We start from the raw sequence: 72,089 nt of genomic DNA, 5'->3' as shown, positions 1-72,089 counted from the left end.
TTAGTTAGCATATAGTGCAACAATGATTTCAGGAGAATATTCCTTAATACCCCTTACCCATTTAGCCCATCCCCCCTCCCAGAACCCCTCCAGTAACCCTCTGTTTGTTCTCCATATTTTAGAGTCTCTTCTGTTTTGTCCCCCTCCCTGTTTTTATATTATTTTCATTTCTCTTCCCTTATGTTCATCTGTTTTGTCTCTTAAAGTCCTCATATGAGTGAAGTTATATGATATTTGTCTTTCTCTGACTGATTTCACTTAGCATAATACCCTCCAGTTCCATCCACGTGGGTGCAAATGGCAAGATTTCATTCTTTTTGATTGCTGAGTAATACTTCATTATATAATATTATATATGATATCCTCTTTATCCATTCATCCATTGATGGACATTTGGGCTCTTTCCATACCGTGGCTTTTGCTGATAGTGCTGCTACAAACACGGGGGTGCATATGTCCCTTCGAAACAGCATACCTTTATCCCTTGGATAAAAACCTCGTAGTGCAATTGCTGGTTCATAGGGTAGTTCTGTTTTTACTTTTTTGAGGAACTTCCATACTGTTTTCCAGAGTTGCTGCACCAGCTTGCATTCCCACCAACAAGGCAAAGAGATCCTCTTTCTCTGCATCCTCGCCAACATCTGTTGTTGCCTGAATTGTTAATGTTAGCCATTCTGACACATGTGAGGTGGTATCTCATTGTGGTTTTGATTTGTATTTCTCTGATGATTAGTAATGTTGAGCATTTTTTTTCATGTGTCGTTTGGCTATCTGAATGTCTTATTTGGAGAAGCATCTATTCATGTCTTTTGTCCATTTCTTCACTGGATTATTTGTTTTTTGGGAGTTGAGTTTGATAAGTTCTTTATAGATTTTGGATATTAACTCTTTATCCGATATGCTGTTTGCAAATATCTTCTCCCAATGTGTTCTACTGTTTTTTTTTTTGGTTTCAATAGCATTAATTTCTGCTCTAATCTTTATCATTTCCTGTCTTCTGCTGGTTTGGGGTTTTATTTGCTGTTCTTTTTCCATCTTCTTAAGGCGTAAGGTTAGGTTGTGTATCTGAGATCTTTCTTCCTTCTTTAGGAAGGCCTGGATTGCTATTTACTTTCCTCTTATGACCACCTTTGCTACGTCCCAGAGGTTTTGGGTTGTGGTGTTATCATTTTCGTTGACTTAACTATACTTTTTAATTTCTTCTTTAACTTCTTGGTTAGCCCATTAATTCTTTAGTAGAATGTTCTTTAGTCTCCAAGTATTTGTTCGTTTTCAAATTTTTTTTGTGGTTGATTTCGAGTTTCATAGCGTTGTGGTCTGAAAATGTGCACGGTATGATCTCAGTCTTTTTGTACTTGCTTAGGGATGATTTGTGTCCCAGTATGTGGTCTCTTCTGGAGAATGTTCCATGTGCACTGGAGAAGAATGTATATTCTGCTGCTTTAGGATGAAATGAAGTTCATCTGATCCAATATGCCATTCAAAGACATTGTTTCCTTGTTGATTTTTTGACTAGATGATCTTTCCATTGCTGTGAGTAGGGTGTTGAAGTCTCCTACTATTATGGTATTACTATCAATGAGTTTCTTCATATTTGTGACTGACTTATATATTTGGGTGCTCCACATTTGGCACATAAATGTTTACAATTGTTAGGTCTTCTTCGTGGATAGAACCCTTAATTATGATATAATGCCCTTATTCATCTCTTGATACAGTCTTTATTTTGAAGTCTAGATTGTCTAAGTATGGCTACCCCGGCTTTCTTTTGTTGACCATTAGAATGATAGATGGTTCTCTATCCTCTTACTTTCAATCTGAAGGTGTCTTTAGGTGTAAAGTGGGTCTCTTGTAAACAGCTTATAGATGGATCTTGTCTTCTTATCCATTCTGTTACCCTATGTCTTTTGATTGGAGCATTTAGTCCATTGGCGTTTAGTGTGAGTACTGAAAGATATGAATTTATTGCCATTATGTTGCTTGTAGAGTTGGAGTTTCTGGTGGTGTTCTCGGTTCTTTTCTAATCTTTGTTGCTTTTTGTATTTATTTATTCATTTATTCTTTCATTCATTCATTCATTTATCTTTTCTCCCCTCAGAGAGTCCCCCTTAAAATTTCTTGCAGGGCTGGTTTAGTGGTCACAAACTCCTTTAATTTTTGTTTTCCTAGGAAACTTTTTATCTCTCCTTCTATTTTGAATGACAGCCTTGCTGGATACAGAATTCTTGGCTGTGTATTTTTCTGAGTCAGCACATTGAATATATCCTGCCCCTCCTTTCTGGCCTGCCAAGTTCTATGGATAGGTCTCCTGTAAACCTGATCTGTCTTCCCTTGTAGGTTAAGGACTTTTTTCTCTTGCTGGTTTCATGATTTTCTCCTTGACTGAGTATTTTGTGAATTTGATTATTATATGCCTTGTTGATGGTCGGTGTTTGTTGAATCTAATTTTTCCTCTGTGCTTCCTGGATTTTGGTGTCTGTGTCTTTCTCCAGGTTAGGAACGTTTTCCACTATGATTTGCTCACATAACTCTTCTACCCAAATTTCTCTCTCTTCCTCTTCCTCTGGGGCCCCTATGATTCTAATGTTGTTCGTTTTTAATGAATCACTGCTTTCTGTAATTCTTAAATAGTGCTCTTTTGCTTTAATCTCCCTCCTTTTTTCTGCTTCATTATTCTCTATATTTTGTCCTGTATATCGCTGATTCTCTGTTCTGCCTCATCTATCCTTGCTGCCGCAGCATCCATTTGAGATTGCAGCTCAGTTATATAATTATTTTTTAAATTTTTTAAATTAATTTATTTTATTTTTTTATTATGAAATTTATTGTCAAATTGGTTTCCAGTTAGATTATTTTTCATTTCATCCTGACTAGCTTTTACTTTTTTTTGCTCCACAGAAAGGGATTCTAATCTATTTTTGACCCCAGCTAGTATTCTTATTATTGTGATTCTAAATTCTGGTTCAGACATCTTGCTTGTATCTGTGTTGGTTAAGTCCCTGGCTGTCTTTTCTTCCTGCTCTTTCTTTTGGGGTGAATTCCTTTGTTTTGTCATTTTGAAGGGAGTAAAGGAATTAATGAGGTAGAAAAAAAATAAGATTGAAAAGAAATAAAATTTAAAAAAATAGTAAAATTAAAAAATTAAACACACACACACAATCAAGTAAATGATATTATATCCTAGGTATGTTTTGGTCTGGGTGTTGAAAGTGGCTTGAAAGATTAGAGAAAAAAGGGGAAAAAAAGAAAAAAAAAGGAAATCATTGGAAAAGTTGGAAGAATGAATATGCTGAAGTAGACTAAAATGAAATGATGGAAGTAAAACAGAATTTGAAAAAATTTACACAAAAGTAAAAAAAATATACTAGAAAGAAAATTTTTAAAAATTTAATAAAAATTGTAAATAAAAATGAATTCTTTTTCTTTATTCAAGAACAAGAAAAGTAATGAAAAATAGAGGGGAAAAAAGAAAATTGAGTAGTTGCACTGGCTAACAGACTGAATATGACTGAAATTACTTCGTTTTCCCCTAGAAGTCAAACTATGAAGCGTTTTATAGTACATAAACTAAGCAGGTGTAGAGACTTGTGTTCTTGAAGAGTAACGTTGGCCCAGTTGATCAGGGCTAGTGTAATGGCTCCATTCTCCACTAGATGGCACTGCTAGCCTGCTGGGGTGGATTGTTGTGGTGCTTGTAGGTGCATATGCATGTGTAGGAGCCATGAAAATGGCGTCACCCAGCTATCCAGTCTGTAGTATCAGAACTCTGTTCTCCCCAATCAGGAATCGTGCAACCGTCCTTTGTCTTTGGCTTCTATCGACTCCCTGCTTCCACACTGTCCGTGAACAAGCCCCAGGCAGCACCTCCCTCCCAAGTTTTATCTCAGATGTGGCTCCCTTCCCCCGGCCCTGATTTCTGAAGAACTGAGGCTTTGACTCTCTTCACCTCTCTGTGGAGGGTCTCACCAAGCAATGGCCGGGTGGTGGCCACACCCAGGAACACTTGCAGGACTTTGCTGCTGCCAATGCCCAGAGACTGCAGCCAAGTGCCAGCCTGCCCCAGAAAACATTCACAAGGCAGTGTAGCAGCAGTGCCGCAGGGAGTATGGAAAATCACAACACACATCTGGCATCAAGCTTCACACCCAATGACCTTGTTCCAGTACCAGCGAATGTGGCCATTCTCTGGGGTCTGCTGAGCCCAGGAGGCCTCACACCCTCTACCAAATATCCTTCCAGCAGTGGAACGCTTCTCCCCGTGTGGCCCATGTAACTCCCGTACCCCACTCTGCTCCTGGGGATTTGCCCTTTCTACCAGAGCACCACCAAGTATTGAGCTGCGGAGTTTCAGATTCTGTGCTCCCCCTGTTTACAGTCTTAATGGAATTTAAATCCTCTGTCCTTTTTCCCTTTTTAGTTCAGTCCCTGCGGCTGTTTCTAATTTTCCACTTTCTCTCCAACTGCTTTTGGGGAGTGGTGCTTTTCCCGTACTCTCCCCCAACCCCGTCTCCATCCTCTCTCTGCATGCAAAAGTGGCTCCCTGACCTCTGCAGCTTCTTTCTCCCCAAGTTCACCTCTCCACACCACATACCTGCTGAATTCTGTGGTTCAGGTTGTGCAGATTGTTTTGTTAATCCTGAGATCAGTTTTCTAAGTATGCATGATGGTTTAACGTTGGTCTGGCTGTATTTCATGGATGCGAGACACAAAAAACTTTCATGCTATTCTGCCAAATGGCTTCTCCCATATTCCTTATTAATATATCTACATTTTATTGATTTTTACCTCCATCTCTATTCTGATGCTCTGTAACAGATTGGAGTTCTAGAATTTACATTTTTTAAGAGTTTCTATAGCTCTGCTGCTATTTATGTTTTCATTTACTATTATCATATTTTCTCTTTTTCTTGAATATTATGCTAATAGCTACTAATCTATTAATCCCAACACCTGGGTCCTCACAAGCTCAGTCTCTATAGTCTTTTTCCTTGAGAATTTGTTACATTTTCTTCTTTCTTTAGATGTTGGATAATTTTGTATTATGTCATGGATATTGTGAGATTGTGTTTGCCAACTCTGGATTCTGTGAATAGTTTCAGAGAACTTTTCCTTCCTCTCTCTCTCTCTCTCTCTCTCTGTTTCCTTCCTTTCTTATTTCCTGGCTTCTTGTTTCCTTCCTTCCTTCCTTCCTTCCTTCCTTCCTTCCTTCCTTCCTTCCTCTGTCTCTTCCTCCCTCTCTCCTACTGTCTCCTTTCTTATTCAGCAATCAGGTTGGTTAGACACAAGCACTCATTGTTCAGAGGTCACTAAAGAATTCTGGATTTGGAAATGATTTATATATAGAATTTGAGTCACTTTCTAAGGCTCTCTTCTTTCTATAACTCCCTGATCATCCAGTTTTCAGTGGTTGTGGTTGAAATGAATCATTTCCTCTTATTCTTCATGACAGAAACTCTGTAGATGTTCTCTTGAACTTTTAAACTTGTGGCCTGGTGCAAGATGCAGACTGCGGCCTGCCGTCAGGCTGGAGGCTATGAAAATAGGAAATTCACTCACTTCTATCTCCATATTCCAGATGTTACATACCTCTAGGATCTACCTATATTTGGTTACTGTCTAGTAATGTCATAGTTACTTTTTTGCATTTTGGTCAGAGTTTGTAGTTGTTATCGGCAAGACTATTTGACACATAGGATCTTACTCAGACAAAATGGAATTGGAAGTCATTTAGGACCAAAATTATAAATAATACTTTTCCTGTATGGAAAAGATAAAATCTAAACTGTACCCTGAAAACATGAAATCTCATGTTAGGGAATTTTAGTTCTGTCAGTTTTTACTTTCTGTGCTTTAGACAATATTAGTCCCACCTTTCTTTTTGGGGTGATAACATGTTCTAAAGCTAGATTTTGTGGAAGGCTGCATAATTTTGTAGCTATGAAAAAAAATTAAGTTGTACATTTTATACAGGTACATTTTGTAGTATGTGAATTATATGTCAATAAAGCTGTTAAAAACTTTTAAAAACTTAACAGTAAATATGTTTCAAAATTATTAAATTTAAAAAAATCAGTCTTTTTACTAGCATAGAAAATCTACTTTTGTTATCCATACTGATGACCCCTTAAATTACAGTTTTGGTGATACTAAATTACCAGCCCAAATTTTTATTTGTTAGTGTAAGGGGTATATCTTTACCTACATTTTGATTTTTAAATTTTTTTTTCTTAAAAATGCTTCTTACAGGCTAAAAAACAAAGTTGGAATTTTCATGAGTTTTAAATATGTTTTATTAACAATAAATGAGCATTTTATGTTATACATTTTAAATAATAGTGTTTATTTGTATTTTTTTTCCACCTGACCTTCACAAAATTCTGCTAGATCTAACTTTCTTCTCCAGGTTTTAAAGTTTTTCAATCTTTATTTTTTTCAATTATTATTTTCCTACTTTGTCCATATGTGCATTAGAGCTTATTAGTTATGTCAGGAATTTAATGGTACCTCGGTATCATACAGTATAGAAAACCAGCTTGGATAATTAAAGTTAATTTCTCAAAAGTATACAAGGAAAATGCTCAAATCAGACCTAGGAATCTGTCCTCTCCTCCATTGACTATCCTCTCCATTACATATTATTCTTTTAGATGATATAAAAACACATGACTTTAAGTATAGAGCACAATTTAAAATAAATTAACACTGGCTTAGGTAACCCATTAGAAAATGTCCAAAGTTGGGGCACCTGGGTGGCTCAGTCAGTTGAGCATCCGACTTCAGCTCAGGTCATGGTCTTGCAGTTCTGAGTTCGAGCCCCGCATCAGGCTCTGTGCTGACAGCTCAGAGCCTGGAGCCTGCTTCAGATTCTGTGTATCGCTCTCTCTCTCTCTCCCCCTCCCTGCTCATGCTCTGTCTCTCAAAAATAAATAAATGTTAAAAATTGTTAAAGAAAATGTTCAAAGTAATAATTGGAAATAAAAATATAAAAGTAAATTAATACTTTGTCACCTTTTGCAAGACATTTTAAAATCAGTAATCTCATATAATTGTAAGAAAAATCTTTAAAAATATTTATCGTCTCAATTTCCAGAGATATAGAATTAATGTTTAGAATAGGTACATAAATTGTTACCATGACTGTAAGTGATCATTTGAATTTATAGTTTGTGATTCTGAAGCCAAGAGATATTTAAAAAATTTTTATTTTGAATATCATAAGGCTTCTCATTATAGATGGATGGAACTCAATTTCCTCCCCTTTTATTCCTATTTTCTCAGAACAATTTCTTTCTAAATTGTATTCTTTCCTCTTTAGTTTAAATTAAGAATTTCCAACATCTACTCAACTGACACTAAAAGGCCAGGCAACTTCAATCTCTCCTCTTCCTGACTGATTCTTCCCAGGAAATATTTTCCCAAGAGGCAACAGATCATTTCTGTATGAAAAATGAAATAGCTGTGTCATATGGGAGGGGACTGTCAAGCAGAAAAAATACAGAGAAGTTTCCTCTTTATGTCCCTTGTCAGTTATTTTTTACTTCCAACGCAGCAGGCTTTGTTGTAAGGTCTTAGGCAAGCATATTAAAAATATTTAAGAATTTAAAAGACAGTTTATTAATAGTAAAAATGAAAAGTGTCTTTTATGTTCATCTTATCTAAAATTCTGTTACAGCATGGTTTTGCATTCAGTCAAAATGTTTATTTACTCAGCCCAATTAGATATTTGGATATAACTTTTGGTGTAATCTGCTTCAAACAATAAATTAAAATTTATTCTATATCAATACTAGAAGAAACACTCTATCTTCTGGAAGTATCTCAGTATCTGACAAAAGTCTCTCCTTGACCAAACTTTAGTCAGGCTCCTCTAAATCCTCTTTGCCAACTAGACCTCAACTTTTTGACTTCTATGTCAGTCTTTGCATTGCTCAGTTTTAGCCAGAATGCTGTTAAGTCCCTTTAGCTAGATTCCCCACATTCTCAACCTCTGGCCTAATTCCTCCTCCTACAGCACCCCTTTGGTGATATCTGGCCACCCTAGGCTCTCTTCATCAAGAAACATGTTAGGTCAGTTTAGCAAAGAATTATCCTGCCCTACCCTATCTATCCTGGTAGTTTTCCTCAAACCAACCCTCCTGCCCTGCTGTTGGCTATAAATCCTTACTTTCCTTGTTGTTTCTGGGATTGAGCTGAGTTCTATACTGAGGTCTCTTTCCCTGCATATAGTAGTCCTAAGTAACCCCTGCTTACCCCTCTTGTCCTTGAATGCTGTCCAGCTCTGGATTTCATTAGCATGACTCCACCACAAGTTAGAATTTTCAGAAGTGAGGGAAGAGTTTGAAAAGGTACATTTTCAGCTTCAGTGGTTTTATGATATGTGTAAAGCAACCTAAAATTTTTGAGACATTGAAACAGCCAATAGTATTTCTGGGTCATGTAACCTACATTTGGGGACAACTGTAGATCTGCTGGGCTGAGCTGGGTTTGGTTTGAGGTCACTTGTCTCTCCAATCCCAAACCCAGAGTGCAGGAGTAGGTGTAGAAATAGAGAGGAAAAATAATGATTCTGTTCAGTGCTCAGCTAATTCTTTCAAAGCACAGGATTGGCTTCTAGATTAAAAGACAAGTGTTGCAGGGCACCTGGGTGGCTCAGTCGATTGAGCGTCCGACTTCAGCTCAGGTCATGATCATGGTTTGAGGGTTTGTGAGTTCGAGCCCACGTCAGGCTCTGTGCTGACAGCTCAGAGCCTGGAGCCTGCTTCAGATTCTGTGTCTCCCTCTCTCCCTGCCCCTCGCCTGCTTGCACTCTGTCTCTCAAAAATAAATATACAATAAAAAAAGACAAGTGTTGGTTGGACCTTAAAAAATGAGTGAACAGATAGCAAGAAAGTTTCTTCCCTCCAAGTGTGAATTTATATTTCTAAGAGGTGAGGGTGGGGTGAAACCATGGAGAGCCATGGAATCAGTTATTTATATTCCAAAGGATTGCAAATGCCTAGGGAACAGAGGTTTCTCTCCCTCTGTCAGAAGGGGAGAGGAGACAGCTGCTCAATACTATGTAAGCTGCCAGATTCATAATTTCAGGGTTCCACTCCTGTGGTGCAAGAAACCCATTTGTACATGCTAGCCTAACCATCTGGCTGTCATCACATAGCCCATGAAGGAGAGGAATTGGGATGTGGTGAACCATTGTAGTTCGTGCCATAAGTACAAATAATCTGTCCTTGTCCCAGAAACCTTGTATTTACTCACAGTATAATATATATCAATATAGACACGAAAAACTCATTGGTAATCACTGCTCTCACAGTATAGAGAAGGATCAACGAGTGGCTCAAATATATATGTACAATGTCTCTCAAAGCTTCTGCTTAGAACTCTTACATTCACTTATGCTTACATTCTATTGGTCTAAGTCGGTCACATGTTCCAGAATAAAGTTAATGGATAGCAGTCAGCAAGGATAGGGAGGAAATGAAAATCATGAGCAAACAATACAACCCACTACAGTCTGCTGACCTCAAATATCTGTCGTCTTCCCTTCCATAAAATTGACTTATTCCTTTGCAAAACATCCCCCCAAGTTCTTATCCAATCATAGCATCAAGCTTAAAATCATGGTTGTGGCTAAGATCAAGCGTGGATCTAATTTGTTTCTGGAACTGGTGTCCCTTGATTCAGGAAACCAAGGACTAAAACAAAATCAATCACCTGCTGCACGTGTGTGTGCGCGCACACACACACACACACACAACCTCTCATAGTGGAAAAAAGAGACAGGATAATTCCATTAATGATCACATTAGGGAAGGTGAATAATGGGAAACACATAGGTAGTTCATGAAAATTCTGAAATCCCATCAGGGGAAATATATTACAAGTTCATCCTATATCTTGGTTGGATTATGGGTTTTGATTGGGCCTTGGTTCTGCTGTCTGAGATTAGGTATTCTGTCCTTATTCTTCATCGTTTTTGGCTCCACACATGAGGTCATTCTTTTCCATTATCTTTCCTAACCAGATTTGAAAAGGGAGCTGGGGCATCTACCCTCCTTGTCAGCTCTGCTGCTGCTTCTGCTTGCTTCTTGCCAAAGATATTTGAGGTCTCTAGAGTCATTTCATGTCTCATTGAGTCAGGGTCTTTTTTAACCTAAAGTGAAGGTGTTTTTAATAATAGAGCCTTTTAGGGCCACCTGGGTGGCTCAGTCGGTTAAGCAACCAACTTTGTCTCAAGTCATGATCTCCTGGTTTGTGAGTTCGAGCCCCGTGTTGGGGTCTGTGCTGACAGCTCAGAGCCTGGAGCCTGCTTCCAATGCTGTGTCTCCCTCTCTCTGTGCCCCTCTGTCTGCATGTGCTCTGTCTGTCTTTCAAAAATAAATAAACATTTAAAAAAATAATAGAGACTTTTAAAATATATTGGTGATTTAGTCCATTTAGCATCATATGCAAATAACCACACCCAAAATTCTTTTGAAGATTTCTCTAGCTCTTTTTCTCTCTGTCTCTCTCTGTGTGTTCTGTCTCTGTCTCTTTGCAGGTAGACATATTTTGAGCTTATCAGGCTTTCATGGGATAACACTTTATGATTCTTTTACCTTGGCCCATATATTGAACTGAAACAATGCACTGTGGTCACTTCATTCAAATCAAAAGACCTAAGGGGCCTGTTCTTTGCCTTTTGCTTTTATGTTGTGTCCTCATTTAGAGTGCTGGAAAACTGTCTTTTCATAGAAGGATATTGTTAATAGTCTTTGTGTTTATACATGAGTATGAGTATGCATGAAAAGTATGTAAAACATTCATAGATATTTCTATTAGTTTAGGATACTATGCTAATCATTAATCTAGAAAGAAAATCTCTTCTTTTGGTTTTTGTTTTTTTCAAGTGTTCTCTATGCCAGGTTTGGTAGACAAACATTCTTATAGCAGTTTGCATTAATTAGAATCTGAAGCATTTTTAGACAAAGATAATTATTGTATTCTTATCTTCCTTCCTTTTGTTATGGTGATGAAGCAAATTTTGTTACCTAATGACCATTTTAGGAAAGCCAAAGATAGTACTAGCATAAAAATTTTAACAGTGTTGTTCATCGGAATTTGGGAAAGGCAGTATCACGTGTACATGTTGGAGAAAATAATATGATTATAAGTAACTTGATGAAAATAAACAGCAATAACAAATAGTTATTAGGGAGGGGGGCATGCCTGGGTGGCTCGGTCAGTTGAGCATCTGACTTGATTTTGACTCAGATCATGATCTCACAGTTCCTCAGATCGAGCCCTGCATTAGACTCAGTGCTGACAACATAGAGCCTGATTGGGATTCTCTCGCCCTCTCTCTGCTCCTCCCTCCCTTTCTGCCTGTCTCTTTCTTTGTCTCTCTCTCAAAATAAATAAATAAACATTTATTAAAAATAGTTGTTAGGAACTTAACCCTTTTTAATGCTAAAGCTATTTTAAAAATTTTTAAAGTATTCTTAAAAGCATTGAGAGAGAATTTGGTAACAAAACAAGGGTCTACTAATTTGAGAATAAAACAATTTAGTAATTTTATAGAAATTTTATAGAAAAAAGCACCACATATTCTAATCTTATTCCTTTAGTACATTTTCATGTAACAGTTTGCCAACAAGGTTTTATTATAACTTTATAGGTATGTTTAGGCAGATTCAAATATATGTGTGTAAATTATAATACTTTAAAACTTTAAAATGTAATTGACTTAATATATTAAATAAAACCATGTATATTTTATACTAAAATTGCTATCTGAATAAGCTACAAGGGAATTTTTTAAAAAAAGACAGTAAGCATCAATTTTCTTATTCCTAAATTCATATTTTTCTGATAGTATTTCTGATATTAATGACCACATTTAGCCAAAGTAATCAATGCTTGTTTTCTCCAGGCACAAGTGGAAATTAGAAGTTAGAAAATTAAAAATAGCTACTGTTTTCTGCATGAACATTTATATCACGATTAAAATGTTTTGAGGCAAAAATAATTTCAGGGATGCCTGGGTGGCTAGGTCAATTACGTGTCTGACTTCAGCTTAGGTCATTTTCTTGTGGTTCATGAGTTCAAGCCTTGCATCAGGCTCTGTGCTGACAACTCAGAGTCTGGAGCCTGCCTCTCTGTCTGCCCCTCACCCCCTCCTCCCTGCTCACGCTCTTTCTCTCTCCCAAAAATGAATAAACATTAAAATAAATAAATAAATACTTTCACTCAGAGAAGGAGTGGTTTCTGCTATAGCAAACACGTTTTGGTATACCTGCATGCTATAGAGCAGTCAGGACAGTTCATCACTAGGCTAAATGAACAAATAAACAAACTTTACTTTCTAAAAAAAGACTGCATTGAATACTAACACTAGGTTTCATTGCCTGGGCTTTGATTATCTAGGACCGTGGCTTCAATACTTGTTACAAAACCTAAGAACCTGTTACAAAACCTAAGAACCATTTTATTGTTTCTGGTAACTATGCACGTTACAGTTGGGAGTAAAGAGTGTCCGGAATCTTAAAATTTTTTTTTTCAATGTTTATTTATTTTTGGGACAGAGAGAGACAGAGCATGAACGGGGGAGGGGCAGAGAGAGAGGGAGACACAGAATCGGAAACAGGCCCCAGGCTCCGAGCCATCAGCCCAGAGCCCGACGCGGGGCTCGAAGAGAGTGTCCGGAATCTTAAATGCTACTGTGTAGTCAATGTGTATCAGAGGATGCAACAACTCATCTGGGAACAAAGGGAGTAGGGGAGACTAACCTAGTCCAGCTGCAGATAGTGTTCTCTGAACAAATGTTTAATCGGCAAAATTTTGACAATGGTGAAATCAGGATGTAATGGAAATCAGGATAATGGCGCCTAACTTCATCTGCCTTTGACTAAAAGATGGACCGGGGTGAGGGATGAGGAAAAGAAGGAAAGCGGGAAGGACTGAGAAAGATAAACTCAGTCCCTGACATACAGGGACTGGCCTCACAGTAACAATTAGCTTTTGGTGTCTTTGGGAGCTGACAGTAGCAGCTAAACTGTGATAGTCTCACGTTGATCATATGAGGTGGCGAAGTGACCAAGATAAAATGAGACCAAAAAGTATAAGAAACAGAAATAAAAAGATCACAGTGCAAATCAAAAAAATGTTGATACCCTTGAATCTCAGCTCGTATGAGCAACTGTTGCCTTTTTATCAATTAAAGCTTCAAATTTTGTTGATTCTTCAAACCGTATAGATAAGTGAAGGTGCTCAGTCATACAATTACCCCTCCTCCTGATAGTATCCACTCAAAAGCAAAACCACACTTCCTGGAACTCTCGCACAAATCACCTAACAAACTCAAAAATCTTGTAATCCATTTTTTATAATGCCCTCTTACTGAGACATTCTGAACTTCTTTCTTAGTGTGTTCTCTTTTAGGGCAGCAACAAAGAAACTTAACTTAGTTTAGCCCCAGGAATCGTGAGAATTGAAAATGATCCTGTTTGGAAAGTGTCTATTGGAAGAAAATAAGTAAAGCTTTCTACTTATTTAGAGATACTTCTTTTCTCTTTAATGGCACTAAAATGTACTAAAAATTAAATCATAAGCAGTGTAACAAATGAAAACAAATCTCAGTTTACAATGTTTTAGGATTAAGAAAGTCAACATTTATTATGGACATAGCCATTTGGGTGAATGATTTTACTAACAAGTAAATAGAAATAAACTATTAAAGATATAATTTGTTTCTAGTAATATAAATTCCGGAATATACACCCCTGCTCCTTCCCAAAGCCTAACAACTAATCTTCTATGATTGCTCTGATATACCAGAGAGAGATAGATACGTCTCTTATTCTGGATTTTCTGAGTAAAATACAATAATAATTTACAGTAATTTGTAGTCCTTTTTGGGTAAACATAGTTTATGATAAATTCCAACCATCACAGTGCATATTTACCTTATTTTTCCTAGCAATATTCTGATTTCAGAGAACTAGGGACAAGTCACTGCTGTTTGCCTTTCCCACGCAGGGCTTGTTGTATTCTGAGTGTCTGCAAGAAGAGAAGTTCAGATAAGGTTTCAAAGCGAAGTTATTACTCAGAGATACTGAAAACTGGTCCCAATTTAGAGTATTGGCTGCCAGGTTTCTTTGACAGTGACAAGAACCAAAATCTGTACATGATAAAAGGGTACTCAGTAGTAAGGGCCACAAGATAGGTGAGGAATAGCTTACAAGATATTTCTTGTCTCCTTTATTTTGGTCATTTTTCTGTTTCATTGACATAGACTGGGCATTTCTTAGCTCTCACATTGGTTTATTTGTTCCATAAGGGTATTTCCTCACAGTATTCGGCATTTGTAACAATGTCTTAATTTCCCATACCACTGTTAACATAAGCTGGTTTGGTAGACTTTAAAGGGTATTCCAGTGGGAACTGGGGGTGGCCAAATTCAAAAGCATACCTCTAGCTAATGTTACCACCCGTAAACCTCAATAGTCAGTTCACAGATTGTTTAATCGGTTGTCATATTCTCTCTGCCAAATAATAGAAGTAAAATGTCCAAGTCTAAATGGTAGATTAAAATATTAATAGCAATATTCAACCACTAAAGGTAAATATGTCTGAAGTTGGAAAACTAGGTGAAACCAGTACAGATGGTATGGCAGCAACAGAAAAAAAGTGTCTTGTTTCAGGAGATAATTTTTATCAAGTAGCATAAATGTAGTGACATTTATTCATCTCAAGAGAAAGCTGGTAATTAGTGTGTCGATTCCACACAGTAAGCATCTTTCTTGTGTTAGGCAAATTTTTATTTTCCATGTCCCTTTAGTGGCATTAGGATATGTGTGAGTATGTGATACATCCTTTAGAAATCTGCCCTCTTAATGACCAACACAGATATACCTGTTCTCCTGAGTGCCTGTATCCTGAGATCTTTGTTCTCAAATTTATCTAACATGTCCCTATTTGCATCTCTCATATGTAATCTTCACTGCAAGCAGCCGGGGTTGTAGACCATAAAGCACTATAACTGGTTTTACCCCTTCGCAAGGTATACTATCTTTCTGCAAAACTGTTTCTCCACTACAGCAGGGTGAGCCAAGGGATAGTGGCATCTAGGCTTCTTGCAATTTCAGTTTCGACTTCTAGAAATTTTCTTTCTGGTTCCGAGGATCAAACATTGTTATCATTTACTTATGTGAATGATAATTCCTCTCCCTGTATTACCAAGAGAAACTCCTCATATTTTTAGATTTTGTTGAAATCGCTCCCCTTAAGGAGTCTTCAAAAGACCTTCAGAGAGCTATACTTGATAATAATTGGTACTAAAACCCATTTAGCTCAAGGATTTCCAAAACTTTTCATTTGACTTCTAAGATCTCATGTCCATTTTACCAGAGCAACTGAAACCCTTTCCACATTTGTGGCTACTTAAGAGGCTCTTGTACTCTCTCATATGACCATAGCTCTTGAATTAACATCATATATAGTTCCCAGGAGATATGGGGGAAAAAAGATGGCTATTTTATCTTCTATGCAAAGATCAAAACTTACCTTAATCAGAAAAGTTTGATAGTTTTGTCAGAGTCCTAAGGAAAAAATAACTGTTAACCTTTTTTGTACCCAAAAAGTCTTTTCTTTAAGAAAGAGGGCAGAAATTTTAAGCTTAACCAAACCTGATAGATTTCCTTCCAGCAGACCCTCTCTAAAGAGACATTCAAAAGGAAGGTGATCCCAGAAATAAACTAACAAAACTTGTCTCAAAAATAAAAGAGTAAAGAACACAGGCAAATCTTTTTTAAAAAGACTACAAAAATGATAATGTTATGTTTGAACATTTAAACCAGTTCTTGGAACTAATATCACATAAATCAGGAGAGACTTGGTCAGAATTTATTATTATGACTTTACCCGTATTCATGTGATCCTCTATAATAGATGTTGGCAAATCTAGTCCACTGCCTGTTTTTGTATGGCCCAGAAGGTAAGATTAGGTGGGTTTTTTTTTTTTTTTGCAATTTTATATGTTTAAACAAATAAAAACAAGAGTATTTTGTGACACACACAAAATTACATGGAATTCAAGTGTCTGTAAACAAAATTGTTTTAGAACACAGAACATTCATTCACTTAACTTTTGTCTATAGCTGCTCTTAAGTTACAATATCAGAGTTGATACAACAAAAATAGTATGGCTGCAAATTCTGAAATATTTAACATATGGTCTTTCACAGGATAGTTTGTCAACCCATGTTCTATAATCCCAGTCTCAATCACTGGTTTTTGTGACTAAGTTCTGAATTCTGGCTACTTCAGACTCATCATCAGTGTGTGAATGTCTTTAACATTGTGCAGCAAAAGCAGTGCCTAGAGGGAAATTTATCATAATAAGTGCATATAATGGAAAAAATATCTCTGAAATCAGTAACCTAAGCTTTTACCTTAGGGAAACTATAAAAATAAAACTTTAAGCCTAAAGCAAACAGAAGAAAAAAAAGCAAAGAAATAATAAAAATTAGAGCAGAAATCAATGACATTGAAAACAGTACACAACGGAGAGAATTAACAAAACCAAAAGCTGGTTGTTTTATAAGATCAATGAAACTAATAAACCTCAAATGAGGCTAACCAAGAAAATAGAAGGCGTAAATTACCAATCCCAGAAATAAAGAAGGAATCATCACTGTTGATCCGATGGGAATTAAAAGGATAAGACAGAATAATACAAACAACTCTATGACTGCAAAATGATTCCTTGAATGAAAAGGACTAACTCCTTGAAAGACATGAACAACTAAAACTCACACAGGAGAAGTAGAAAATCTGAATAAACCTAGATCTATTAAAGAAATTGAAACAATAATTAATAACCTTCTTAAAAAGAAACCACCATGTTGCAGACAGTTTCACTGGTGAAAATCTACCACACATTTAAAGAATGCTGTCAATTCTCCTAAATCTCTTTAGGAGCAGAAGCAGAAGTACAACTCCCTAGCACATTCTAGGAGCCTAGCATTACTTTGCTAATAAAACCGTACAAAGACATTCCAAAAGAGGCAAACTACGGGCCCAAATCTCTCATGAACAGAGATGCAAAATCCTCAAAAAGAAAAAAAAGAAAAAAAAGAAAGAGAATAGAATCTACTAATGTATAAAAATAATTATACCCCCAAACCAAGTGGGATTTATTGTAGGTATGCATGACTGGTTCAGTGTTCAAAAATCAGAGCATAATCAATCATATTAACAGGCTAAAGAAGAGTCGTGTGATCATATCAGTGATGCAGAAAAACAATTTGACAAAATCCAGCACACATTTAGTTCATGTTTAACAAAGCAACTAGTAAAAAATTAGGAATATAGGCTAACACCTTCAACTTGAGAACTTGATAAAGGACTAGATGCTTTCCCTTTAAGATCAGGAAAAGGCAAGGATGTCCTTTCTCATACCTCCGATTCATTATTGTGCTGGAAATCCTATTTAGTGAAATAAGATAACACGTGCAAATAAAAATGTGTACAAATTGAAAAGGAAGAAATAAAACTGCCCTTATTTGTAGGTAACATGATTATTTTTGTGGAAAGTCTTAAAGAATCATCATCATCATTCTCATCAACAACAACAAAACTCTAGGGACTAGTAAGCTAGTATAGCAAAGTGACAAGATATAAGGTTAAAATACAAAAGTATATAATTTTCTTATATACAAGTAATGAATCATTAGAACCTGAAATAAAAAAATACCATTTATAGTAGAACCAAAAATAAAATACAAATCTAATAAAACATATAAAGGATTTATACATGGAAGACTATTAAATGCTGATGAAATATATCAGTCTTTATAAATGGAAAAATATTCCATTGATGGATTGCACGAAGCAATATTGTAAGATGCCATTTTTTTTCCAACTTTATCTACAGATTCAATACAGTGCCTGTCAAAATCACAGAAATCTGGGGTGCCTGGGTGGCTCAGTTGGTTGAGCGTTTGACTTTGGCTTGGGTCATGATCTTATGGTTCACAGGTTAGAGCCCCATCAGGCTCTGGGCTGACAGCTTGGAGCCTGGAACCTGCTTTGGATTCTGTGTCTGCCTCTCTCTCCTCCCCTCCCCTGCTCACTCTCTGTCTCTCTCTGTCTCTCAAAAATAAATAAATGTAAAAAATATTTTTTTAAATCACAGGCATCTATTTTGTAGACAACAGCAAGACTAAAGTTCATGCAGAATACCAAAAGAACTACAATAGCTAATACAATATTAAAGAAGAAAAATTAATTTAGAGTACTCACACATTCCAGGCTCAAGGTCACAATAATCAGGACAGTATAGTGTTGGTGAAAGAATAGACACATACAATAATGGACCAGAGTCTATTAATGGACAAGAGTAGATACTTTCTAAACAGTGAACTGAACTTTGACAGAAGACCAAGGGCAATTCTTGGATAATAGAGAGTTTTTTCAACAAATCATACTGGAATAATGGACTTCGATATGTAAAATAAATGACCTACATACAGTCCTTTCCTATTTCACAAAAATGTAATCAAAATGTATCATAGACTCAAATTTGAAGTGAAAAACTATAGAACTTCTGAAAATGTATGTAAACTTGGATTTGATGACAAGTATAAAATATAATACCAAAAAAAAAAAGAGAACTCAAAAAACAAAATCAGAAATGAAAGAAGAGAAATAACAACCAATACCACTGAAATAAAAAGGATTATAAGAGAATATTATGAAAAATTGTATGCCAATAATTTGGACACCCTAGAAGAATTGGTTAAATTCCTAGAAATCTATCACCTCCCAAAACTGAATCAGGAAGAAATAGAAAATTTGAACAGACCAATTACCAACAATGAAATGGAATCAGTAATCAGAAAATTCCCAACAAACATAAGTCCAGGACCAGATGGTTTCACAGGTGAATTCTACCAAACATTTAAATAGAAACTACTACCTATTCTTCTCAAACTTTTCACAAAAAATAGAAGAGGAAGGGAAGCTTGCACATTCATTCTGTGAGTCTAGCATTACCCTGTAATAACCAAAACAGTATAGTTATGGCACAAAAATAGACACATAAGTCAATGGAACAAAATAGAGATCCCAGAAATAAACACATGATTATATGGTTAATTAATCTTTGACAAAAGAGGCAAGAATATGCAATGAGAAAAAGCCTCGTCAACAAATGGTGTTGGGGAAATTGTATAGCTACATGCAAAACAATGGAGCTAGATTACTTTCTGACACCATACACAAAAATAAACTCAAAATAGATTAATGACCTAAATGTGAGACCCAAAACCATAAAAATCATAGAAGAGAACACAGGCAGTAATTTCTCTAACATCAGTCATAGCAACATTTTTCTAGATATGTCTCCTGAGACAAGGAAAACAAAAGCAAAAACTATTATAAACTCTTGGGAATTCATCAAAATAAAAAGCTTCTGCACAGCAAAGGAAATAATCAGCAAAACTAAAACACAATATGCATAGGAAAAGATATTTCAAATGACATATCTGATAAATGGTTAGTATCCAAAATATATAAAGAACTTATACAACTCAACAAACACAAAAAAAACAAATAATCCAACTAAAAACAGGCAGAATACATGAACAGACATTTCTCCAAAGAAAACATACAGTTGGTCAACAGACATATGAAAAGATGCTCAACATCACTTAACCATTAGGGAAATGCAAATAAGAAACATAATAAGGTATTACCTCATACCTGTCAGAATGGCTAGAATCAAAAACACAAGAAACAACAAGCGTTGGTGAGTATCTGGAAAGTAAGGAACCTTTTGCACTGTTAGTGGGAATGCAAATTGGTATAGGCACTGTGGACAACGGTATGGAGATTCTTCAAAAATTAAAAATAGAATTACCGGGACACCTGTGTGGCTCAGTTGGTTAAGCATCCCACTTTGGCTCAGGTCTTGATCTCATGGGGTTTGTGAGTTTGAGCCCCACATTGGGCTCTGTGCTGATAGCTCAGAACCTGGAGCCTGCTTCAGATTCTGTGTCTCCCTTTCTCTCTATTCTTCCCCCACTCATGCTCTGTCTCTGTTCCTGTCTCTCTCTCTCTCTCTCTCTCTCTCTCTCTCTCTCTGTTACTTAAAAAGAAACGTTTAAAAAATGTAAACAAAAATAAAAAATAGAATTACCATATGATCTAATAATTCCACTACTATGTATTTACACACAGAATGCAAAAACACAAATTCAAAAAGATATGTACACCCTTATGCTTATTGCAGCATTATTTACAATTGCCAAATTGTGGAAGCAACCCATGTGGTGTCCACTGATAGATGAATGGATAAAGATGTGAGTACACACACACACACACAATGTAATATTACTCAGTTATAGAAAATAATAAAATCTTGGTATTAACAACAAAAAGGATGGAGCTAGAGAATATAATGTTAAGTAAAATAAGTCAGTCAGACAAAGACAAGTATCATATGATTTCACCCACTGATGGAATTTAAGAAAGAAATGAACAAAGGGAAAAAAAAAAGAGACAACCTTAGAAATAGATAGAAACAGACTCTTAACTATACAGAAAAAACTGATGGTTACCGCAAGGGAGGCTCATGGGGAGATGGATGAAATAGTGAAAGGTATCAAGAGCACATTTATTGTGATGAGCACTGAATAATGTACAACGTTGTTGAGTCACTCTCTTGTACACTTGAACCTAATATAACATTGTACGTTAACTGAACTAGCATTAACATTTAAAAATAAAAATAAAATAATGAGATGTGTTAAAAGATAAAGTTTTAAAATATCTAAAGGTATGGGAAAATGTTCATTTGCTATCAGAACAAGTGTACATTTTTACATTTTCTTTTGGAAAGAAATTTGGTTAAATCTATTAAAATTTTAAATATGTTAAAACAAAACAAACAAAAATGAGATATAATACCTAAAGTAAAACCACAAGAGAAGAAAAAAGTATGTTGAACTTTATTACTTTTTTTTAGTTCATAAATTTACTTTAAGAGAAACAGAGGCAGCACGAGTGGGGGAGGGGCAGAGAAAGAGGGAGAGAGAATCCCAAGCAGGCTCCAGCCTGCCAGCACAGAGGGCTCAAATATGGGGCTCAAATCCACAAAACCGTGAGATCATGACCTAAGCCAAAACTAAAAGTTGGACGCCTAATGACTTAGCCACCTAGGTCCCCCAATATGTTGAACTTTATTAAAAATAAATACCTCTGCTCTGTCAAATACACTCTTAAGAGAATAAAATTCAAATAAAATTTACTGGGTGAAATAATTTTCAAAATACATATATGATAAAGAATCGTATCCAGAATACAAAAATAGCCTTTAAAACTCAAAAATAAAATAAAAACTGAATAAAAATGGGCAAAAGTTTGAAATGGACCCTTCACTAAAGCATACATTTCAATAGCAAATAAGTATATAAACATATGCCCAGCATCATTTGTCATTAGGGAATCATGAATTAAAACAATGAGTTACTACTATATACCAATTAGAATGGCTAATATTCCCAAAATTAATGATACCAATTACTGGGAAAGTTGCAGAACAACAGGCATTCTCCTTTGTTGCTGGTGGGGATACAAAATATTACAACACTTTAGAAGAAGAGTTTAGCAATTCTTACAAAGCTAAAGATTTACCATATGATCCAGCAATTACATTTCTAGGTATTTCCAACTGATTTGAAAACTTATGTCCACACAAAAACCTGCACATAAATATATATAGAAGCTTTATTCATAATCACCCAAAACTGGAAGTAACTAGTATGTTCTTCAATAGGTGAATGAATGAACAAATGTTAGTACATTAATACAGTGGAATATTATCCAACAATATAAAAAAAAATAGCTATCAAGACACAAAAGATATGGAGGGAGCCTGTATGTATAATGGCAAATTTAAAAAAATCTGAAAAGGCTACATACTATATAATTACAGTTATGTGAAGTTCTATAAAATACAAAAATAGGTGGTAAGCTAATCAGTAGTCTCTATGTATGGGTTTGGGGATCAAAGAGGCTTATATAAGTCAAATGCAGGGGATTATGTAGGGCATTGAAATTATGTTTTATGTTACTGTAATGGTTTATACATGATTTTATGAATATATCTAAATCCATAGAACATTGCAACACAAAGAGTGAAAGTTGAAGTGTGCAAATTAAAAAAAAAAAATCATTTAGGAAGTTGGTGGCCCTTGGAAGGAATACAGACTGGGATAACAAACTATGAAAGTGAATGAAACAACCTCATTGAAGTAGATGGAGAGGGTGATGACCTAAGTGCTTAAGAATGGAATCTATTATACTAAAGGGCGACTTTTCTGCCCATTAGCACTGAACTCTAGGTGGTAAGTGGTTTCCTACTGATGAATGGGTTAACAATTCTGCTTCCATTGTACTTGTATACTGGTATTGAACAGTTAAGCAGATGGATGGTGGGAGTCAGCTTTGTGGTTGTTGCTATGGGAATTCATAGATAAGTAAAGAGAGGAGGGTAAAATGATACATGTGATATGAATGAGAGATGGAGACTTTATGATTAGTTTATAATAGAGTTGCATATGGTTACATATGGAAATATTTGTAGACGTGTGTATATACAGGTTGGCACACACACATATATTTCCTTCTTCTGTCAATGGAGAGGGCCTAGAAGCAATGACACTCTAGCAGCTATAAGCATACGCAGAACTCAGATCTTGGTTTGTAATATTATTTTCTATTACAAGGAACCAGGACTCCTTGTATGAATGCCTCACTGTAGATTGGGGAAGTAGATATGCAAGATGAGACTCTTAGAGTATCAGAAATTAAGAAACTGATCAAAGAATATATCACACAATTATTGGAATATGTTAAAGACATACAGGAGACAACTGAACAAGTTCCCAATGCCCAAAGCTAGAACAATTTGAACAACGAATTAAGTAAAGTAACATGGGATTATAATCCAAAGTATTAAATAAATGTTTATGAGTCTGTTAGTATAATTGAGTGATTAAATTAAAAAATAGAGAGGAAGACATCTCTCATGAAGATTTCAAAATAATTAACATTGATACACTGTCTCTAGGATGTGGAGCATAACTCTTCCCTCTTTCCTTCCAAAGAGTGCATTATGGAAAAGGCGGGGGTGGGGGGGAGTAACTTTACAATAGAAACCTGATAGCACTTCCTATCCAGGTGATCAAGGTTAACATCAGTAGTCATGTTGACAGCTGTACATTTGATTTGATGCGACGATAATAGCACTTTACTTCTATGATCTTCCTCCCCAAAACCCATTGTCATAGTGTAATGAAAAAAATCAGACACATTGCAGTCAAGAGATATTTTATTAAAATATCTGACCAATACTCCTCAAACTATCAAGGCTATCAAAAATAAGAAAGTAGAAAAGCTATCACAGCCTATAGGATTCTAAGAAGACATGAGAAATGTAAAGTGGTATCCTGGATGGGATGATGCAAGATAAAAAGTACATTAGGTAAAAACTAAGGAAATAGGAATGAATTGTGAACTTTAGTTGATAGTAATTATCCACGGTAGTTCATTCATCATAACAAATGTATTGTAGTATTGTAAGATGTTAATAATAGGGAAGTTAGGTATGGGATATATGTGGGGAAACTCCCTGTTTTCACAATTTTCTATAAATCAAAACCTTTAGAAACATTTAAAATCTAAATAATGTCTAAAATATGGATACTTTGAGTATATAAGCTACACAATGATATTGTATATTTTAGCATTGTTATTGATTAATTTATTTAATGAATTTTTTGTTCATCATTGAAAAATGGAGAGCTCAATACTAATATGTTTTTGACTAGTATGAGATAACTTTTGCTGGTGATTAAAATGTGTTTCTTATACCTCGTATTAATAATTCATCCTTATGGAAATGTAATATTAAACTGACAATTAAATGTGTATGATGGATGTCTATCTGAAATTACTCTTGAGCTTTAAATTATGGATTTCACACCTGATGTGCTCCAGTGTGTGTCGATAACAAATGGAAAACACCTTTGTATCACGGCCAGCTAAATGATCTCTATTAACTTGATGGTAAATATTCCTTCATGCTGTGTTTGCACAAAGCACAGCATACATTACAGATCAGGTGTAGGAGAAATATATTTAATTGGATATTAGTGATACTGACATGCACATGAAAAACACATCATTAACTTAGAAGATAATTTGAAGGTTACCTAGTCCTTTTTTTTTGTGCGAGGAGTTTGAATTAATAATGCTCTTTTGTATTTATATAATGCTCAGGAGTTTTATGTTTAAATTTAACACAACATTGGCATGAACAAAAATTACCTGTTACTCAAGCCAGATGCAAAAGTTTGCATCAATTGATGTTACCTTTAAACACCTGAACTGCTTTTTGTCATTAGCAACTTTAGGATAATTATATGATTTTCCTATATACAATTAATCTTTCTAACACACAAATATGTAAATTATTAAATGAATCCATATCACAAATGTAAGCACTCAGTAGGAAGTAGAGGTAGTATATATTTCCTTCATCATAAGGGCATTGAAGAATTGATAAAATAAATAACTCAAAGATAAAAGCACTTTGCAGAAATGAAAAAAAATCATAACCGTGTGGTTGTAGATCTCATTTCTTAAAATGATCCATTCTTCCAAGGGTTTGGAAAGGCTGCTTTTTAAAAATTATAATCACATTAGATTCTAGATCAAATACATTTTAGTGTCTAATATTTGTTCATCTTCCCAATTTTTTTCACTAATTACAAACTAACAGATATGTGTTAATGTCTGATTCTCATAGATGCTCACAGAGTAGAAAGAAGGATTAAAAAGATTTTATGAGCTAGCACAGCCAGTGTGGTAAGGACCAGTAATAGAATATTCTCAGCTTACCTTGAGCAAATATTTTTTTTTCGAGTTTTTGCTTTGAAAAAAATGGGACATATCTACTCTCCTTTCATTATCCTGGCTGAGAATAGAAACAAACAAACAAAATACTAGTAAGTAAACCCTATTAAGAGATTCAGTGATAATGGGAAATTTCTTGGAAGTTTATGCCAGTATTACCTAAATTTACCAAATTGGAAGAATCACTTGGGATACTTGTTAAGGTCAGTCATCTATGCATGGCCCCAGACTCCATAACCAGAAACTAGGGAAGGGCCTGGGGATCTACGTTGTTCTCTGCAACAGAAACATCAGAAACTCTTGATCTAAATTTTCACATCAAATTTAGGTTGTTATCTTTCTATAAATCTAGTATAATTAAAGTTATTTCAAACAAATGTTAATGAATACTGTCTACCCTGTGTATTCTATCCCAAATCCACTTTCTAGACAAGGTGTTTCTAGCAACATCTGGATAATCCACCAACAGTTTATCCTTAAGATATATCTATAAATTATACATTTTTAAAGTAATCAAGGGTTTCCTAGGTAACAAAATACTTTTTTAAAGAAATTCATAATATAACACATGGGGCAAACAATCAATCTCTCTCTTTCTGACTCTCTCTTTATTAGATTTAGAGATACAAATAAAGTGAACCTTACATTTCTTTCTTAAATTCTGGTGTATTGAATTATATTTACATCAATAAACTTCATCCACTTTAGGAAGTTTTGAAATTAACACCATGATCCATATATAAATTTTCATCACCTTCAAAAGTTTTATAATGCCCTTTCCAGGCCTACATTAAAGTCATAAGTCAGAACTCATGTTACCCACATACAAAATAGCTCCAATTGAATGAAGGACCTCCTCCTCGCTTCAAGTATCAATGATAAAGGTGTTTATTGAAACAGAAGTCAGTTATTTTATTTTCCTTGTTTAGATCTAGCATAGATCTGAGACTCATGCATGCATTCTGTATCACTGTAAAGTGTTAACCTTTAAAAAGTGCTGGGTACTCCAGAACATTTCTTTTTTCAACCATGGATGCAGTCTCCACATGGAGGGGTATATGTGGGAATGACAATAGTATGCACTTTCTTTTTTTTTTTTTTTAATTATTATTCATATTATTTTTAGAGAGAGTAAGAACATGAGTGGGGAAGAGGGGCAGATGGAGAAAGAGAGAGAAAAAATCTTAAGCAGGGTCTACCTGCTCGATATGGGGTCAATCCCTTGACCCTGAGATCATAACCTGAGCCTAAATCAAGAGTTGGATGCTCAACTGACTGAGCCACCCAGGCGCCCCTATGCACATTATTTCCTACAATGGTACCCTAATGTTTCACTGGCTTTCTGAAAGAAACAAAAAAAACCCTGATTTGGGTTTGACAATTCTAAGGAGTGAACACTCCCACTGGCCAATGTCGACCTAACTATATAAGAACATTGAACATGAACTTCAAAAAGATGCTACTAATAGGCTCTAGCAAGTTTATATAAGACAACTTTATCCACACACCACAGCTCACAACCCAAAACAGAAATACTTTTTCTCTGATATGATAAATTAAAAGTGGAAATAAAAACAATAGAATAATCTTTAGAATTGGCATCACCTGTGTCCATAGAACTTGTAACTGCTTGTTACATGTTTTTAACTCATAAATGTCAGGCTATAAAAACTAAAGAATTTCAATACTCCATCTGAAAAATTCTACAAACCTATTGTCCAGGAAAATAACTTGTCCCTCTGAAAGTTCTGCAAACTTTTCATTTGCAATGTGACCCTCATCCTTATCATTCCTAAGCCTCTCTTCTGATCAGTGAGCTATTTAGTTTTGATAGTGCGCTTTAGTTTCTCAAATTGTGTCACATTCAGAGATTCTAATTTTTTCTCATTTGTATTAATATTCTATTTTATCTTCCCACTAACTTACTTCATCAGCATAATCAAATAAAACAAACGTTTTGAAACTTCAGGCCAAGAACTTGTGGATTTATGTTTAGGGGACAATGAAAAGAACAAAAGGACAGGGCAAACCCTTTCATTTTGCACAACCCCAGCTTCTACCTAAATTCATGCGGATGCCTGAGGGTGTCATTTGAATAAAAAATATAAGCAAAATATGCTCCGAAGCTTATTTGATTCTCTCCTGAAGGTGTTATAAACAAATATTCTTGATTTTGCGCAGATCCAATTATTTTTCCCTTGGTAGAATTAATGTTTACTCATGATTTGATGAAGGCAGAATGAGTGAAAGCTAATAGTCACCCAAATTCCTGGGGACCAGTAACCTCATTTACTCTTCACAATTTATGCGATTGTGATAAAGAAATGGAATGTAACACAGACAGGGTGGCTCTTTTCATTTTTATATTTGGTACACTGTAGGTTGAGATAACCCAGGTTGAGTTGCAGGATAATAAGCCAAAAATCTCAGTGACTTCATACAATGCAGGTTTATTTTTTGCTCAGAATTGGTATCATTTGAGGTCAGTGTGTATAAAAGAGGGGTGGGGAACACTGGGCTTTTGAATTACATTATTCTTATTCTGTGAGCCAAGCTGACCTAGCTTCCATAAGGAATGCTGTTTGGCACTTGAGAGCATAAAGGGAGGGAAGCTAGCAAATCAAAAATTAGAACTTAAAGGCTTTCACTCAAAGTGACCAGCACTGTCCATTTCATTTACGAAAGCAAGTCAAAAGCCATGCTTAACTTCACAGAACCAAGAAAGTGCAATACTACACCCATAAGCAAAAAAAAGGAGGAGAATGGAATATATTTGTCACTAGACCCCAATAGGTCCACAGGTACTATGCAAATTTTTGTGTGAAAACAAGAAAACAGGCTTAAAAATACTAAAGTCATCGTCACTTAAAGTTGTATAAATTTTTTGTGTATAGTTGACACACAGTGTTACATTAGCTTCAGGTGTACAATATACTGATTCCACAAGTTTATACATTATGCTTTGTTCACCACACTGTAGCTACTGGCTCTCCTGATACATCATTATTACAATATCACTGACTATATTCCTTATGCTGTGTCTTTTATTCCAATGACTTATTCATTCCGTAACTGGAAGACTGTATCTTCCACTCCCCTTTATCTATTATGCTCAACCCCTCACCTTTATCCCCTCCTGTATTTATAGGTCTAATTCTGGTTTGTGCCATTTGAAACAAATACTTTATACTCGCAATCGATCTCTGTCTATACAATTTCTACGTGCCGAAGGATATGGCATAATCTATAGTCATATTTTGAATATTTATTAGAAATCAGCAAATGAGGAATATTGATTAAGGACTCACAAACTGGAGAGCCCTAAGTACCTGCAACAATTAGTCTGTTGGCTGGGCTTCTTGATATTTAAGAAGGCAGTGATGAAAAAATAAGAAAAAGTCCAGCAGGGGGAACCCCAAACTCAACAATTATGTTTGTGTGTAAACCAAGAGCCTACTGCAAGGAAGCATAACTAGCAACTAGACTGGGCAAAGACAGAGAGATGTCTCTTTCTCTACCTCTAGATATGTCACAGTACAACTTTGGAGCATCCAATAATGCTATATTCTACTGCTCCAAATACTGCCCCCCAAGAGTACTCTTGTCCTGCCCTATAAAATATCAATTTGTTTATTCACATCCAGTAATTTAGGAAAGAAAACTTCATTTGACAATTTTTCATTTAATACACATGATATGCAGGCACTCTGCTGCAGAAGGAAGGACTGAAAGATGAAGTATTCGGATCTCTGCCCTCGAGGAACTTTCTGTGATGGCTGGAGGGCAGTGGGGCGAGAAGAAATGAAGATTAAGTACTGTACCATATGGTTAGTGCTCTAACAAAAGCCTAAACCATTACTAAAGAGACAAAAGAGAAGGAACTTTGCTTGCAAGAGCTCAAGGACTTTTCCACAAAACTGATTCTATCCTTGGAGTAGAAATTTTCCCAGGGAAAGAGGAAACAACAAAAAGTAAAAAGTGTACGGTATAAAGATATATTGTAACAAAGCCCCAGTGTTACCAGACAATAGTGACTTAATCGCAATTGATGAATTAGCAGTTTTCATTGTTGCTGCTGTTAGTATTGTAGTTGTTTTAATTAAAAAAAATCTAGATGATTGGATTTGTTTCAAAAGAAAATAATTCTCTGGCAGAATAATTACTTTAACATTCACCTTTTTCTTTTATTTGACTAGACCAGTGACTAAGTCCTAATTGCCCAATCCCCTCCTAGATCTCTATAGAACCTCTATTTCACACTACTCATCTGCAGGCTATTGCACTTTGCATAGATACCTATTTTCTCCTTTGATCACCATGTCTAACAAATTTTACAAACAAACTCCCTCCCCTTTCCCTAGATCCACACAGACTCTTTTCTGTTTCAGTGTCTCATTTCTCATCTCATTTCCCTCTCCTTTCCCTCGTTTTGTTTGACTGACAGCTTTGGGACCACATATGTTTTCTTTCTATTTGATTAAAGTTACCCCATGGAGTAATTTATCCAGATTTTAACTTGATAAAATTATCATGTTGGAGATAAGGAAAATATTAAGGTTCCCAGTTTTGGGGAAAGTACTAGGGTATGTTTTGAAACATCACATCCCATTTGGAGGGTTGCCACTCTAATAAGGAACTGCTTATTATTTCCGATTTAGTGAAAACCAAAAAGGTGAAAGCGTAGTTGCTCTACCCATCCACCCCACCTCCACCAGCACATTGTGTGTCCAACAGGATTCACAGTGAAAATGTAACAGGAAGTAAGTCACAAAAGGGGGGGAAACATTTCTTAGAGAATACCGTCATATAGAGGTTGTCATATTTTCTATGCTCCTGGATAGTTTCATTTTTGCATATGAATAAAACCAAGCATAGTAAATCTTTGTTAATTATCGCATTCTACTAACATATTAATGAGATATCAATGACTTTATCCTATTAAACATGGCACTACTTTTTTTAAATTTTTAATTTTTTTAAACGTTTTTGTTTATTTTTGAGACAGAGACAGAGCATGAGCAGGGGAGGGGCAGAGTGAAAGGGAGACACAGAATCTAAAGCAGGCTCCAGGCTCTGAGCTGTCAGCACAGAGCCTGACGTGGGGCTTGAACCCACAGACTGTGAGATCATGGCCTGAGTGGAAGTCGGACGCTCAACTGACTGAGCCACCCAGGCACCCCAGGGACTACTTCTTAATATTCAAGTTTACCTCATCTAATACTATGTAGGGTATTCAATATTCATTTATCCTACTTGGAAGTCAGAGTTTCATCCAGAAATGACTGGGGATATAATAGTGTTTGTCCTTGAATCTCAATATGCACATTAAAATTCTTGTTCAAAATTAATAAATATTTATTAAATTTTATATTAAATATAATTTATTGTCAAATTGGTTTCCATACAACACCCAGTGCTCATCCAAACAGGTGTTCTCCTCAATGCCCGTCACTCACTTTCCCCTCTCCCCCACCCCCCCATAAACCCTCAGTTTGTTTTCAGTATTTAAGAGTCTCTTGTGGTTTGCCTCCCTCCCTCTCTATAACTTAAATATTTATTAAATTTTGACTCTACATGAGGTATATTGTTCTATTTAGTTCAAAAGGCAGGGTTACCATACCTTACTATAATATTCGCAACCAGATGAAGTATTAAATCATTTATCCAGGAAATACTAGAGATGCAGATTAATATTTTATATGGTAACACAGATTATCCCTATGACCCATTCCTCAATGAACTGCTATGTCAATAATCTATTTCCCGAAGACCTGAAAAATAATATGGACTCTTCCAGCATCTTCCCCTGAGGTGCTCTGACCCTCCACATGAGTACATCAAATACTGTGCAGCATTTTCAAATGGAATCAGCTCCTGACTTACAAATGACCATTGTATTGACTTCATGCTTCCTTTATAAAATAAGCTCCACAGAGGCAATTTCTGCTATTGCTGTGGAAGCCATCAAGAAAAGAAAGACACTGAGTGTAGCTGTTCCAAATAAGGGATTATCTGCTCACAGCCACTTGCTGGGTCCTGAGCAGCAGGAAATCGATAGAGAACACTTTCAAAAAAAAATTTTTTTTTGGAACTCAACCCTGACCCTGACCATTACTAGGCATGATGCTTCTTTTTTCGTTCTTTGTTTTTTTTTTTTTTTCCTCTCCTAACAGCAACCCCATGCCAGCCTACTTGGTATATGCTCCAAGTGACAATATTCCCAAAGGGAACCCAGGAATCTACTTCAGATACCTGGATTCTCTTGTTGAAATGATGCAGTCATAGTTCATCAATATAATGACCCCTTGATTGAATCGGTGTTTGTCCTGTTCCCCCGTAGTAGCCACACAGGTCAAAGAAGGGACATGGTGATTCCATGTAAATTTATAAAAATATCTTCTCCCTCTTGAACCTAGTCATTTTATTTATTTATTTATTTATTTATTTATTTATTTATTTATTTATTTATTTAATATTTATGTTTTATGCATGAGCATGAGCAGGGGAGGGGCAGAGAGAAGTGGGGAGAGAAAGAATCCCAAGCAAGTTCTGTACTGTCCGTGTGGAGCCTGTTGTTGGCCTGGAACTCACAAACTGTAAGATCATGAACTGAGCTTCAATCAAGAGACCTTTAGCCAATTGAGCCACCAAGGTGCCCCAATACCTTGTCATTTTAAAGTAAAAGTTTGGGTATAAGTAAAAGTTTACTGGGAAGTAGAGGAAGTTATAGCTATTGGAACAGAACGTACTGAGTTTGTGGTGCTGAAATGTGAGTTAAAACCCCAGTACTTGCGGAGGGAATACATTAGATGCTTGGTGGTATGGGACATGAAGGGAATGAAGACCATTAATAATCTTGGTCTTTGAAAGTTTCTTCTAGAGCCTGACTCATGAGGAAAATGTGTCAGTGTAGATCTCCCAAACTGTCGCATTTGCGTTAAATTTAAGTAACTTTTGGATTGGTCATCACTTCTCAGAGGCTCTGACCATGATTTCATTGCTATTCCCTTTAACTTTACTAAGAATTCTATGGGATATAGGAGGGTGTGGCCCCAGTTCCAACACATCTTTCATGAAACCCCGGCCACTCCCTTTGTTTGGATTTTCTCCATTGCTATTTTCCTACCCACTCCTGACTCATTCCATGGGTTGGTTACCATGCACAAAGAAGACAGTTTGTACCAATTTCTATTAGTCGTTTCTCTAAAAACAAAGACTGGACTTAATTATTTAAAATTATTTGGGAAGTCTTAGACACGTCTGCTAGTATAGAGGGCATATCAGAAGCACAGAGAGATGTAGATACTATTTGTCGGGGGACCTAACAGTTTTTAACATGGTTGAGTGCTACCATGCACACTTTCTTGACTGCACTTCTTATATAAAAATCCAGCCATTAACCTGCCTCCTTCTTGAAACACAGTGACTTACACATTAGAGTTGCTCATTGGAGAGCTACAAGTGTTTAGGAAAATACCACCAAAAGATTATTTAACTCTTAGATGACTACAGATATTTCTTACAAGTGTCATCACCTTTGTTACTCTGGGGAGCTTCCTGGAGATATGCCTTACTCGTTTATATCCCCTTGAAGGCTGTTATTTCTAGAATAGAAGGGATCCAATTAGGGAAGGTGATATAGATTTTGTTCCTAACTTTAGCTGAAGTGATCAGTTATATCACTTCAGTCCAAAGAAGGCATTCATGTCAACCTTGACTCATTGGCCAGCATTGTTACAGATGATAGTCTTGCCTCTTCATAAGCCATGGTAAAGTCTGAGCAATTATATTTTAGTTTCAGCTAATAGATCATGTTATATTTCCATGAATGCCTCAGAAAAACAATGGAACTACAGAAATATAAATGACTTGATTTTTTTAAATTTGAAATCAAATTAATTTAACATACAGTTTAGTATTGGTTTCAAATAGATCCTGGTGATTTATCACTTCCATATAACACACAGGGCTCATCCCAAAAAGTACCCTCCTTAATACCTATCACCCATTTAGTGCACCCTCTCATGCCCTCCCCTCCAGCAACCCTCAGTGTGTTCTCTGTATTTAAGAGTCTCTTAAAGTTTGCCTCCCTCTCTGTTTTTATCTTATTTTTCCTTCCCTTCTCCTGTGTTCATCTGTTGTGTTTCTTAAATTCTACATATGATTGAAATCATATATTTATATTTCCCTTCCTGACTTGTTTCTCTTAGCATAATACACCCTAGTTCCATCCATGTTGCTGCAAATGGCAAGATTTCAACCTTTCTTGTTGCTGAGTAATATTCCATTGTGTGTGTGTGTGTGTGTGTGTACGTGTGTGTGTGTGTGTGTGTGTGTGTGTGTGTGTGTGTATATATATTACATCTTTTTTATCCATTCACCCATTCAATGGACATTTGGGCTCTTTCCATAATTTGGCTATTGTTGATAGTGCTGCTACTAATATTGGGGTGCATGTGCCCCTTCAAATCAGCATTTTTGTATCTTTTGGATAAATACCTAGTAGTGCAATTGTTGTATTGTAGGGTAGTTCTATTTTTTTGTGAGGAACCTCCATACTGTTTTCCAGCATGGCCTCACCATTTTGCATTCCCACCATCAGTACAAAGGTGTTCCCCTTTCTCTGCATCCTCACCAACACCTGTTATTTCCTGAATTGTTCATTTTAGCCACTCTGACAGGTGTGACATGGTATCTCATTGTGGTTTTGATTTGTATTTCTCTGATGATGAGTGATGTTGAGCATCTTTACATCTGTCTGTTAGCCATCTGATACCTTCTTTGGAAAAGTGTCTATTCATGTCTTTTGCCCATTTCTTCACTGGATTATTTGGTTTTTGGGTGTTGAGTTTTATAAGTTCTTTATAGGTTTTGAATACTACCCTTTATCTGATATGTCATTTACCAATATCTTCTCCCATTCCGTAGGCTGCCTTTTAGTTTTGTGGATTGTTTCCTTCACTGTGCAGAAACTTTTTATCTTGATGAAGTCCCAATGGTTCATGTTTGCTTTTGTTTCCCTTGCCTCTGGAGACATATCTGGTAGGAGTTGCTGTGGCCCAGGTCCAGGAGGTTGCTGCCTGATTTCTCCTGCAGGATTTTGATGGTTTCCTATGTCACATTTAGGTCTTTCATCCATTTTGAGTATATTTTTGTGTATGGTATAAGAAAGTGGTCCAGATTCATTTTTCTGCATGTCGCTGTCCAGTTTTTTCAACACCATTTGCTGAAGAGACTGTCTTTTTTTCCAATGGATATTCTATCCTGCTTTTTGAAGATTAGTTGCCCATATATTTGTGCATCAGCATCCAGGTTCTCTCTTCTGTTCCATTGATCTGTGTCTGTTTTTGTGTTAGTACCATACTGTCTTGATTACTTTAGTTTTGTAATACAGCTTGAAGCCTGGAAATGTGATGCCTCCATCACATTTTTTTTCAATATTGCTTTCGCTATTTGGGGTCTTTTCTGATTCCATACAAATTTTAGAATTGTTTATTCTAGCTGTGTGAAGAATGCTGTTGTTATTTTGATAGGGATTGCATTGCATGTGTAGATTACTTTGGGTACTGTAGACATTATAACAATATTTGTTCTTCTGATCCGTGAGCATAGAATGTTTTTCCTTTATTTTTTTTTTTTGCATTCTTCAATTTCTTTCATAAGTTTTCTATTGTTTCATGTGTGTATATTTTTTATACCTCTTTTGTTACATTTATTCCTAGGTATCTTGTGGGTTTTGGTGGAATTGCAAATGGGATTGATTCCTTGATTTCTCTTTCTTTACTTCATTATTGGTGTATAGAAATGCAACTGATTTCTGTACATTGATTTTATATCCTGCAACTTTGCTAAACTCATGTATTAGCTCCAGTAGTTTTGGTGGAGTCTTTCAGGTTTTCCACGTAGTGCATTATATCATCTGCAAAGAGTCAAAACTTTGACTTCTTCCAATTTGGATGACTTTTATTTCTTTTTGTTTTCTTATTGCTGAGGCTAGGACATCCAGTGCTATGTTGAACAACAATGATGAGAGTGGACATCCTTGTTGTGTTCCTGACCCTAGGGCAAAACTCTCAGTTTTTCCCCATGGAGGATATTAGCTGTCTGTCTTTTGTACATGGCCTTTATGATGTTGAGGTATGTTCCTTCAATCCCTACTTTCTTGAGGGTTTTTTATCGAGAAAGGATGCTGTATTTTGTCACATGTTTTTTCTGCATCTATTGAGAGGATCATATGGTTCTTATCCTTTCTTTTATTAATGTGGCATATCATGTTGATTGATTTGTGAATATTTAATCAGCCCTGCAGCCCAGGAATAAATCTCACTTGATTATGATGAATACTTCTTTTAATGCACTGTTGAATTTGATTTGCTAGTGTCTTGAGAATTCTTGCATCCAGGTTCATAAGGGATATTGGCCTGTAATTCTCCTTTTTAGTGGGGTCTTTGTCTAGTTTTATAATCCAGGTAATTCTGGATTCATAGAATGAGTTTGAAATTTTTCCTTCCATTTCTATTTTTTGGAACAGTTTGAGAAGAACAGGTATTAACTCTGCTTTCAATGTCTGGTAGAATTCCCCTGGGAAGCCATCTGGCCCAGGACTCTTATTTGTTGGGGGATTTTTGATACTTGTTTCGATTTCTTTGCTGGTTATGGGCTTGGTCAAATTTTCTATTTCTTTCTATTTCGGTTTGGTAATTCACAAGTGTCTAGGAATTTGTCCATTTCTTCCAGATTGCCCAGTGTGTTGGCATATAATTTTTCATAGTATTATTTAATAATTGTTTGTATATCTGTGGTATTGGTTATGATCTCTCCTCTTTCATTTGTGATTTTATCTATTCCTCTCACTTCTTTTTTGCTAAGTCTGGCTAACGGTTTATCAATTTTGTTTATTCTCTCAAAATCAGCTGTTAGTTTTATTGATATATTCTATTGTAGTTTTTTTTGTTTCTCTTTTATTTCTGCTCTAATTTTTATTATTTTCCTTCTTATTCTGGCTTTAGGCTTCATTTGCTGCTCCTTTTCTATCTCCTTTAGGTGTAAGGTTAGGTTTCTTGCTTCTTGGAAGTACATTGCAATGTACTTTACTCTTAGGACTGTCTTTGCTGCATCCAAAAGGGTTTGTATTGTCATGTTTTCACTTTAATTTGCTTCTATATATATATATATATATTTATTTCTTGTTTAATTTCCTGGTTAAAGCATTCATTCTTTTTTTTAAATGTTTGTTTATTTTTGAGAGAGACAGAGACAGAATGAGAGTGGGTTGGGGACGAGAGAAAGGGAGGCACAGAATCTGAAGCAGGCTCCAGACTCTGAGCTGTCAGCACATAGCCTGACACACAGCTCGAACTCATGAGCCGTGAGATCATGACCTGAGCCAAAGTCAGACGTTCACCTGACTGAGCCACCCAGGCGCCCCTAACCCATTCATTCTTTAGTAAGATGTTCTTTGATCTCCATGTATTTGAGGGCTTTCCAAATTTTTTTCTTGTAGTTGATTTCAAGTTTCATAGTGTTGTGATCTGAAAATATGCATGGTATGATCTCTTTTTGTACCTGTTGAGGGATAATTTGTTACCAGTATGTGATCTGTTCTGGAGGATGTTCCATGTGCACTTGAGAAGAATGTGTATTCTTTTGCTTTAGGATGAAATGTTCTGAATATATCTGTTAAGTCCTTCTGGTCCAGTGTGTCTTTCAAAGCCACTGTTTCTTTATTGATTTTCTGCTTAGATGATCTGTCCATTCTTGTAAATGGGGTATTAAAGTCCTCTACTATTATGGTGTTAATATCAATGAATGTCTTTATGTTTGTTATTAATTAATTTATATATTTGAATTTTACAAGTTGGGGCATAAATGTTTACAATTGTTAGGTCATCATGGTGGATAGACCCATTAATTATGATATAATGCCCTTCTTAATCTCTTGTTACAGTCTTTGGTTTACAATCTAGTTTGTCTGATATAAGTATGGCTACTCTTGCTTTCATTTGACATCCATTAACATGATGAATAGTTCTCCATCCCTCCACTTTCAATCTGCTGATGTCTTTAGGTCTAAAATGAGTCTCTTGTAGGCAGCATGTAGATGAATCTTTTTTGTTTGCTTTTGTTTTTGTGTTTATTCCATTCTGAAACCCTGTGTCTTTTGATTGGAGCAATCTAGTCCATTTACAATCAGAGTGATTATTGAAGGATATGAATTTGGTGTCATTGTGTTACCTATGGAGTTGGTATTTCTGATGATGTTCTCTGGTCCTTTGTAGTCTTTGTTGCTTTGGTATTTTTTTTTTCTCCTCTCAGAGAAACGCCCTGAAAATTTCTTGCAGGAATGGTTTAGTGGTCACAAACTCCTTTAGTTTTTTTTTTTTTTTTGTCTGGGAAATTCTTTATCTCTCTTTCAATTCTAAATGACAACCTTGCTGGATAAAGAATTCTTGGCTGTATATTTTTTTGCCATTCAGCACATTGACTATTTCCTGCCACTCCCTTCTTGCTTGCCAAGTTTCATTGGACAGGTTTGCTGCTAACCTTCTGTGTCTACCCTTGTAGCTTAAGGATTGTTTGTCCTTAGCTGCTCTCAGAATTCTTTTTATGTTTGAATTTTGAAAGTTTCACTATGATATGTTGTGGTGTTGACCTATTTTTGTTGATTTTGAGGGTAGTTCTCTGTGTCTCTTGGACTTGAATGCCTATTTCCTTCCCCAGATTACGGAGTTTCTCAGGTATAATTTGTTCAAATAAACCTCCTGTCCCTTTTTCCTTCTCTTCTTCTGGGGTTCCTATGATATGAATATTGTTTCATTTTACAGAATCACTAAGTTCTCTAGGTCTCTCATGATCAAATAAGTTCCTCTCCCTCTTTTTCTCAGCTTCATTATTTTCCATACTTTTGTTTTCTTTATCATCTATTTTCTCCTCTGCTTCTTCAATACTCATTGTGACTGTATCCAGTCAGTATTGGATCTCAGTCATAGCATTTTTTATTTCAGCCCAGCTAGTTTTTAGGTGATTGATCTCTGCAGCAAGGGTTTCTCTAGTGTCTTGTGTGCTTTTTTTCAAGCCCAGCTATTAGTCTTATAACTGTTCTGAATTCTTATTCAGATATATTACTTATATCTGTTTTGAACAAGTGTCTGGCTGTGATTTCTTTTTGATCTTCTATGGGGAATTCCTCCATCTTGTCGTTTTGGCGAAGTTTCTGGTGTTTTGTTTTGTTTTGCATGTTGCAAAAGCTTGTTATGTTTCCTGCAACTGCGAGTACTGCTATATGAAAAGGGATCATACACTTTAGGTGTGGTCCTTCAGGAAGTGTTTCTGCCATGTGGTGTGCACTCTGCTGTTGTGTTTTGGCTGCTCTTTCCCACTAGTAATTCCTCTGCAGAGCTCCTGCTTTCTTGCGATGGGCGAGTGTTTTGACCTTCAACTAGGTGTGCTTTGATTTTTTTGTTGTTGTTGTTGATGTAAGCCATGTACCTGCCATGCTGGGTCCCTCCAACTGTGGAGATCCTTCTGCCACTGGGCAGATTGAATTCCTGGGTATTGCAAGTGATCTGACCTCAATATAGCTGTGTTTAAGGGATGAGGAAAGCTCAGGGTCCTTCTACTTCTCCACCATCTTAACTCTTCTAACTTGATTTCTTAAAGTAAATTTAAGCAGCTTGGTTTTCTTAGGAGAAAGCAAATGGTTTTTTAATTTTTGGCGGTACCTGGGTGGCTCAGTGAGTTAAGTGTCTGACTTTGGCTCAGATCATGATTTCATGGTTCGTGGGTTCGAGCCCCACATCAGGCTCTATACTGACAGCTCAGAGCCTGGAGCCTGCTTTGCATTCTGTGTTTTCCTCTCTCTCTCTGCTCTTCCCCTACTTGTGATCTGTCTCTCTCAAATAAATAAAATACATACATACATACATACATACATACATACATACATACATAAATACATAAATAAATGGGCGAATAAGTAAATAAGCATTAATTTTTTTCTTTTTCAGGTTTTCTTGGGTCTAGGGCTTTAGGGGTATGGTTGAAGTGAATACCATAGTTTAGTCTCATCCCCCTGGAGTCCTATTGATCATAGCCCTAATTAAATGCTGTATGAGACAAATTGAACAGATTTATTCCCAACCTGTCAGATTAATCAGAGTGGCTGATGGAACAGTGTGTACTCATGGGGAAATTTTCCAGGAACCATGACAGGATAGAAAGAAGGGTTGGGGCGCCTCTGAGGCTCAGTCGGTTGAGCGTCCGACTTCGGCTCAGGTCATGATCTCACGGTCCGTGAGTTCGAGCCCCGTGTCGGGCTCTGTGCTGACAGCTCAGAGCCTGGAGCCTGCTTCAGATTCTGTGTCTCCCTCTCTCTCTGACCCTCTCCCGTTCATGCTCTGTCTCTCTCTGTCTCAAAAATAAATAAACATTAAAAAAAATTAAAAAAAAAAGAAAGAAGGGTTAGATATTGTTGGGAAACAATTCTCCATGTGTATCTCATATTTGGGTACATCTTGAGAACAGCGTTACTGACAGCCATTTTTTTCTGGGCTCCTTTTTCAAGGATGTTTGTATTATACACAGCCTTAGAGGAGGGAGGTAATGTTTCTAGCACAGAAAAGAATAGATTTGCTTCCAGTCTTTTATAATACAAAGTATTTCCTTCCAGAATCAAAGGCAATTCTGCTTACTGCCCATTGTAAAATGCTTGAGTGACCTGATCTCAGAGATCCTCTTCTATAACATTCCTCATTACCTGTCCAGGTGTCACTAGACCATTTCATGTCTCTCTGTGGGAATTGGGGGTCAGTGAACTGGTACAAGAAAATGCCTATACTCTGGCTAGTGGTTATGCTGGGAATAATAATGCGCTTTGTCTCTGCCCTAGGATTCTGGTGTCTTTGGCCAGCATTTATTAACTGCAACAGGCTAACTTCTTAGCTTGAACCCAAGAGCTTCATGTCTTCCTCCCACTTCAGTGGAATGGTGACAGGCTGGCTTTTTAGCTTGTAGCTAGAAAAAAACAATTTCAGATCCTTCACAATTTTTCACATGGACTGATGCCAAACTGCAAGACCACTTATCTTCCTCCAAAATATATTTTGATTCCATTTACTGTTTTCCTCTTTATTATCAATTCTTCTTCCAAACCATCATATCCTCTCTGAATTACTGCAAAATCCTTTCTTTTTTCCTTCATGCCACCACATTGATATTCAGTAGAGCAATGTAAAATTTTAAAAACATAAATCAATTACATTCTTTTTGTTATAACCCTTCAATTATTTTTCAGCTTAGATTATCACTCTGCCACTTGACTATGGCCTAAAGTGTTCTGTGCCATCTAGATTCTGCCAGTCTTTACAAACTTATATGATAGCTCTCTTCTCCTTAGTCACTACAGTCTGGCAACATAGCCTCTGATGCTATTCTTGGAAAGACACAAGTCCCTCCCTTCCCAGAGCCTTATCACATGAACTGCTCCACTTGGGAGCAAAGGTTTCTCAGGTTCAGTCAAGGGTTCATCCTATCTTCTAGATGGGATTTCACCTCATTGGAAAGACATCATCTAACCACACTACTGAAGCATAAAGCATCCTATTCTTGCTTATTTTTAAAATATTTTTTATCACAAACAGAAATCTTTAAACATGTTCACCCACATATTAAAACCCTTCCCCCATTAAAATATAACCACCGTATGGAGCACCTGGATGGCTCAGTCGGTTAAGTATCTGACTTTGGCTCAGGTCAAGATCTCATGGCCCATGGGTTCGAGCCTCATGTTGGGCTCTGTGCTGTCAGTTCGTAGCCTGGAGCCTGCATCGGACTCTGTGTCTACCTCTCTCTCTGCCCCTCCCCTACTCACACTCTGTCTCTGTCTCTCAAAAAATAAATAAAAGTGTTAAAAAATTAAAAATAAATTAAAAAATTTAACCACCATGGGGACTGGATCATATTTATTTTGCTCCTAGATGTATCCCAAGGAATTATCACCTTTTTAGGATGAATTTTACTTCTCCCCAAATTCCTATGCTGAAGCACTATGTCTCTGCACCTCAAATTGCTGTATTTGGAGCTAGAGCCCATAAAAAGCCTCTATTTGAATGGGCCCTAATTGAATATGACTGATATCCTTATAAGAAGAAGAAATGTCGTCACACAGAGAGACACTAGCAATGTACATACACAGAAAAAACCTTGTGAGGACACAGCAAGGAAGTAGCCAATAGAAAACCAATAGGAGACCCCTCAGGAAAAACCAACCCCATGACATCCTGATCTCAGACTTCTAGCTTCCAAATCTGAGAGAGTAAATGTATGTTGTTTAAGCTATCCAGTCTGTGTTTTCTTGTTATGGCAGCCCTAGAAAACTAATACAAGCACTATGTATTAACATAATTAATTCTTAATATATATTTAATAGATGAATTAATGAAAAAGCAGAATCTAATAGCATAACATCCATTCCACAGTGTTCATGTCTGAACTACCAAGAAATGTTCTTTTACTCTTAATCACAGCTGAATAAGAAAGCACTTCTCTTCATTCAAAAATGTTACAGAACATACTTTACAAAAAAAAAAAAAAAGGAAGATTGATGATGTACTCTGTGTTGCTGACAATACTAAAGATGAAGTCTATGAGATAGCACAGCTTGTGAAAAATGATGATAGTGTTTTATCCATAGGATTTTTGAATGATGGGGCCTACAGTCAGCAATATCAGTATAGTTCTTTTTTCTTGAGGTATTTCATAGAATAAATCTAAATGTTATCAGAACAAACAATATCTAGTTAAGTGAATGAAATGCCAAAGACTTAGAAACCCTCTTTCTCAGAGATATTTTATTAAATGTAATATTTATAGATTTCTATCATATTTGTTTTTAGGAGCAAAGTTTTTGCTGAGTCACAGGGTGAATGTGTCCTTGTACTTCTTGTCTTTTAAAACTCTTTCTATTTTCTATTTGACAATTGTCCAGTATTCTTTTATCACTCTTTTCTGTGGTCAAATTTGCCTTTAGAAAGAATGCCTTATCAGATATTTATTGTGCAATATGAATTACTATTTAACTGCTCTTAGGGATGTTTATCTGTTAAACCTTATCTTTTAAACCATCATTACAGAATGGGAAATCCTTGCTAAAATGAACCAAGACATCAGATTTTGGAATTGGGAAGTCTTTCTTAGGGATCCTAAAGAAACAAGTTCACCTCTACCTCTCTTAATACAAAGCTGAGGCCCACTTTACTGCCAAGGAAAGGTCCTGCCAGGTTGTACAGCATATCTTTCAAGAAGACTCAGTATTTCTGTTATGTAACAATTTACTCTCAGATATTTTTGGTAGAAAAGTCACTCTGCCACCATTGTCCCCAGTTTGATTATACCAGGCATGGACAACTTATTGGAAGACAGCTTGTGTTGCCTGATATGGTTAAAAATGACAGTTTCCCCATTAGATAAGCTGTTTAGTGGGTTACAATTGGAAAAAAAAATTAAGAACTTTATCTCTGACTTTGTATATAAGACGTAGATGAGAGAGTGGATGGACAAACAATGAGACACAGAGACACATATACTGCACATTAGTCTAGAAGAGATGTTAATTTATTTTACATTCAATAGACACTTCTTGGGAAATGTGCTAGGTAGACGTCAAGAAGAAAATAAGTCAATTACACAAGTCTTAAGTGGGAGAAGGCATGAGACAACAAGAAGCAGGAGTAATCAAAATGTAAGTGCTATATTTTGCTTAGCAGTTAAAATATTTAAGAGTTTATTATACAAAAGTAAGGAAAGGATTGTGTTAAAATGTCAGGTATACATCAACCATGCACAATATTTAGAAACCTGTGATCAGTTTTATTCCATCTATGTGCCATCCATGGCACAACTTAACACTCCCTGAGATTATTTATAATCAAGTCCCAGATATCAAATTATTTTATCTAAATATTTCAAAATCTACCTTTAATTGATTGGGGCTCCAACTACAAAACCCACCATAACATTATTCCAAGTAAAATATTTAACAATAACTTCTCAATAATGTTAAACATTAGTCAATTTTCACATTGATTGTCTTTATGGTGGTTCTCAAATTATTTGGTCTCAAGAAATCTTTGCATTCTTAAAGATTATTGAAGTCCCCAAATATCTTTGCCTTATGGGGTTATATCTATTGATTTTCATTTATCATAAATTAAGATGAAGAAATTAATTTTGTGATTTATTAATTCATTTTAAAAACAATAAAAATGAAATCCATTTTAACACACATTCCACATCTTAAATGAAAAATAACTGTATTTCCCCCTGAAAAGTGAAATGGGTAACATTACTTTACATTTTCCTAAATCTCTTCAATATCTGGCTTAATAAAAGACTGCTAGATTCTTCTATCTTAATTTTCATTCAATATGTTACTGTGTGTTGTTTTAATGGAAGTATATGAAGCAAATTTAGCCCCCCTTTTCCATATAGCTGACGAAGGAAGAAATACTGTGAATAGCATTTTTTTTTTCAGAAGCTGGGACTAGAATGTTGGACTTCCTGTCCTGGCTTAGCCATCAACCAATTGTGTGTCTCAGTGTCCTTGTCTATAACACAAGTTAGATAACGCTAGATCAATGATTTAACTTTTTTTTTTTAACCAAACCTCACTGTTTTCAATATATGAAACAGGTAAAATGGAACTGTTATAAGTAGATCATTAGTAAGAGAGTTGTTTTGTTTTGTTTTGTTTTGCCACAGTCACTTTAGGTCTTATGGAGGAAGGAGCACAGTTGGAAATCTGTCCCAAAGGCTTTTCCATGCCAGCCCCAGACAGCACATTGACTGGGAGGGGTAAAAACAGGAAGAAGGGAGGGTTTTACAAAAAGACCTCACATGCATCTGACATCAAGGACCCTAACTCTTCAGACTTTACTCTGCCAGATGCTGAATAGCATTTTTGGATAATTATGGATATCCTTTTTGACATTGTAACAAACAGGATAAGTGAGAGTTTCTTTTTTCCACCACCTTTATTGAAGAATAATTGACAAACATAGTTGTATATATTTAAAATGTATAATGTGATGATTTAATATACATATATTGTAAAATGACTACCAAGACCAAGATAAATGACACATCCACCAGTTATTAGTTAACACGTGTGTGTGCGCGCGCGCGCGCGTGTGTGTGTGTGGTGAGAACACTTAAGATCCACTCTCAGCAACTTTCGAGTATTCAATACCATAATGTCAATTGTAGTCACCATGCTGTGCATGAGATCCTCAGAACTTATAACTGAAAATTTGTACCCTATGACCTATATTTCCCCATTTCTCCCTCCCTAGAGCCTAGCAACCACTATTCTATTCTTCGTTTCTATGAAATTGGCTTTTTTAAAAATAAAGATTCCACATATGGGTGATACTGTGTAGTGTTTGTCTTTTTTACATATGTTAAGTCCTAACTCCCAGTACCTCAGAATGTGACTGTATTTGGAGACAGGGCTTTGAAGAGGTAATTAAAGTAAAATCAAGTAGTGGGATGGGAACTAATTCAATAGGACAGCCTCTAGAACTGTGAGAAAATACATTTTTGTTATATAAACCAACCAGAATGTGGTACTTTGCTATGGCAGCCCTAGAAAACTAATATACGCTGTCTCTTTTAGTTCTTCTTTAATGTGTTTATTAAGGGAATTTGGTTATTAGTACCATAGTGGTTCCATTAGAAATAAGCCCACTGATCCAATTAAAGGAGGGACACAGAAAGGCTTTAATCAATGTTCTTGCAAGAGCAAGTGTCTGATGGATAGGCACACTCGGGGAAGTTACAGTAGGCAATTTATCTCCTAGCACGCAAGTCCCTCCCCTGATTCCTCTTTGGCTGAGTATACAGAGGTTATACCCTTATCTGGACATCGCCCATGCCCACGTAAGGCAAAAAGTAGTCTGATTGGCACAAATGTACATTCCCTGAGGTGATGCAGAGACTTTCAGTGCCTCCTCCTTTTGTTCTTTGGTACATGCTTATTGCAAAGCCTACAAAAATAAGCCCACAAAATGGAGAGGGGAAGAAGAACAAAGAAGTGAAGTGTTTAAGGGTTTGGAACTCCATTTTGGGCAGTGGTGTTCATACATATTTCCAATAGGTTGTAAACCTATTGTTAATTAGAAAACACAGCTTTTATTTGGTATTTCCTAAAATGAATCATCTCCCTTCTCACAGTTTTCACCTATGGATTATGACAGTTACATCCCTGTGATATCACATATCACAAAATGTCATCATATAATATGTATATATTATGTACCATATAACTTGCTTCTTTATCCTCCATACTTATATAACTTAATGGTTCCTTCCAAAGAAAACTTCATGCTCATGTTTTTCAACATCATTTCATAAATGATGTCAATGTTTCCATGAGAATTCATATAATACCTGGACCGTCTATCTTTTTCATGATCTTAGTAGTCATTCAGGATTGTTGTCTTTAGACATTAATTTATTTAAAAAAGATTGTAAACCACCAAAATGCACACATGTGTGAATTGTGGGGAGGGCTCAATATTATAAGGCATGTTAAGCCTTAACATTTAACTTTTAATACAATCCTTGAAGGTAATTATTGTTAGAATTAACATTGTATGAAGAGGAAAACTGAACTCAAGGGAAGTTAAGTTGTTTACATAAAATCAGAAGTACGATACAAATTATAATGAGACTTGAATCCATATTCACTTACGGTGTTTATGTTCTTTCCACTCCAATACTGACTTCTTGGAAGTCAGAAAAGTGTCAACAGTACATTAGCTGAGGAGAGTATATAATAAAATTGAAATATTACTAATAAAATGATATACTGTTATAAAGAGGGATTATGTGGAAAAATGAAAGCAGATTAATTTTATTGCAATTAGTGTGACCATGAGTGAAATTTCTTTTTATTTTTAGTAATATTATATAATTATATATTGTATAATATATTATTATACATAATATAATAATATACATATAATATTATATAATTATATATTGTATAATATATTATTATACATAATATAATAATATACATATAATATTATATAATTATATATTGTATAATATATTATTATATTATAATATTTATATGACAGGTGTAAAGTGATCTCTCATAATACTATTATTACATTATATCAACAGAAGTAACTTGTTTTTTAAAAATACATTGAAATTCTCGGGGCACCTTGGTGCCTCAGTCATTTAAGTGACTGACTCTCCATTTCAGCTTAGATCATGATCTCGCAGTTTGTGAGTTCGAGCCTCGCATCAGGCTCTGTGCTGGCAGCGTTGAGCCTGCTTGGAATTCTCTCTCTGCCCCTCCACAACTCATATTCTCTCTTTCTCTCTCTCTCTCCCCGCTCTCCAAATAAATAAGTAAACCAAAAAAAATTTAAATATATTGAAGTTTTCATTCTTTTCATGGCTGAGTAGTAGTCTACCATATATGTAGTAATATACACATTACATCTTTTTCCATTCACCTATCAATAGACATTTGGGCTGCTTCCCTATTGTGGCTATCATAAGTGATGCTGCAATAAACATAAGGATGCATGTGCCTTTTTTTTTTATTTTTTTTAAATTTTTTTTTAATGTTTTATTCATTTTTGAGACAGAGAGAGACAGAGCATGAACAGGGGAGGGGCAGAGAGAGAGGGAGAGACAGAATTGGAAGCAGGCTCCAGGCTCTGAGCCATCAGCCCAGAGCCCGACGCGGGGCTCGAACTCAGGGACCGCGAGATCGTGACCTGGCTGAAGTCGGACGCTTAACCGACTGCGCCACCCAGGCGCCCCTGCATGTGCCTTTTTGAATTAGTGTTTTCATTTTCTTTGAGTAAATGCCCAGTGGTGGAATGACTGGATCACATGGTAAATCTATTTTTAAGTTTCTGAGGGACCTCTGCACTGTTTTCCCCAGTGGCTGTACCAATTTACATTCTCACCAACAGTGCAGCATGGTTCCTTTTTCTCCACAGCCTCACCAATGCTTGTTATTTCTTGTCTTTTTGATTCTAGCCATTCTGACAGGTGTAAGGTGACCTCTCATTTCATTTGTATTTCCCTGAAGATTAGTAATGTTGATTATCTTTTCATATGTATGTTGGCCATCTGTGTGTCTTCCTTGTGACAACATGGACGGGTCTAAGGGTTTTATGCTGAGTGAAATAAGTTACATAGAGAAAGAGAAAATACCATATGATTTCAATTATATGTGGAATCTGAAAAACAAAGTGACCAAACAAGAAAGCACTCTTAAATGCAGAGAACAAACTGCAGGTTTCAAGAAGGGAGGTGGGTGGATGGATGGGTGAAATAAAAGAGATTATGAGGCACAAACTTCCAATTATAAAATCTATAAGTAACAGAGATGAAAGGAAAGCACTTTTAGCATAGTCAATAACATTGTAGTAATGTTGTATGGGGACAGATGGTGACTGTACTTACCATGGTGAACATTAAGTAATGTAAACAGTTGTTGAATCAATATGTTACACACCTGAGACTAATATAACATTGTATATTTCAATTAAAGAAGACACTGAAGTACTTTTGAATGTAGGATTCTACAGAATCTCAGTAGAGTGGACAGATATTCAGAGATACAGTAGAAAGATGGATGTGACTACATTATCATTTGGTTATTTTGGTCACGGTGTAGTTTAGCTAACAGGTTCTCCCACCTGTACATGATAATAATAAAGATACATGAGGCCAACTGCTACCAGTTACAACAACAACAACAACAAAAGCAACTCTATCCTTTAGACACTCTATACCTACATATAATTATAATCTCATTTAAAGCTCCCATAAACATTGAGATATAAGTACTATTATATTTATTTTGCAGAGAAAGAACATGAGGTTCAGAAATGCTCAAAATCACTCAACTACCAGTGTAGAACCAAGATAGCAGAATGACATTTAAAAAAGAGCAGATTCCAAAACATCTGCAGAACACCATACATTACTACAGCTCTCATACTATTTTAGATTACATCCAGGACTGTCATTTGCTTGAAAAAAAGTAATTTTTTCAATTATTTGTATTTTTGTTCCAGTGCAGTTATATGAACAATGCACACACTGTATTGTCTTTATTTAAAACATTTGATAAGAAAAAAGCCCAATCACATTTGGAGAGAGGAGTTAATTCCATTAAGCATTACTTTTATAGAGATAACTTCCTTTTTCAAACATCAACCAATAATTACATTTCATATTGTGATCCATTGATTTTAATTAGCCTAACAAGTTCATACCTTTATTGGGAATTTCTCTATGGTGTCATTTAACTGTCAGTATGGGATCTATAAAAGCATAATGCAATGTACTGTGAAGATCTTTTGTCCTCTGATTCTTCCTATAAAATCCTTTGAGACTGAATATCATTCACTGGGGAACTGAAAAAGAGAAAGGAAAGATGAGACCTTGCAGACTATCTAAATCAAATAATCAAAATTGTTCCAACAGACAGGAAAATCAACAAAGGACACAAGAGTCTACATACCTCCAAGGCACACATTTAAGGATATTTTGGTGTGTTTTAGTAACATATAAGCAACGTAAAAATAAGGGCAATTGTGAAAAACAAATGACCCGTAAGCAACATCTAAATTCATGTCTTCTCTGGGGCACATGGGTGGCTTCGTTGGTTGACCGCCCTACTCTTGATTTCAGCTCAGGTTATGATCCCAGGGTTGGGATTGAGCATTGTGTCAGGCTCCAGCTGAGCATGGAGGCTGCTTAAGTTTCTCTCTCTCTCTTTCTCTCTCTCTCTCCCTCTGGCCCTCTCCATGGCTTGCACTCTCTCTAAATTAAAATAAATAAATTAATAAATTAATAAATTAGTTAATATATTTTATTTTGTGTATGTATTTATATAGAGATATATGATATAAAATATAAATATATGTCATATAAATATATATTTAGAACATTATCTGTCTACGAAGTAATGTCTCCCCTGAATTTGGTTAAAAAGCAGAACATATTGGAGTGTTTTGAACAGGAAGAAGTTTACCAGTTTATCACAAATAGTTATAGACTTACACAACAGTTAGAAGGACTAGGGAAAGAAGGTTGAGAAAACTGTCGACTGGAAACGTGGAAGAGGAAGGACCTAGGGATTGAGGGAAGCAGGCACCAGTGATCTAAGCTGCCTCTTGGAACCAAAATAAATCATTTACAGAAGTATACCCAGAGCCCCTGGAAGTATGGTTGCTAAATAAAACACAGGATGCTGAGTCAAACTTGAATTTCAGATATACAAACTTTTTTATAAGATAACTATATCCCAAATATTACATAAAATATATTTATGCAAAAAATTATTCTTTGCTTCTCTGAAAGTCAAAGTGAACTCAGTGTTTTATGTTTTATTTGCTAAATCTAACAATCTTACCTGGACACTATCACAGGTGATCCCAGCTGCCTATGGCTGTGCCGTGTGTAATATATGAATGGACCGCAAAGCCAGAGGAAGCCACTGATCTCAGCTGACTGCCCATAGCTGCTAACAGAGAACAATGGCTTCTCTTACTCTTATTGGGAAAGAAGTTTTAGGTTTCCCTCTAGGACATGGTGTGGATGGGGATGATGTGGAGTTGAGAATAGTCAACCTGCTACATAAGTTTACCTCAAGTAAGTAGAGTTCAAACACAAACATTTTTTTATTATATTTTGCTTCCATTATGCAATGATATTTTAAATCTTGCTACTTAAATATTATTATTTTCACAAACACGTATTATTCCAGTAGTCTGAGGTTACATAAATACATATATTAAATGTGTATTTAATATATATTAAATACATATATATGTATAAATATTAAATATATATTAAATGCATATATATGTATTTATAAATATATATTTATATAATTATATATTTTAATTTATTTCTATATATTTTATACATATGCATATATACTTTTTAAAAATTTTAAAATATTTTTAAGTTTATTTTTGAGAGATAGAGACAGAGCATGAGTGGGGAAGGGTAGAGAGAGAGGGAGACACAGAATCCAAAGCAGGCTCCAGGCTCTGAGCCATCAGCACAGAGTCCAACGCGGGGCTCGAACCCATAAACCATGAGATCATGACCTCACCCGAAGTCGGACCTTTAACCCACTAAGCCACCCAGGTGATCCTATGTATATATACATTTTAAACCTCCTCAAATTATTGGATATTTCAGTGGCCTTTAAGCAAAGTTAATGATATTAAATATTAATGGATTTGAAGGAAAAATATTAGAGATGACTTTCAAAGGAAATAAACTGAGCTCGCCATAGCACATAGAACAATAAAAGTGCAAAAAAAAAAAAGTTGGGCCATGAAAAAATCAACAATTGGACTTATAAATTACAAAATAATGATAAAGTGTATCAAGGACACATAAATGATAAAATGACTAAAGGATGCAGTCCTATTGGAAGAGAAAGTTAGAAAAGCTGCATGAATTTGGGTAAGCAGTGACTGCTGTTTAAAAATAATTCAATTATTTTTATTTAATGATTATTAATTAATTATTAATTTAATTCACAGAAGCTGTAGAATTAACTGGTCCTTAGATTTTGACACGCCAGTAATATTCCAACTGAGTTAATGTTCGAAGACAAGGATTTTAACCTCATTTTATTCATTCACACTATGACTTTGCCAATCATTTAACTCTCTAAGTTGTGATTTCTCTTCCCCTTAGATGCTTAGATGTGCAGCAGCTCTTTCCATAGAGAAATTCAATGGGTACAACTTTAGAAGTCTTTAAGAACATTCAGTTCAGGTACTTCTTTATTCTAAGTTTTGGTTTAAATTTGGGGCGCCTGGGTGGCCCATTTGGTTAAGCATCTGACTTCGGCTCCCTTCATAATTTTGTGGTCAGTGAGTTCAAGCCCCGAGTCGGGCTCTGTGCTGACAGCTCAGAGCCTGGAGCCTGCTTTGGATTCGGATTTGGATTCGGTGTCTCCTCTCTCTCTCTCTGCCCCTCTCCTGCACACACTCTCCTTCTCTCTTTCTCTCTCTCACTCTCTCTCTCTCACTTTCTCTCTCACTCTCTCAAAAATAAATAAATATTAAAAAAACAAATAAATTCCAGTTAGTTAACATGCTTTTTGTATTGAAAGTTCTACTCCCATGGAGTCTGAGTCGGGGCAGCATAGCTGTGTTTGAATCAGTCAGTGGGACACATGCCACTGCACCAAAATTTTAGTTCCTTAACAATTTCTTCACTTTCTGCTTCTTTGTAGCTCCGAATTGTTGGCCTCATTTTCACAGTGAAGCTCTCGTTAAAAGTGCAATAGCTCTTGCGGTATAAAAAACAAAACAAACAAAACAAAAACAGAATGTCTCCTTCATTTTGAAATCTAGGGGCGCCTGGGTGGCGCAGTCGGTTAAGCGTCCGACTTCAGCCAGGTCACGATCTCGCGGTCCGTGAGTTCGAGCCCCGCGTCAGGCTCTGGGTTGATGGCTCAGAGCCTGGAGCCTGTTTCCGATTCTGTGTCTCCCTCTCTCTCTGCCCCTCCCCCTTCATGCTCTGTCTCTCTCTGTCCCAAAAATAAAAATAAACGTTGAAAAAAAAATTAAAAAAAAAAAAAAAAGAAATCTATAAGAGCTCTCTAACATGTGGTTTCCAAACTTGCGTCTCTCTGGACAACTTCCTCTTGATGGTTTGTGTCTGGCATGGAGGACACTGATATGAATACATCACTTGGCCCAGATAGCGTAAAATATTAAGGTTAGTAATTGTGATTTTTTTTTTTTTTTTGTAGAATTGTCATCTTTCAGTGCAAGATTGAGTTGTAAAAATAATGAAGCCAACACAGCTTTCCTTCTACTATTATTCTTTACTCTTTTTTTTAAGTTTTATTTATTTTGAGATAGAGAGTGCTACTCGGGGAGGGACAGAGAGAGAGGGGGCAAGAGAATCCCAAGTAGGCTCTGCACTGACTGTGCAGAGCCCAATGTGGGACTCGAACTCACAAACCATGAGATCGTGACTTGAGCTGGGGTCGGATGCTTAACTGACTTAGCCACCCAGGCTCCCCCTATTCTTTACTTTTAGAGTTTAATTTTGTGCAATTATAGGTTATAAAGTTTATTTTATATTTATATAGCTAAGGTTACTTGAATGAAAAACAATTTTATTTTTAACACGTTTTCCTTACATATATGGATTTTACTCAATAATATGTTAAGTTTTGTTGGCAAGATTTTGGGCCAGAAACCCTACTTTGTTGTTATGTTCTGGTCATTGTGATCAAGTCTCAAACATCCAATTAAGTGGATATCTGGGCATTACTAATGATCTCTTTTATCATGATGTTATTTAAAATTACAAAGAAAGGGGCGCCTGGGTGGCACAGTTGGTTAAGCGTCCGACTTCAGCCAGGTCACGATCTCGCGGTCCGTGAGTTCGAGCCCCACGTCGGGCTCTGGGCTGATGGCTCAGAGCCTGGAGCCTGTTTCCTATTCTGTGTCTCCCTCTCTCTCTGCCCCTCCCCCGTTCATGCTCTGTCTCTCTCTGTCCCAAAAATAAATAAACGTTGAAAAAAAAAATAAAATTACAAAGAAATGTATACCTTAAATATAAACATAACTTTAAATTTATAACATTTTCATTTACAATGTTAAATAAATATAATATATACTGTTGTTTTGCTGAAATGCAATGTGCATTTACAGCATAATATTTACTTAAATAATATTAAATAAAAATAATACAGCAAAAACTTAACATTCCATGGGCCTCAGTTCTCTTGCCAGAGTTCTCTATTATCATTATCATCTTACCTTGTAAATTATTTATTTTCTAATCCTCCTTTCTTTATTATATCTTACCTCTAAAATTTTGATAATTATCTTTCTGTGTCAGTAAGTTGCTTGTCTACTATATATATTTTTGTATTGAATATTATGAATATTAATATTATTTTCTATATGGATCTTAATCCTTAATAAACCTTACTTTGTCTTCCTAAACTTAAGTAGAAAAAAAAATCTTCTCTTTCTTAGCTTTATACCTTATTTTCTATTTCTGTTCATAACCTGGTTCCTATTCCAGAAGTTGACTGACAGTTCATATTTACTGACATTGAAGTTATCATTGTCAAAGGAGGTGTAAATACATTTGCATATGTCCTAGTATCTTCTAAGGGAACAGATGTATGGGGAGATTGTAGAGTAACTTGCTTTTAACTAACAATGTCATTCACATAAAGCTATGTGTAGAATAAACATTGCAGTTCTCATGTGATTTTACTTTAGTGACGCTTTTATACATACTATTTATCTATGAAGATTGAGTATGGCCTTTTACAATCACATTTGGAAAATGGGTAGATGAGAAATCAAGCCTACTCTGTAAAAACACAGTTATAGGACCCATTTGTCAACCACAATATATGATACTTTTGTATCAATCTGTCAACATAACTTTCTTAGTGGGCTTGCACCTTCACTCATCTATCTTTATCTGCTGTGAAACTTCATGTTGTATTAGTTCTATAGCACAATAAAACAAATGGATACTTTATGGCTTCCAATTGAAAATAAATGTTTCATGTGGAACATTTTTCTTTTAACTGAATCAGCTGAAATACAAGCGTATGATTACTTTTGTGTCTACAAATTTTTAAGAGACAGACAAAACAAAACAAAACAAAAGAAAACAAAAAACCCCTCAAGTCAGTTTGGTTACTATTCAAAAGAAACTCTACTGCTATGTTAAGGTACATTCTTCATAGAATGACATTACTCCAGTGAACACTGGAATGAGAATTGCAATCTGTAGGAAATCTATACTGTTAGCCATGTGATTGGAATTGGAGGGTAGCAGTAGGTTTATTGTGTAGGACCAGATGTCATGATACCTGCCTGAGAACTGGAGTCAATCTAATACCTTTTCCCAATTTAAGCTTACTTTTCCTTTTTTAATCCAGATAACTACATTGTTATGTTATGTTATTTATTTTTGGGTATAGAATTTAGTGATTCATCACTTACATAAAACACCAATGCTCATCACCACAAGTGCCCTCCTAAATACCCATCACCTATTTAACCCATTTCCCTGCCCACCTCCCCTCCAGTATCCCTCAGTGTGTTCTCTATCAGATAACCACATTTTAATCGACTATTTGGAATTTTTAAATTTCAGTTAGTGTTCACTAAATCATTTTTGGAATCATACATGATAGAACATATTTTGAGACAATAAAATGCCCATATGGGTGCATTTTGATTAATATTATTTCATATAGGGGCACCTGGGTGACTCAGTCAGTTAAGCATCTGACTTCAGCTCAGGTCATGATCTCCCGGCTTGTGAGTTCGAGCCCCATGTAGGGCTCTGTGCTGACAGCTCAGAGCCTGGAGCCTGCTTCAGATTTTGTGTCTCCCTCTCTCTCTACCTCTTCCCTGCTCATGCTCTGTCTCTCTATCTCTCTCAAAAATACATAAACATTAAAAAATTTTAAAATATACATTATTTCATATATATCATATCACTAGTATATACTTTATATATTAATTTATGTGATCAATATTTATACAGTACATACTTTTGGCTGTACTGTACTTTTTATGAATATATAATAATTACACAGATTTAAATATCAATTCCTTGTTAATCCAGTACTTATTCATTAATCATTGTTTTGATTTTCCACTTTCTTTTACATTAAGTGATTTACATTTTTGGTAAACTCTTACTCTGAATTTATGGCTCTTTAGGTTAATAAAATGTTCATTATCCAGGACAGTAAGTTTTTTAGTGTTTTTTTTTGTTTGTTTGTTTTAGGTGTTTTCTTTTTATCTACAGCCTTGTTAATGTAAGAGTCCATAATCTCCCTGTTTTGTTTGTAATGGAGATATGATTGTCTCTCAAGCCTCAATTATCTGGGACATGGTTTTGATCATAACACTAAATATTGGGTAATAGGGATTATTTTTCTAAATATTAATATTATATTTTTGTCTCAATTTTATAGCTTTTTAAAATTCTTATGTTAAGTACTAAGATTCAATAGCTCAAAGCAAGTGTTTGTTTTGTTTTGTTTTCTGGAAAAGGGCATATTCTTCAATTATAATAACTAGGCACTCAGATGATATTCTCTAGGGAGGAGAATAGGATGTAAATGTTGTTCAGGCACAGAGAAATAAAACCTACCACTGGGAGAATATGAGAAAAAGAAGTAGGCAAAAGGAAGTTTATGGTCCCCGTCAGGAATTTTGGTAGATTGCAGTGGCTGAGGGAAACAACTAAGCACCATCACCCAGTACTACAAGCAACAGATTCAGGGGAATAAAACTAGCAACTTGGTGTTCTAGAAAAAAAAAGCCATAGGTACCATCTAAACTCCCTTTACAGCTTCTTTTGTGTCATAGAGGGGATTCAGGAATCTCTTTGACAAATCAGGAGATAATCAGCTAACCCTGATAAACTGGCTCAAGGGGCCTTCAAAGAAGAGACAAAATAATGCTATCTGTTACTGGAGCATTTCACAGATCAACAAGGAAAACAACATGTAGCATTTTCCATAAGACCAGTGTGAGTCAAGGTCAGATCAATCTATCAAGAGGTCTTCAGAGCCCTTTTCAAGGGAAGAAAACAAGACACAAATTTACTGGTCACACATTTCCACACTAGATGACATCAAGGCAACTGATGATTAAATTTCAAAGTGATACTGCTCCCCACTGCCTTGAAATAGCATTAAAATAACATTATTCCCATGGCTTCAAAAATAAGAAGTTGTTTTATCTAAATGGTAGCAAAAACCTTCTGGTCCATATTAGATAAACTTGTGAATAGAAATGCCTTTTAATAAGACTAATTTCACAGATTCAGTTATGTATTTGTCATTCCATTAGTAACATTAGTAACATATGACATTGACAACACCTTTATCTTTCTGAAATAGTATCTAAAAAACAAAGTAATCCAGGGTTAGCCCTGCTCGCTCTTTATTGAAATGACTTTTCTATCATTAATATTTAATAAGTTAATTAATATGGCTTAGTAATGAAATCAAGAATCATAACATTAGATATGTAGATAAGTAGAGCATTATATTTTGGCTCATAACAGTAAAATTATTAATAAACATTTATATATGCAATATAAAAAAGGAAATAACAGTGCAATGTTTTAAGCATATCACTTCATAACCCATGGAGGCAAAACAAAGATTAGAGTTTACATTCAGGAGTAACAAATTCATCTAAACACAAATTCTCTTATTGTAAGGGATAAATGATTTTACTTTGGCTAATATTATATCATGTTAAGACCTGGAAAAGTAAAATTAAAATGAAGTATGATTTGTCAAACTGAAAAATATGTTTTATATTTTAATTGTTAATGTAAAATTTATATATGGAAATAGACAATTTCCATAAAAGTTTTAATGTTACTTTTTAGACCTTTTAAGGCCTTAGAGCACTTTGGCTATAGTGACACACTCTTCTTGATAATGCACACTATCTAATACTGTGATCACAGAGTTAGATTCTAATCAAACTCATGCCAGTATTTCACTATATATTGTCCAAAACACTGCTAATGAAGGACATTCATAATAAGATTTAATTGTAATAAAAATTCTTAAATTTTAAGTATCATAATGTTGATATAAAGCTTTGAATGAGATAGAGGGATACATTGATAGACTGATACTCTGTAATCCGTTATGATATGTATATGTACACACATTAATACACACACACACACACACACACACACACACACACACTGCATTTAGGTGAACAGAAGTCAAATGTTAGTGACACACACTGGCCATCTGCAAAATACCATAAGTAGAGAAAATTGATACTACTAATAATAATAATTAGATCTTATTTCTTTATATTTCTTATTAGAGATATTTTAATTTCCAGGTAACAGAATGTGTCCCAACAACCTAAATAGAATATTTTATATGTACATAAGAGATTTTCAGATGGACAATAGTCCATCCAGAATTGGTATAGCAGCACAAAAATACTGCCAAGACTTGGGTTTTTAATTCTTCTACTTAGCCAATTCTGCTATATTTATTTTCATCGTCAGGCTTCTTTTATCCTCATCATCACAAGAAGGATGCAAAAGCTTGAGGCATCATGTGTTTTTAGAAAGTCCTTGAGGGGCGCCTGGGTGGCGCAGTCGGTTAAGCGTCCGACTTCAGCCAGGTCACGATCTCGCGGTCCGTGAGTTCGAGCCCCGCGTCAGGCTCTGGGCTGATGGCTCGGAGCCTGGAGCCTGTTTCCGATTCTGTGTCTCCCTCTCTCTCTGCCCCTCCCCCGTTCATGCTCTGTCTCTCTCTGTCCCAAAAATAAAAAATAAACGTTGAAAAAAAAAATTAAAAAAAAAAAAAAAAAGAAAGTCCTTGAAAGACATGAGGAAAGACAAGGTCTTTCCTCTCTGTTTGCATTAAGGAAAATTATTTTTCTCAGTAACCTCTCAAAAGACTTCTCCCTATACCTAATTAATGAGAATTTAGTCATATGTCCACCCCAATCCGAGTACAGTCGAAAAAGAGAGGTATTTTTATACCTGGTTAATATTTGGTTAAAGTTCATCCTCCAAGGCTTAGCATAGGGCAACCTTATACTGCAGCCTGACGTCTGAGGAAACTCAGCAGGAAGATTGATGGATGGTGGATGTTGCATAAAGTTCCAGTTAGTGTATGAGCTATCAAGCAAATGTCTGTATGCACTCTGAAATAAGGTATTTATTACAAATATTTTACATTACATGATTATACATTACATAATTAAACTAGGGAGGAAATTGTAGAAGAGCATAGTGGTAACTAAACCAATTTCTGAATCCAGAAAGAGCATATTTAGATGAAACATTGTACACATAAAAGGGAAATGTGAATTGAGAGTATCTATTTCAATGGGAACAAAACACTTTTTTTCAATAATATAAATAATTCTATGATAGAGCTGTATTAAGAACTGTGAGTAGTCTGCAATTTTAACTGAGGTGAAAACTAACAAATAGCCTGGCACACTTTCATGGGTGTCAGTTGAAGACTTGAACTTCATGGGGCAAAGATGAGGGGCATGTTAATACTCATAGCATTAGTAGTAGTCAGTCAGTAATGTTGTGCTGGTTTCTTGAACTTCAGTTCTCACTGGGACATGCTAAAAAGGCCAGATGGCCCTTGTACATGCATTGGGTTCTGTTGAAGTAGAAGAAATTTGGCCTTAGGAAAACTAAATATTTTATAATGAACAATAAGCAAACCTGCTTTGCTCCAATACCTAAATTCCTTGGTTACAAGTAAGCCTGGTCTTTGCTCTATTAGGATACCATATCTCTAATTTCCAACACTGTTGGCTATAAAATCATTCAGGGAAAGATGATCCTGAAAGAAGCCCTGTTCATTCCTTATTCGTGAGACAGAAATATGAAAAACTTATCTAGAGCCATCTCCTAATAATATTCAATCATGCATTTCTAGAGCATCTTGACTCCTGGTGAACTTTCACATAAACATGCTACTGTGTTAGCTGCTCTGGTTAACTGACTAACAAAGGCTGGGACAAAACCATTACACTTGTCTCCTACAGCATTTAATCAAGACTCCTATCAACAGGATACCAAATAATAGGAATAGGCTAACCTCCAGTATTGACCTCAACCATGTTTTCCAGGGTCTCAGAATCAACCAGCTGTATACATCCAATACACCATCATGAGCAATCTGAGAAATCCAGGGGGCTTTCTCCTTAAGTTTCTGTACAGACCTTTCTACTTGTCCCAAGGAACTAGTCCAGTTAAAGTAGGAATTATTAGCAATTGTATAGGCTACACCTTAGCCCCCAAACAGAAATTTAAGGACAACCCTATCATCCATAATAACCCTGACCAGTGAGTTGAAGCTGACAGGAATGATCTCCAAGATTGAAGCAGTATCAGTATCTTTCAGGTAGAGTTAGGGTCACATTTTACAACACATTTTATATTCTCACAAGATTCATTCTAGAAATAACTGCCTAAAATCTGCATGAAAATAATGATTCAATTAATCCTCCAGTAAATTCAGCCAAGGGTTGTCTCATTTAGGAGAAATGTCCATGCCATCTGAGATTCACATGATTTATTGGAGATGTTTACTTAAATATTTGAAGGTCTCTTATGAATTCCTCAAATGTATAAGTCCTTATGTTTTTAGTAATGAGTTCATGCTTACCTTCCACAAAAAGTACAAGTCCCAAGAGTACACATGATAACCTTGAAAAAAAAGCGCTAAAATTGTTGGAAGGCTCCAAGTGTGACCTATATAATCAAGGTATATAGATTGACATTGCCTCTGACTTTGGGGCTTCAAATTCAGTTTGAATAATTGATTCTAGTCTATTTTTCGAGACTGAGTTATGATAGAACAATATGTCTTGTTATCGTGTGCTAACAACTGATTGTAATTCTTCTGCCTCACTCAAAGAAAATCTGAGCAATACCTTCAGAAATAGAGAGTGGAAATATTCGAAGCCACTCAAAAGTATTTTCTATTGCAGGTGTAGAATCTGGGATTCTAAAAAATCTTTTTCTTAGATTTCTAGTTAGGGATGAGGGGAAAGACAAATAATGATGAGAACTATCTGGTCAGTTCTGCCAATGCAGCAGTCCATTGAAACCGAAGTTTCTGCAACATTTTAGGAGACATACTTTACGAGGGCATTGTTTGTTCATTAAGAAGGCCCAGGTGTTCTAAAAAGAAAAAGATTATAACTGAACACCAGCTCTCTACTTCTTTCAACTTCTGTGGTGTTCCCTGTGGTGTGTGTGTGTGTGTTTTCTCCTATATGATCACACAACAGGAAAAATAACATCACATTAAAAAAAATCAATCTCAGACCCAGACCTTTCATTTGGAAGGGTCAGGTGGAAGAAGCTTGAGTGCCTATCTTACAAAACATACGAAACCATTTATATCCTACAATTTAACCCACTGTGGACAATATAGTAGAGCTTATCAACAGTGTACTCAACTCAGTAATCAATACCTTTATGATCAGGGCCTTGTCACACACAAAAATAATTCATATTCAGACAGCTGATCTGGCATTAAGCTTGAATCCCCTAGGCCTTCATTTGATCATGTTGACAGCTGAAGGCTATACCAACCAGGCTGGTCTTAAGGGAGAGTAAGAAGCACTATCTTGCCCACAAATGGTCAGAGAAGAATCCAAAATTTCCTGAAATTCTTTATAACCCTCTATTCCCTTTTGTCCTCATTACTAACCACTTATTGACTAAGAGATGATCTCTCTCTTGGGACAGTCACATTCAACGATCAACCTGCATTTCTAAAGCGTGTATACCAAGAGGAAGTAGTAGAGATAGAGTCAGGAATGTTTTTCATTCCATTTTTGAGGAGACTTTTCAGAAATAGTGGGTGCCTCTCGAGTGTGTCTAGGGAATGTGAAAAGTGTTAAACACCTCACTTATCCACCCATTGTTGAATGACTCTTATGATAAAAGGCACCCAATTTTTATACTAAAAATAATCAGGAAAACTGGAAACATGGCACAGAGTAGTTTCCAGGGTTAAAATGATGTGGTAAGAGTCAGTGGATTGGACTGGGAGAGCACCCTGATCTATGAGCAATTTGAATACAGCTTTATGAGATGAGCTATTTTAAATTGATCCAACTTTTTTTCCTTTATTGTATTTCTGTGTGTATGTATATTATCTATTTTCCAATATATATATAGTGCATATATAATTATAACTGTATATATGTGTTCCAATGGTTAAACTAGAAAGAGCAAAAGGCATATCCAAATGACAATGATATGTGCAAGTAGATTCTCTTTTCAGAGAAGAAATAATTAACCAAAATATTGCCTGTAAAGCAAAAGCAGTATAAGCAATCATATAAAAGAAGCTTGCTTAGAAGTTAGATTCAAATTAAATAGATATTCTTAACTTTAGTGAGCAATTATGTATTTGCCTCACAATATTTCAATGGTCAAGAGTATAAATATTTAATTTTATTAAATATAACCATATTAGATCATATATTAAGGGATTATATAAAACTATTTTACAGCCAGTACTGCAAGGCAGAAACCATTAAAAATAGACACAGTGATCAATCAGAATGGACATCAGCTATGAAAAACAAGCCGGCTGTACCCATGAGTACTAGCTCATATGTATTCAGTATGGCCAGAAAATGCTCATTTATGTAGACACAGTCTTCTGGCAATTTGGAGAGATGATTTGCTTCACTGATGAATCTTAAAAATCAATCCGATGGAAATTATTTTTAGCATCCCACAAATATTCATGGCAAAATATTATTGGGATGATGCACTTGATGAGTCTGAAATTTAGGAGCTTGATAGAACAGGAAAATAACACTTCAAAAGTGACATTTTAGTTCTTACTAATGCTCTAATATGGCCAGAGCATGATTCCTTTTTAGATTTCATTTCATTTTATCTTAGATTCTTGTTTACTTAAACACTTGTCTCATTGGATATTGTGTGCATGTGGGTTTGTAGCATAAGTTGGGTGCATTCTGATCACACCTTTCACAGTGCTGGAATATCTGCATAATGAAAAACTCATTTAGGCAGCAAAACACCAAAAAGTAAAATTGTAAGTAGTTTCAATTTAGACCTAAAAACAAATGGCCGTGAAACTAATTCACAGTAGATAGAGATGGAAAAGCGTTTAGTTACAGACTTTTACGAAGCCTTAAAATCTTTTGAAAATTGATATCAAAATGAAAGTATGTGTAGTGGTATGCAAACAACAGATTTTTACTCTCACGTGCTCTGAAAACATGCATTTTAATAAATAGCACAATACTAATATTAGAATCTTATATAAAATCAATCATATATTAAAATGTTTCTTTTTAAAATGTTTTATTTAAACATTTATTTAAAAAATAAATAAAATAAAATAAAATAAAATAAAATAAAATAAAATAAAATTTATTTATTTTGAGGGAGAGGGAGAGAGAGGGAGAGTGAACACACATGGGGTGGAGGGGCAGAGACAGAGAGGGAGAGAGTGAATCCTGAGTAGGCTCAGTGCTGTCACAGAGCCGGACATGGGGCTCCATCTCACACACTGTGAGATCATGACCTGAGCCAAAATCAGGAGTCAGACACTTAACCTACTGAGCCACCCAGGGACCTCCCCCACCCTTTTTAAAAAATGTTTATTTATTTTTGAGACAGAGAGAGACAGAGTGTAAGTAGGGGAGAGGCAGAGAGAGGGGGAGACACAGAATCTGAAACAGGCTCCAGGTTCTGAGCTGTCAGCACAGAGCCCGATAGCAGGCTCAAACCCACGAACCACAAAATCATGACCTGAGGGAAAGTTGGAGGCTTAACCAGCTGAGCCACACAGGCGCCTCCAGGAGCCCCTTTTAAAAACAATGTTTATGTATGTATTTTGAGAAGGGGAGAGAGAGAGAGAGAGAAATATTAAAATATTTGTAATCAGGTCCAGAATAAGAGAAGTTAGTTTCTGCTACTCTGGCTCTGATAGTCATTAAGTAGCAAGTCATATGAAAATGTGTAAGTTATCTACCAAGCTCTCATACAGAACTGTTATACAGGGAGTGTGGGTAAATTTACACGACCATCAAAAGCATTTAGGGAATATGTGTATAAAAGTGCAAAATATACTATGAATATTTTATATAAAAATGTGGGGTTGACAGTGTGAAAGTGGTAGATTTAATAGAGAAAACATATATTTCTATTCTATAGATATGCATGTATGAATACCTTTATAATCAGAAATGTATGCTTAGATGTGTGATTATAGGTATTTCACTAGATAAAATGGTGTTGACACCATTATTACATTAAATGTACTTTCACTATTAAGTTTAGAATATTGGAAATTTCTCTTACTTTATTTAATCTGTTACAATTTATCACCTTACACAAATTAACATATGTTAATAGCTTTATAATTTTTGCTAAAATTTCTTTGTTTGAAAGTAATTTTCCACAAATGCTTTGTCAATGAATTTTCTGAAATTAATTTTGAGAAGCAGGTCCTAGGAAAGTTAGTAAGATTTAGTGACCTGAAGGGGCGCCTGGGTGGCTCAGTTGGTTAAGCGTCCGACTTCAGCTCAGGTCATGATCTCGCGGTCTGTGGGTTCAAGCCCCGCGTCAGGCTCTGTGCTGACTGCTCAGAGCCTGGAGCCTGTTTCAGATTCTGTGTCTCCCTCTCTCTCTGACCCTCCCCCATTCATGCTCTGTCTCTCTCTGTCTCAAAAAGAAATAAACGTTAAAAAAAAATTAAAAAAAAAAAAAGAGAAAAAAGCAAAGAAAAAAAATAAAAAGATTTAGTGACCTGAAATAATAGCACTGAATTGGTTTCAGATGTCTGTCCTGGACCAATGAAGTAGCTGTGTGACCTTGGGCAAAAATCACTTAGTTGGTATTTTTCTAATTTTCATCACTTGTTACATGAGGGGATGTATCATAATATATCTAAATGTCTATTATTTTAAGCACTAAATCATGAATGGGTGTCAAATGCTTAACAGCATCTTTAGTTATAATCTAAACATACCACTATCTCAGCAACAGTTAAATCCCCTATGCTGGCCTAAAATACCTTTGCAGTATGTAAAAGTAGTAAGTCAATAAGAGAGGAGGTAATTCCACCTTCCATACACCGGAAAAACGTTTTCTCTCCTTCGAGGATAGAGAAATCATGAATGGAGCTCCGTGTCAGGAAATAAGGCACGATTTTTCTACCTGAATGGTAACTCTCAGCCCTTAGAACAGTTGTAAGCAAGATCCCCTCATTCCTGAGGAATACATATATTATACTATTTAACCACCACTGAATTCCACCAAGCAGATAGGCCTAAAATATTTTAAACAAACTGGTCTAATGAGGTTCTACTAAAATATTTCTGCCTTGAGTCTTCTCTGGATATATGGATCAAACTCTCATGAATTAGTCCTGTAATTACTCCTTAGTCATTCTGACTTTTGTTATCCATGAAAATAGTCACCTGTCCTGATCTGTGTGTTTCCTATTTACAACTAACCTCTGAGTCAATTAATATTCTTGGCTTTATCTAGCCCCTATAATAACTACCAGTCCTCAAACAAACTTACACTGATTTTGTGTCAGGAAGCAACTTCCTTTACTGAGGTTCTAAAATAAGCTATCAATGGAGGCTTAGAACCTTCAGGTAGTAATTATTTATTCAATGTCAGTCTTAACCGGCTGGTTAACTGAATGAAGTAGATTCTCTGTCGTGTTCATACTGTCTCACCTGAAGTTCTAATAATGCAGGTGTTCGACAAACATTTGTCGAACCAACAGGAAGAGAGAAGTTCCAATAATAGTCTACCCCTAGATAGCCTCCATATTTCCCTTGAGTGATTAGTATACATAATATTTTATTGTTGCTGCTGTGGCTGCTGTTTTCTGTGCTTTGTTACCGATGTCATAAAATAGACACTGGAAAAGACGCAAGGTTTTGGATAACCCTTTATTTTACAGATGCCACTAGATGTGAATACAGAACTGAGAAGCCAATTCAATAAGAAATGATCATCAAATTATTAAATTGTGATTCCAATTGGTGCAACATGCATTGTATACATTAGCTCATTCCAGTCTCACAATAACTCATGTAGCATAGATATTATTATCCCCTTTGATTTACTGCAAAATTACTTAAATCTGTGAATATTTAGTTATGATTACCAATAATCTATGGAAGTATTAAAATGTTTATGTGTTTCCCCATGTTAACATTTTGCATTTATAATAACTATACACAAATATATTTATATTTGATGATTGCTTACATAGAGCAATTATTTTTATATAGTTGAAGTTGATAAGAAATTAATGCATAATTTGGATGAGGGTAAAATGTCAGAAATTATGGAGGAATATTAATGATTATATCAATCAACACTGCTATTTTAGGAAACAATAAAGACCTCCTAAATATACAGATGGTAGTGGAATTGGGCATAAGACACAGATATCTAAACAAGTTACCCTTTCCAGTATTCCACAATCACAGTCTTGTCTAGTATGCCAAATATTGCAAGTTTCCATGTTCATCTGTGGCAGCAGTGTGATGCCACTTCTTATTTTTAGTGGGTTAATAAATAAAAAGTCGAATCCATAGCACATGCCGGAATTTTCTACTGATTCTGTGAAAAACAGACTTGTGCTGCCTTAGTGGAGAAGGCAGTACATAGGGCTCACCATCAGCATGCCCTGAGTTCAAGCATCTGAGGGAATCTTTGTTCTTTGTGTGCTGCTGTGGCTGACATCAGAAGCTTGATCCTCATGTGGCCCAATTAACTGTACATTGTTCCTTAGCTGCTGGTGGTGCGGCTCGTTTAATTCTTAGGATAATATCTTTATATAGACATTAAAAAAAAAAAGATTTCTCTTCTAGAAAGCTTTTGGTTTCAGTAACACGTTGTATTTAGAATGAATTGCTTTTATATAAAAGGAATACTATAGAAATGTTATTTTACAGTGCCTAAAGAATTGAGATATTTCGAATGTTGAACTATCATAATGTATGAAGTTAGACATGTAGATTTGAGAGGTTTTCTTTCATCTTTTAAGGTGATGCCATCACATCTCTGGAACACGTGCTGGCCAATACATCACGAATGGAGACAATAAAAAGGTCACTTTCAAATGTGAACTTCAAATGGGAATTTTTTATATATGTAGATAGAAAATTTTATTCATCAGGAGCAACATATTTTGCTTTTATGTAGAATAAAATCACCATCCATATGTGAATTGGCTTGAAAATTTCACAGAAAAAAGAGCTAAAACTGTAAATTCGTTATTTAAGGGAAAACCTTTGGGGAAGAAATAGAGAGCATTATTAAAAATGTTCTTTAAAAAATGTTATATAGGAAAGAATGACTATGTAATGGGCAAATTTTACCATAATGGGCAAATTCTGAACAAATTATAGACATTATCTTAGAAACCTTTAAATTGCTTTTAAAAACCTATCATGCTAGTAAGTACATGGATATTATGGTGGCAGTGGGACGATCTTACACACATATACTCTGGGTTAAGAAATGGACTATCTTTGAATTAGAATATATAATGTCTATAATGTTCACATTATGAAGCAGCAACACAGTAAGCATTAAACAGAATGGCATACATGTGATTTATTGAAGCACAAAAATCACATTTTATTAAAAGACTTAATGTCAATCTTCATTAATCTAGATATTATATTAAAAAGTGAAAAAAAATAGTAATCATATCAGTAGATCTGTGGAAAACTTGTCTTAATTCCATATCTTTAAATTTTACAGTTCGATCATGTTGATTCTTTTTTATAGAATAAGAAAGGATCATAAAAATTAATAGCAATGTTAGACTGTTCTATAATTCTCAAAATACAAAGCAGAGTATTTTTTAAATGTAGTGAAAATACACGTTTAAATTCAGCTTTTCCATAGCACTGCTATTAGATAATATATCATGTAGTGAAGTTAAAGTGTCTAATTGGCATATTCTCTTACAAAGTTAAAAGAGGTCTGCTCTAGAAATTACATGTAATCAATATGAATGCAACTATAAAAGTCACTACATATGGCACTCTGCAATTTAATTCTTCGTAATTTTTGCTGGTGTTCATTTTATATTTAGAGTATACATAAGGAATGAATACTTTGGTATCAAACAAAAAATGTATTTTCTTATGATGTTAACCCAATAATTTCTCAAGTCAACATGTTTCAATAAGTAAATTTGTTTTTGGAGAAACAAGTATATAAGTATTTAATTTTGATTTAGATTTGACTTTAACAAATAGACATGTCTTCTTATAAGGAGAAACCATCAATTTTGCCAGGAGAAAGACTGCCACAGCAGTCATCCAAAAATGTTTAAAACTCTAAATTAATGAAGGGTGCAATGAAAAGAAATATTGGGGAGGAAATATCGAGTCTCGCGGAAGGTAGCCAGAACATGTAACAATCATTCACTTATACAGTGTGACTAACCTGAGTTTGAGAATGGTTAACTCCGTTTCACATCAATTATTTCACCTGAAGTGACAGGTTGCTTTTTGAATGAATTTGTAGTAATTCATTTACCACAGTGATTCACCTATTTTACATACGGTCTAAAGAGCAGCAAGGTTGGGGAAGGAAATTGTGGGAACTGCACTAAATATCATTTTTCTGGATCATGGTAAAACAATAAATTATCACCTCTAGGTAGGAAAAAAAGATAACTATTTAACACTTAATGGTTTTCTGAACATTGTTTTCATAAATTAATACTGTGACAAACATTTCTGTAAGAAAGTAATCATAAAATATTAAACAACTATCTTATGTTGTATTTATGTTGCATATAATATATTCTTAAAATTTTTTGAGGTCATATCCACCTTAAATAAATTAAGATATATTTTATTCACAATAGCGAACTGCAATGTTTTTATAAAAGATGAAAATATCTAGAAATCAAGTAGATTTTATTTTATTGTGCTTCTATTATATGTTTAGGAGAATCTGTATTTTCTAGGATTCAAATTAGAGTCCATTGCAACTGGAGCTTTAAAAGAAGCTGTTATAGGGGCGCCTGGGTGACTCAGTCAGTTAAGCACCCAGCTTCGGCTCAGGTCATGATCTCAGGGTTCATGAATTTGAGCCCTGCATGGGGCTCTGTGCTGACAGGTCAGAACCTGGAGCCTGCTTCAGATTCTGTGTCTCCCTCTCTCTCTGCCCCTCACCCCCCACTCACTCTCTGTCTTTCTCTGTCTCTCAAAAATTAATAAATTTCAAAAAAAATTAAAGAAGTAGTGATAATAATTGTCAGTGTGATAATTGATCAATTATATTCCGTAAAAATAACATATTAGTATTTTCTTATCATTAAAAAGTTAAGTCTATATTTAAACATTAGCAGTCCTTATTTTTATTTGTTCTTACATTTTATTCATCCAAATTGAAAAAAAAAAAATCTTATGTCTCTTTGGGCAGTGTCTTTCTTTCCGTCTTTAGAACTAATCTTTCTTTAGTCTTACACATGCATTCTGGTCATTGTTTTAGGATGTCTACTTTTACCTTTAAATCCCTTCTTAAAACATTATGTAACCCTAGTGGAGTTAACATACTCATTATTTCCTAACCAAGTACTCTCAAAGTCTTTGACTTTTCTGTGATAGAATCATCATGTATAATCTTTTAAAATGTGTAATTCTTTCAAAAGCTTTTTTTTTTTTTTTTTGCCACTGGGGACTTAGCAACCAAATGTTCTTCTCCATCCACCAAATGGTGGAGGCTTCTGGGAATGTGGTCACCAGACTGAGCATATCCATAAAGGTCTTCTGAATCTTGTTTCACCATACTTTACTCATTAAATTTTCACCCCATTGATCTTCATGTTAAACCCCATCTACCTGTTGCTATTTATGTTTCACTGCTGTTGCTTAGAAAGGAGCACTGGGAGTGGGCTACTGGGGAATTCCTTTCTGACCTTTTCTCTGAAGCCGATATAAGTAGAGTTCAAAGAAGACAGTTATGACAACAGCAGCAGCACTAAAATAGGAGAACTCCTTCTCCTTTATTTTTTTGGAAGTCCTATAAATAGAGAATAAGGAGCCTAGAACTCTAGAAATCAATTTCTCAGTGAAAATTTATCATGGATAAAAAATTAAAAATCCAAACTGTGAATATTATTTTTTTAAGCCTACCATGACACACACACAATATTCAGACATAGATGCATTCTAAGATTGACTCCAATATTTTCTGATTTATTTTTAATTCACTTATATAAGTATGCTAATAATGGTATTTGTATCTTCATTTCACAGTTTTAATTACATTCTCATTTGTTATTTGATATGAGTCATACATTATTATCATATAAAAATGACAGAATATGAGTTTAAGTGACTTGTTTGATTGGTTAATGACTAAATAATTGAGCATATATAGCTTTAGGCTATGAAATTTGCATGTGATTGAGCCATATTATACTGGTTTTACAAATTATTTTGGTAATAAGTAATTTTGCATAGAACCCACTTGCATTTTTCAAGTTTACCTGATATAATTAATGTCATGACAAGTTATCGATTGTTCTCAGCAGGAAGTATAACAGTCTAATGTGCAAAGAATTCAAATGACTTATATTGATTTTTTTTATATTTTCACAGAAGTTAATATAATAGTTAAAGATTTCATTTTAAGAAAGACAGTGATTCAGACACACAGGGAAAATATGTCCATTCTTGCATCTACACATCCTTCACATCCTCACATCCCACATTATGTTGGAAATAAATAAGCCTGTCTTAAAGACTGCATGGACCTCTCTCTAGCTGTTCCCATGGTGTTGGCTTTAAATAACATATAATTATGCAGGGTTTAGAAGGTTCTTTAACAATTATATTATTTTTACCCTATAAGAAAGTTAAATCTATCCATAGCAATACCTAATAATGCAACGATCCATGATATATAAGAATCATAGATGATGATCTATATGAAAGGTTTAATTTATTTTCTCATGATTGCTGATTTAAGAAAGCTTTGTCATTAATATTGGTGTTATTGTCTTAAAACATTTCTGTTGGGTATGCTTTGGGAAAACTCCTCCTTCCTTTTTTTTTCTTTTCTTTCCTTCCTTCCTTCCTTCCTTCCTTCCTTCCTTCCTTCCTTCCTTCCTTCCTTCCTTCTTCCTCCTTCTGTTCCCTTCCCTTCCCTTCCCCTCCATTTCCCTTCCCTCACCTTTCCTTCTCCTCTCTTTCCCTCCCTTCCCTTCCCTCCTCTCCTTCCTCTTCCTTTCTGTTTCCTTCGCTACCCTTCCTTTCCCTTCCCTTCCCTTCCTTTCTTTCTTCCCTCCATCTTATTGTGGTGAAAAAAAAATCACATAACATGAAAACTATCCTCTTAAAAATTTTTAAACATTCAGTACAACATTGCTAACTATAAGCACAGTGTTGTACAGGAGATCTCTAAAGCTTTTTTATCCTGTATAACTTTATTCCCATTGATCAGCAATTCTCCATTTCCCCTTCCCTCCAGACCCTGGCAACCACCATTCTACTCTATGTTTCTATCAATCAACTACTTTAGATACCTTATATAAATGGAATCATGCAGTATTTGTCCTTCTATGACTTGCTTATTGTGTTAGTGTTTTCTTCTCTTGGTCCAGTAGTCAGGGAGTGAAAGAGAAGATTTAAAAGACTCCTAAATAGCTAAATGCTCAATTTAAAATATTGACCAATACAAAAATTTATTACTACGTAGAATTAGTGATATAGCTTAAACATTATGGAAGTTCTTTTTTTTTAATTTTTTTTTTACGTTTATTTATTTTTGAGACAGAGAGAGAGCATGAACAGGGGAGGGTCAGAGAGAGAGGGAGACACAGAATCTGAAACAGGCTCCAGGCTCTGAGCTGTCAGCACAGAGCCCGATGCGGGGCTCAAACTCACAGACTGTGAGATCATGACCTGAGCTGAAGTCGGTCACCCAACCGACTGAGCCACCCAGGCACCCCCCATTATGGAAGTTCTTAAAGTAGGTTTCTTGGGTCTGTTTTTATGTTGAAAACTTTTCAAATAAATAGTGTAGCCCCAAATCACCAAAGGGCCTTTGAAAATTGCATTGACAAAGGATATTTACATTATATTTCTTTTTTGTTTGATTTTTTTATTTTATTTTACTGTATCATTTCCAATGTAGGTACATATGGTACTATATTAGTTTCAAGTGTACAATATAATGATTCAACAATTCCATATATTACTCTGTGCTCATCAAAATAGATGAAGGGCGGGGGGCACCTGGGTAGCTCAGTGGGTTAGGTGACCGACTTCGGCTCAGGTCACGATCTCACAGTTCATGGTTTTGAGCCCATGTCGGGCCCTGTGCTGACAGCTCAAAGCCTGCAGCCTGCTTCAGATTCTGTCTCCCCTTCTCTCTGCCCATCCCCTGCTCATGCTCTGTGTCTCTCTGTCTCTCAATAAATAAACATAAAAAAAATAAAAAAAAAAAACAATAGATGAAGGGGGTTAAGAATACACTTATCTTGATGTACATGATGCTTCTTAACACTACATTTTATTTTCTCAGATGGTGATAAATAAATGGGTCTAAGTTTAGTTACTTTATTGTTTTGTAAAAACTGAAACTTTTTACCTTCATTTTCATTGTGGATTTTTATGATGACCATTTTATAAGGGACTGGTTTGTATATGTTCTGCGCGTGGGTTATTTAGATCATTGTAAGGTACAGGTTGATAAAAGGAATATGTTCAAAGTTGTGACAGCATTTCAATGTGGACTTTAAGAATCCTATACTATTAATATAGTATATGCATCAACTGATTGATATGCAATAATACATGGGTGATTCTTTACAAATCTTATTGAGTAGTCTTTACTTGTGTGAAATAATTTGGCAAAGATAATGTGCCACTAACGTTAAATTTCTCAGATCTCATTATATAATTAATTAAAATGCCTAAATTTGAATACTCATTGTTAAGGTATCTAATAATACCATGATAAATCTACTTTTATAGACATATTCCAAAAACTTAAAAGTTTTGTGCAAAAGAACCCAAGCTACTTACTCTCATTATTTTTTTTTTAATGTTTATTTATTTTTGAGAGAGAGAGAGTGAGACAGAGCGTGAGCGGGGTAGGGCCAGAGAGAGGGAGACACAGAATCTGAAGCAGGCTCCAGGCTCTGAGCTGTCAGCACAGAGTCCAATGTGGGGCTCGAACCATAAACCTTGAGAACATGATGTGAGCCAAAGTAGGACGCCCAACAGACTGAGCCACCCAGGAGCCCCTACTCTCATTATTTTTTCAGAGAAAACTTATTCCCCTTGAAATAGAACAAAGCAAGAAACTATGAACTTTCCATTTTACCTTACAAAATAAATTAGTAACAAACATTTAACTGTTGATTTGTTTCAAAGCTCTTTTGAAGAAACAAACTTTCTACTGATAAATTATCTTATTAATTCAATCATTGTATTAATAGACCATTTTTTTTTACAAAGCGTTATCCATAAGGGGATCACTGAATA

This window comes from Leopardus geoffroyi, chromosome A1 (assembly GCF_018350155.1).
Source record: "Leopardus geoffroyi isolate Oge1 chromosome A1, O.geoffroyi_Oge1_pat1.0, whole genome shotgun sequence".
NCBI lineage: Eukaryota > Metazoa > Chordata > Mammalia > Carnivora > Felidae > Leopardus > Leopardus geoffroyi.
Note: the sequence above shows the minus strand (reverse complement) of the source record.